This window comes from Salmo salar, chromosome ssa18 (assembly GCF_905237065.1).
Source record: "Salmo salar chromosome ssa18, Ssal_v3.1, whole genome shotgun sequence".
Classification (NCBI taxonomy): Eukaryota; Metazoa; Chordata; class Actinopteri; order Salmoniformes; family Salmonidae; genus Salmo; species Salmo salar.
Window position 1 is genome coordinate 81,180,675 of NC_059459.1, and position 72,089 is coordinate 81,252,763.

The 72,089-nt window shown below is 41.3% G+C and overlaps 2 protein-coding genes and 1 long non-coding RNA gene across 14 annotated transcripts; 2 read left to right on the forward strand and 1 right to left on the reverse strand.

The window, feature by feature from the left end:
- The first annotated feature begins 3,480 nt into the window (after nt 1-3,480).
- LOC123728771 (endonuclease domain-containing 1 protein-like) lies at nt 3,481-18,710 on the forward strand. Of its 3 annotated transcripts, XM_045701647.1 has the most exons (3): nt 3,621-3,922; nt 16,883-17,059; nt 17,405-18,710. In XM_045701647.1, exons 1-3 carry the CDS (start codon nt 3,773-3,775, stop codon nt 17,861-17,863), a joined length of 786 nt encoding a protein of 261 aa, XP_045557603.1. In that variant the 5' UTR covers nt 3,621-3,772; the 3' UTR covers nt 17,864-18,710. The 3 variants fall into 3 exon arrangements, 2 of the variants coding, with proteins under 2 accessions (XP_045557603.1, XP_045557604.1); XR_006760546.1 differs by lacking the exons at nt 16,883-17,059; nt 17,405-18,710 and adding an exon at nt 4,447-5,745 and having other exon boundaries at nt 3,481-3,984; XM_045701648.1 differs by lacking the exons at nt 16,883-17,059; nt 17,405-18,710 and adding an exon at nt 4,447-5,745 and having other exon boundaries at nt 3,631-4,099.
- Nucleotides 18,711-38,117: 19,407 nt separating this feature from the next.
- On the reverse strand, nt 38,118-53,197 carry LOC123723989 (endonuclease domain-containing 1 protein). Of its 10 annotated transcripts, none has more exons than XM_045701658.1 (5): nt 53,139-53,196; nt 51,812-51,986; nt 47,979-48,203; nt 44,397-44,653; nt 38,118-39,008 (listed from the first exon to the last, which is right to left on the reverse strand). In XM_045701658.1, exons 4-5 carry the CDS (start codon nt 44,610-44,612, stop codon nt 38,361-38,363), a joined length of 864 nt encoding a protein of 287 aa, XP_045557614.1. In that variant the 5' UTR covers nt 44,613-44,653; nt 47,979-48,203; nt 51,812-51,986; nt 53,139-53,196; the 3' UTR covers nt 38,118-38,360. The 10 variants fall into 10 exon arrangements, with proteins under 10 accessions (XP_045557614.1, XP_045557613.1, XP_045557612.1 ...); XM_045701657.1 differs by having other exon boundaries at nt 52,996-53,190; XM_045701656.1 differs by lacking the exon at nt 53,139-53,196 and adding an exon at nt 52,836-53,132.
- Nucleotides 53,198-53,353: 156 nt separating this feature from the next.
- On the forward strand, nt 53,354-59,612 carry LOC106592597 (uncharacterized). The gene is made up of 3 exons (XR_001325674.2): nt 53,354-53,465; nt 53,924-54,009; nt 59,251-59,612. It is a non-coding gene; the product is annotated as an uncharacterized lncRNA (long non-coding RNA).
- Nucleotides 59,613-72,089: the final 12,477 nt, after the last annotated feature.

Below are 72,089 nucleotides of genomic sequence, written 5' to 3' on the forward strand. Positions count from 1 at the left end.
CACACACACACACACACACACACACACACACACACACACACACACACACACACACACACACACACACACACACACACACACACACACACACACACAGCCAAACCCCCTGATACACACCGTGGAGTTGGAAGCAATGTGTTGTCCACAGAGCACCACCCCTATGAAGGATGTTGAATACCTAAATATATGTTAGGAAGGTTGTTGAATACCTACATATATGTTAGGAAGGTTGTTGAATACCTAAATATATGTTAGGAATGATGTTGAATACCTAAATATATGTTAGGAAGGTTGTTGAATACCTAAATATATGTTAGGAAGGTTGTTGAATACCTAAATATATGTTAGGAATGATGTTGAATACCTAAATATATGTTAGGAAGGTTGTTGAATACCTAAATATATATTAGGAAGGTTGTTGTGAATGATACTGCAACACTCATTAAGGTGTTATAACTGGTTTCATGAAGCTGTTAGGACTGGTTTCATGAAGGTGTTAGGACTGGTTTCATGAAGGTGTTAGGACTGGTTTCATGAAGGTGTTAGGACTGGTTTCATGAAGGTGTTAGGACTGGTTTCATGAAGGTGTTAGGACTGGTTTCATGAAGCTGTTAGGACTGGTTTCATGAAGCTGTTAGTACTGGATTCATAAAAATACTTTGATGGAAGTCGTTTCCTCAGTAGGTGATGTCAGGGTTGATGATGTGATGGAAGTCGTTTCCTCAGTAGGTGATGTCAGGGTTGATGATGTGATGGAAGTCGTTTCCTCAGTAGGTGATGTCAGGGTTCAGCATGTAGGAGAACTCGAGAGGGTACACTACATTAAACTAACAAAAGTGCTATTGCAACAGGCTCCTCCATCAACCTCACTACGACATCGCAACAGGTCAAGGTTCATCTGGTGAATTTGTCTCTCAGCTGCTAAGAGGGCAGGCATCTGTCGGGAGAAGGAGGGGCAGGGAGAAAAACAAACATAATGACCTCAAATGGAGTCCTCCTAACACACAGGAGGGGCAGGGAGAAAAACAAACATAATGACCTCAAATGGAGTCCTCCTAACACACAGGAGGGGCAGGGAGAAAAACAAACATAATGACCTCAAATGGAGTCCTCCTAACACACAGGAGGGGCAGGGAGAAAAACAAACATAATGACCTCAAATGGAGTCCTCCTAACACACAGGAGGGGCAGGGAGAAAAACAAACATAATGACCTCAAATGGAGTCCTCCTAACACACAGGAGGGGCAGGGAGAAAAACAAACATAATGACCTCAAATGGAGTCCTCCTAACACACAGGAGGGGCAGGGAGAAAAACAAACATAATGACCTCAAATGGAGTCCTCCTAACACACAGGAGGGGCAGGGAGAAAAACAAACATAATGACCTCAAATGGAGTCCTCCTAACACACAGGAGGGGCAGGGAGAAAAACAAACATAATGACCTCAAATGGAGTCCTCCTAACACACAGGAGGGGCAGGGAGAAAAACAAACATAATGACCTCAAATGGAGTCCTCCTAACACACAGGAGGGGCAGGGAGAAAAACAAACATAATGACCTCAAATGGAGTCCTCCTAACACACAGGAGGGGCAGGGAGAAAAACAAACATAATGACCTCAAATGGAGTCCTCCTAACACACAGGAGGGGCAGGGAGAAAAACAAACATAATGACCTCAAATGGAGTCCTCCTAACACACAGGAGGGGCAGGGAGAAAAACAAACATAATGACCTCAAATGGAGTCCTCCTAACACACAGGAGGGGCAGGGAGAAAAACAAACATAATGACCTCAAATGGAGTCCTCCTAACACACAGGAGGGGCAGGGAGAAAAACAAACATAATGACCTCAAATGGAGTCCTCCTAACACACAGGAGGGGCAGGGAGAAAAACAAACATAATGACCTCAAATGGAGTCCTCCTAACACACAGGAGGGGCAGGGAGAAAAACAAACATAATGACCTCAAATGGAGTCCTCCTAACACACAGGAGGGGCAGGGAGAAAAACAAACATAATGACCTCAAATGGAGTCCTCCTAACACACAGGAGGGGCAGGGAGAAAAACAAACATAATGACCTCAAATGGAGTCCTCCTAACACACAGGAGGGGCAGGGAGAAAAACAAACATAATGACCTCAAATGGAGTCCTCCTAACACACAGGAGGGGCAGGGAGAAAAACAAACATAATGACCTCAAATGGAGTCCTCCTAACACACAGGAGGGGCAGGGAGAAAAACAAACATAATGACCTCAAATGGAGTCCTCCTAACACACAGGAGGGGCAGGGAGAAAAACAAACATAATGACCTCAAATGGAGTCCTCCTAACACACAGGAGGGGCAGGGAGAAAAACAAACATAATGACCTCAAATGGAGTCCTCCTAACACACAGGAGGGGCAGGGAGAAAAACAAACATAATGACCTCAAATGGAGTCCTCCTAACACACATGTTGTTTGTGATATTGAAATTCTAACAACATCAGTGTATAAAAACACTTATATAGAAAAAGTCCAGGAACGGGGACATGACATTCTCAATGGCAGTCATGGACCATTATAATCTGAAATTAACATGATTTATATTAAAACGTCTGTGGTGGTTCTTGTTAAAAGGCCTGGAGGTCTGATTACCATGCAGTATCCATGGAATCGGCCTACAGTTACAGCAGTTTATATGGAATAGGCCTACAGTTACAGCAGTTTATATGGAATAGGCCTACAGTTACAGCAGTTTATATGGAATAGGCCTACAGTTACAGCAGTTTATATGGAATAGGCCTACAGTTACAGCAGTTTATATGGAATAGGCCTAAAGTTACAGCAGTTTATATGGAATAGGCCTACAGTTACAGCAGTTTATATGGAATAGGCCTGAAGTTACAGCAGTTTATATGGAATAAGCCGACAGTTACAGCAGTTTATATGGAATAGGCCGACAGTTACAGCAGTTTATATGGAATAGGCCTAAAGTTACAGCAGTTTATATGGAATAAGCCGACAGTTACAGCAGTTTATATGGAATAGGCCGACAGTTACAGCAGTTTATATGGAATAAGCCTAAAGTTACAGCAGTTTATATGGAATAAGCCTACAGTTGCAGCAGTTTATATGGAATAGGCCTACAGTTACAGCAGTTTATATGGAATAAGCCTAAAGTTACAGCAGTTTATATGGAATAAGCCTACAGTTAGAGCAGTTTATATGGAATAGGCCTACAGTTGATGATGGTATAAAAAATACAAAATAAAGGTTTTTTCTTTTCTTTGTATTATCTTTTACCAGATCTATTGTGTTATATTCTCCTACATTCCTTTCACATTTCCACAAACTTCAAAGTGTTTCCTTTCAAATGGTACCAAGAATCAGCATATCCTTGCTTCAGGTCCTGAGCTACAGGCAGTTAGATTTGGGAATGTCATTTTAGGCAACTTTTTTTTTTTAAAGGGGCGTCTCCTTAAGAGGTTATTAAAGCAGTCAGTCCTGACTCAGCTCAGCAGTCTCCAGTCTACCAACTGGTCTCTGTAATAACTATTTAAAGCAGTCTGTCCTGACTCAGCTCAGCAGTCTCCAGTCTACCAACTGGTCTTTGTAATAACTATTTAAAGCAGTCTGTCCTGACTCAGCTCAGCAGTCTCCAGTCTACCAACTGGTCTCTGAAATAACTATTTAAAGCAGTCTGTCCTGACTCAGCTCAACAGTCTCCAGTCTACCAACTGGTCTCTGTAACTTCATCTTTGTCTCTGTGGTGTTCAGTCTTCAGGTGATGATGGGGGTATTGAATCATCTCTCTACTCTCCTCCTTCTCTCTCTCCTTCTTCCTGCTCTCTCTCATGTAGTGGAGAAGTTCAGTGATGTTAAAGATTGTGAGAAGTTCTTCCTGGAGGGGACAACTCCAAATCTCCCAGGTATTTTGGTTGGTGGGACAGTCCAGGACCAGAACCGCTACAAGCCGATTTGCCAGTTTTACAAGGACAGGTACAGGTTTGCAACTCTCCACGACACAACAAACAGGATCCCTGTTTTCTCAGCCTACACCTTCACTGGTAAGGTAGTTGGTAGACCAAGTCAGTCCTGGATGATAGAGCCCCAGGTAGTTCTAATCTCTATTCATTCAACATGTGTATTTGTTTACTGCTGTAGACATACTGTATCTTTGAGACACAATAATACACCTTTATTACAACCACTTTCAGCTTAATTCTGGGTTGTTAAATTGTGACTTTTTTGAGTTAATGTCTAAACTTGTTAAAGAGTTGTAATGTCTGAACTAGTTAAAGAGTTGTAATGTCTAAACTAGTTAAAGAGTTGTAATGTCTAAACTAGTTAAAGAGTTGTAATGTCTAAACTAGTTAAATAGTTGTAATGTCTAAACTAGTTAAAGAGTTGTAATGTCTAAACTAGTTAAAGAGTTGTATTGTCTGACTGATGTTTCTGCAGCTTGAAGATCTAAAAAAACAACCTGACATGAAGGTGGATAATAAAGCTGTCACACACCAGGCTGTGGACACAGACTACGAAAATAACAACAAGCATCTGGACAGAGGTCACCTATTCCCATGTTCACACGCACTTGATGATGCTGCCAAGAGGTCCACTTTCACCCTGACAAACGCCGTTCCCCAGAACGAAAAGTTCAACCGAGGCAGCTGGAAGACAATGGAGTGCAGAGTCAGAAAATATCTTGTGGAGAACTGTAAGGATAACAACAACAAGATAAAGGCCTATGTGGTGACTGGAGCAGTTCCCAGCAGCAGCAACACACTGAACAACCGAGTGAACATCCCAGATCTCATGTGGACAGCCTACTGCTGTTACAACAACAACCTGAAACAGTGGGTGGCCCAAGCACACTGGAGTAAGAACGTACAGGACACCAACAAAAAACATTGACACCGGAAACCTTGGGAGCACTTGAAGGCGAGTTGAAGAACAGCTACAAGGTTGATGGTTTTCAGGTGTTCCCAAAGAACTGTCCAAGAACCGTTATTCTGAGTGTATTAGAGGACGAGACAGGGAGGAACTTAGAGGGTGTAGAAGAGGTTGAGCCGGGGAAAAAGAGGGGCAGGGAAGGGAGCGGAGAGGGGAGCGGAGAAGGGAGCAATAAGATGGCGAGAACATCAGGGGAGTTAAAGGAATGTGATGATGAGGATGGATGTGACTGTGACTGTGATGAAAAGTGATGAGTTTTGTCCAGTGGTAATTCCCACAACTATTGCGTTCACATCCCCTAAGTTACAAGGGTTATAATGGTTAAGTAATAAGGGTTATAATGGTTATAATAAAAGGTATAAGGGTTATAATGGTTATAATTAAACAAGTTTAAGGGTTATAAAGGTTAAAGACCAGCTCTGTTGCTTTGGCGACTAAGAAAGTATATTTTTAAACCTCCCACTTTGGGCTGGATGTATCAATGTGTCGTTCATACATGTAGAATCTATCAGCAGAATTACTGTTTCCCTACATTTCACCCCCCTAGCAATTTGAGTCTTAGCCATTGAGCATCAGCCCCTCACATTTGAGTGGGAACTAGTGTGGTGGCAGAATTAGTGTTGAATTGTTGTAACTTCTCAATGGACATGTTCTGTGTTGGACTGTGATGTCATGCCTTCCATAGAGTCCTGGTATGTCTGTACCTAAACACAAGGCCATTGTGTTCTGGAATTGTTGCTTGTAGAAAATAACTGTTGCTGGTGTCGTGTCTTTGGGCACCATTAAACTGAAGACATGTTTATCAAATAACTCTCTGTAATTATTATTATGCGATTTTACTGATTAATCGTTTAACTGTAATTAACTAGGAGATCAGGGCACCAAGGAAAATATTCAGATTACAAAGTTATAATTTTCCTAATATAACTTTCCTATATTATAACATTATATATTATATTATAGTATCTGACCGATTATCTTCTGGTTTAAATGGTGTATTCTTTACCTCGCGTCAGTCTCATTCCAAATGTCGTAAATTGTTGTTATCTGCATGAACGCAGTCTTCACTAAGAGTCATCCATACATCAATTGTCTTAAAATCATTTATTTACTAAACTAAGTAATTCACAGAAAGCATACAAAACAGTGGGTATCGTTACAAAGAAATGGTGGAGGAATGTGCCCTAGTGGGCTAAACCGGCATGGCGGCTTGTTGAACAAACAATGGGGTTGGGGGCAGCTGAGAAGGCACAACAGAGTTGATAAATATTAACAATTGATATGCTAAACCTTTGCACATGAACGCTCACTCATTTGGAAACAATTGCAATCAATATATATATTTACGCTCAGTGTGTCATCGTGATCTTGGTCGGAGAGTTTCGTCCTCTCTCTCTCTCTCTCTCTCTCTCTCTCTCTCTCTCGGTTAGAATGGATGTTTCAAAGCGACATTCATTAATGTCGTTATAGAATGGATGTTTCGTCGGTCTTCGCGTTCAATGGTACCGAGTTTCTAGCTGCAGACTAGTACTTAATATCAAAGACTTGTTATTATTCTGTCGGTATCGATAGTCTAAAAGTTTAACCACGTGGTATGGTTAACCTGTTAGGGCTAGGGGGCAGCATTTGCACGTCTGGATAAAAAAATGTACCCGATTTAATCTGGTTACTAATCCTACCCAGTAACTAGAATATGCATATACTTATTATATATGGATAGAAAACACTCTAAAGTTTCTAAAACTGTTTGAATGGTGTCTGTGAGTATAACAGAACTCATTTGGCAGGCAAAACCCTGAGACATTTTCTGACAGGAAGTGGATACCTGATGTGTTGTATTGACTTTAAACCTATCCCATTGAAAAACACAGGGGTTTAGGAATATTTTGGCACTTCCTATTGCTTCCACTAGATGTCACCAGCCTTTACAAAGTGTTTTGAGTCTTCTGGATGGAGATCTGACCGAACAAGAGCCATGGAACGATGATGTCCCATTAGACACCTGGCGCGCGAGTTCATGTTGGGTACCCTCGTTCCAATACGTTATAAAAGAGTATGCATTCGTCCACCTTGAATATTATTCATGTTCTGGTTAAAAAAGGCCCTAATGATTTATGCTATACAACGTTTGACATGTTTGAACGAACGGAAATATATTTTTTCCCCTCGTTCATGACGAAAGTCCGGCTGGCTTAGATCATTTACGAACAAGACGGAGATTTTTGGACATAAATGATGAGCTTTTTTGAACAAAACTACATTCGTTATGGACCTGTGATACCTGGAAGTGACATCTGATGAAGAGAATCAAAGGTAATGGATTATTTACATAGTATTTTCGATTTTAGATCTCCCCAACATGACGTCTAGTCTGTATCGCAACGCCGTATTTTTCTGGGCGCAGTGCTCAGATTATTGCAAAGTGTGATTTCCCAGTAAGGTTATTTTTAAATCTGGCAAGTTGATTGCGTTCAAGAGATGTAAATCTATAATTCTTTAAATGACAATATAATATTTTACCAATGTTTTCTAATTTTAATTATTTAATTTGTGACGCTGACTTGACTGCCGGTTATTGGAGGGAAACGATTTCCTCAACATCAATGCCATAGTAAAACGCTGTTTTTGGATATAAATATGAACTTGATAGAACTAAAAATGCATGCATTGTCTAACATAATGTCCTAGGAGTGTCATCTGATGGAGATTGTAAAAGGTTAGTGCATCATTTTAGCTGGTTTTATGGTTTTGGTGACCCTGTCTTTGACTTGACAAAACATTACACACAACTCTTGTAAATGTACTGTCCTAACATACTCTAAATTTATGCTTTCGCCGTAAAACCTTTTTGAAATCGTAAAACGTGGTTAGATTAAGGAGATGTTTATCTTTCAAATGGTGTAAAATAGTTGTATTTTTGAAAAATTTGAATTTTGACATTTATTTGGATTCAAATTTGCCGCTCTTGAAATGCACCTGCTGTTGATGGAGTGCACCACGGGTGGCACGCTAGCGTCCCACCTAGCCCATAGAGGTTAAAACCTCTTGAAGCGCTCGTCCCGCATGCGGGATCAACATCCAGTGAAAAATCATATCGCCATATTCATAACCGAACCATAACGAAATATATATATATATTTTTTTTCAAACATAGACTATTTTATACCGTTTTATAGATACAACTCTCCTGAATCGAACCACGTTGTCTGATTTCAAAAAGGCTTTACAGCAAAAGCAAAACATTAGATTATGTTAGAGGAGTACATCGTCAAACTAGCCACATCGCCATTTTCCGACCAACCACATGCGTCACAAATAACCAAAACACAGCTAAATGCAGCACTAACCTTTGACAATCTTCATCAGATGACACTCCTAGGACATCATGTTACACAATACATGCATTCTTTTGTTCGATAAAGTTCATATTTATATATAAAAACAGCATTTTACATCGGGCGCGTGATGTTGAGAAAATATTTTCCCTCAAATGCATCCGGTGAATCAGCGCTACAATTTACTAAATTACTATTCTAAAATATTTTTTAAATGTAATATTGTCATTCAAAGAATTATAGATTAACATCTCGTGAATGCACCCGCATTGCCAGATTTAAAAATAACTTTACTGGGAAATCACACTTTGCAATAAAAGGGGATGCTATGCTCAGAAAAATAGGCTAGACGATACAGGTTAGCGCCATCTTGGAACAATCTAATATCAAATCTACTCTTGTATACTATTGTAAATATTCCCTTACCTTTGATTATCTTCATCAGAAGGCACTTCCAGGAATCCCAGGTCCACAACAAATGTAGTTTTGTTCGAAAAAGTTAATAATTTATGTCCCAATAGCTTCTTCTTGTTAGCGCGTTCCGAAGGCTACTCAAAATGTACCGTAGTGCGCGGGACTTGTCGTCACGAATGTGCAAAAAATATATATTTAAGTTTGTTCAAACATGTCAAACGTTGTATAACATAAATCTTTAGGGCCTTTTTCAACCAGAGCTTCAATAATATTCAAGAGGGACGATTGCATTGTCTTACTAAACGTTTTGAAAGGGGCGGGTAGCCAGGGGCGCCCGAGTCATAATGGTAATGGCCCTCCCCCTGTGACCAAGTTCCACAGCCTCTCTTTCGGTCAGTTTGTACCATAGAAGACTCAAACCACTTTGTAAAGACTGGTGACATCTAGTGGAAGCCTTAGGAAGTGCTCAATGAATCCTAACTCACGGTGTGTTTTATAGGCAAAGTGCTGAAGGTGAGTCCACAAAATCAGATTTCCACTTCCTGTTAGGATCTGTCTCGGGGTTTTGACTGCCATATGAGTTCTGTTATACTCACAGACACCATTCAAACAGTTTTAGAAACTTTAGGGTGTTTCTATCCACATCTACTAATTATCCTAGCTTCTGAGTTTTAGTAGGAGGCCGTTTAAAATGGGCACGTATTTTTTTCAAAATTCGCTGTAGCGCCCCCTATCCTTGGCGTGCGTCAAGAGGTTAAAGTTCAGTAGCGGAATGCATGGTCAAACCTATTGGCCAACTCGTAACGGAGTGGAGGCCTGGTCTGAAGAAAGTAATTCTGTGTGGGGCTTATATACTGAACGTAAAAAGGCTGCCACATGACGCCTTGTCCTGTCTGTGTCCCTGGGGGCGTGCCGTTGACTGAGTTAAGCTTTGTACAGAAATACAATTCTATCACATTAACATCAGTATATAGCATCTCAACATATTCCAAATAGCTTTAATCTTATTAAATCATTGTATACAGCCATTTAGATGTAAGTCTCATAGCTGAGGCTATTATATAAACATTAATATGGTAATATGGCAATATTGTCTCTAATGAGTATCATAAAATTGTACCAAGCGGACCAGTTCGTAGCTGGATTCTTCACCAATCCTTTATACCTTCTCCAGAACATAAATGTCGTCCGGTTCTCCAATTATGTGAGTTGGAAGAATTCCTTTGTCTCTCTATGAAAACACTCTGTCTCATTATACTGGGGCTATGAGGCAGAACATTCTCCTTTGGAATTTTACGACCGCCTTCACCACAGCAGTGTCAGAAGTATAGAGGTCGGGGGATGGTGCATAGAAAACCCAGAGGGCAACGTCATGACACTGGTATAAATAACTGTTGCTGGTATAAATAACTGTTGCTGGTATAAATAACTGTTGCTGGTATAAATAACTGTTGCCTGTATAAATAACTGTTGCCGGTATAAATAACTGTTGCTGGTATAAATAACTGTTGCTGGTATAAATAACTGTTGCTGGTATAAATAACTGTTGCTGGTATAAATAACTGTTGCCGGTATAAATAACTGTTGCCGGTATAAATAACTGTTGCCGGTATAAATAACTGTTGCCGGTATGAATAACTGTTGCTGGTATAAATAACTGCTGCTGGTATAAATAACTGTTGCCGGTATAAATAACTGTTGCCGGTATAAATAACTGTTGCCGGTATAAATAACTGTTGCTGGTATAAATAACTGTTGCCGGTATAAATAACTGTTGCCGGTATAAATAACTGTTGCCGGTATAAATAACTGTTGCCGGTATAAATAACTGTTGCCGGTATAAATAACTGTTGCCGGTATAAATAACTGTTGCTGGTATAAATAACTGTTGCTGGTATAAATAACTGTTGCTGGTATAAATAACTGTTGCCGGTATAAATAACTGTTGCCGGTATAAATAACTGTTGCTGGTATAAATAACTGTTGCTGGTATAAATAACTGTTGTGTAACAATATGATTGTATTATCACCTCTCACTATATAAGGGACATGGATCCATTTACTCAGGGAGTTCTTCCCTGTGAAATGAGAATAATCTCCCCTGCAGCTGCTTGATTAAAGATGCTTCTATACAATTAAAAAGTCTCTGCCTTCATCTTTGGATCTAATTTTCTACAACATTTGGTGCCGTGACCCAGATGGACTCAGACATCACTCTGATCGCAACTTAAAGAAGGTAAGAGACCTTATTAAAAACATCTCTGTGAAGGACAGTGTTTTCCAGCTGAGCCTTAATGGTGAGAGATCTCTGTGAAGGACTGTCTGTTGTCCAGTCGAGCCTTAATGGTGAAAGATCTCTTGTCCTCATCAGCCACAAAATGTTGGTGTTCAATTTGGCAGATCTATTTATTCCCTATAATAATGAATCTAACCGGTTAACATTGATCAATGGGAGCACAGTAGTGTCTCCTATAGTAGGGATTGGTTTACCTATAATCACCTGAAACATACTGTTGGACCAGTATATTAGGAGGGATTGGTTTACCTATAATCACCTGAAACATACTGTTGGACCAGTATATTAGGAGGGATTGGTTTACCTATAATCACCTGTTGAACCAGTATATTAGGAGGGATTGGTTTACCTATAATCACCTGTTGAACCAGTATATTAGGAGGGATTGGTTTACCTATAATCACCTGAAACATACTGTTGAACCAGTATATTAGGAGGGATTGGTTTACCTATAATCACCTGCTGGACCAGTATATTAGGAGGGATTGGTTTACCTATAATCACCTGTTGGACCAGTATATTAGGAGGGATTGGTTTACCTATAATCACCTGTTGGACCAGTATATTAGGAGGGATTGGTTTACCTATAATCACCTGAAACATACTGTTGGACCAGTATATTAGGAGGGATTGGTTTACCTATAATCACCTGAAACATACTGTTGGACCAGTATATTAGGAGGGATTGGTTTACCTATAATCACCTGTTGAACCAGTATATTAGGAGGGATTGGTTTACCTATAATCACCTGTTGAACCAGTATATTAGGAGGGATTGGTTTACCTATAATCACCTGTTGGACCAGTATATTAGGAGGGATTGGTTTACCTATAATCACCTGAAACATACTGTTGAACCAGTATATTAGGAGGGATTGGTTTACCTATAATCACCTGTTGAACCAGTATATTAGGAGGGATTGGTTTACCTATAATCACCTGTTGAACCAGTATATTAGGAGGGATTGGTTTACCTATAATCACCTGTTGGACCAGTATATTAGGAGGGATTGGTTTACCTATAATCACCTGTTGGACCAGTATATTAGGAGGGATTGGTTTACCTATAATCACCTGAAACATACTGTTGGACCAGTATATTAGGAGGGATTGGTTTACCTATAATCACCTGAAACATACTGTTGGACCAGTATATTAGGAGGGATTGGTTTACCTATAATCACCTGTTGGACCAGTATATTAGGAGGGATTGGTTTACCTATAATCACCTGAAACATACTGTTGGACCAGTGTATTAGGAGGGATTGGTTTACCTATAATCACCTGAAACATACTGTTGGACCAGTATATTAGGAGGGATTGGTTTACCTATAATCACCTGAAACATACTGTTGGACCAGTGTATTAGGAGGGATTGGTTTACCTATAATCACCTGTTGAACCAGTATATTAGGAGGGATTGGTTTACCTATAATCACCTGAAACATACTATTGGACCAGTATATTAGGAGGGATTGGTTTACCTATAATCACCTGTTGAACCAGTATATTAGGAGGGATTGGTTTACCTATAATCACCTGTTGGACCAGTATATTAGGAGGGATTGGTTTACCTATAATCACCTGAAACATACTGTTGGACCAGTATATTAGGAGGGATTGGTTTACCTATAATCACCTGAAACATACTGTTGGACCAGTATATTAGCAGGAATTGGATAGCCTACAGCAGGAATTGTATAGCCTACAGCAGGAATTGGATAGCCTACAGCAGGAATTGGATAGCCTACAGCAGGAATTCCCAAATGAACCCCCAGGGGTACGCTGAATGCCGTCGGGAGAACGTCAAATAAAAATGTGATAACTTTTTTTTTTCTTTACATTTTTAAACAGTCCATTTATAGTTTCCAACGGGCTGTACGGGGCTGTACATTTGGGAGAGGTTTTACTCGTCTGAACAAAATGAAACCATCTAGTGTTCAGCAAAATAACAACACAATGTCAAATTATTATTATTTTGTTTATTATTAAAAAAAAACATCACAGACAATGCCTTCATCAAACAACACGACGCATCAGCGACATGTCAGGAGATGTTTTGAAACAATTACTGCTTCACATACAAGCCAGTGAATTATATGAGTTACAGCTGGATGAGTCAGCAGACATGGCGTGCCTGGCACAGATCCTGGTGTATGTCTGTTACATTTATGGGGGTCAATTAAGGAAGACATCCTCTTCTGCAAACACAGACTGTGTGAGGAAAATGATTTCAGATTGAGACTCTCCAATACAACCCAACATTGCAGAGTTATGTGCATCCTTTCAAGCACACCCTTCTCATTAACCTGTGGGGAATTATTCTCAATTTTTGATGAACGAATAAGGTTTTATATGTCAGAAAGTTAAATAAAGAGCTAGATTATTATTATATTATTATTTGTGCTCTGGTCCTATAGGAGCTCTTTGTCACTTCCCACGAGCCGGGTTGTGACAAAAACTCACACTCATTCTTATGTTTAATAAATGTATCGTATAGTGTGTGTGTGTGTGACAGGCTTACAATCATGAATGTTTGAAGGGGTACGGGACAATAGAAAGTTTGGAAACCACTGTATAGGTTATACAAACCAACATTCAAGGAAAATTTGATGTAAACAATTAGCAAATAAATGTCCACACCTTTTAAATCACAACTAGAAAGGTAATTTTACATGAAGTAAAATAGTGTGACCTGCTTCAGCTGTTTATGTCACGTCCTGACCCAAGTAAGATGACATTGTCTATAGTAGAGTTGGTCAGGGCATGACAGGGGGTGTTTTGGGGTTTTCTATGTTTTATATTTCTATGTTTAGGTTCTGTTTTTTTATATTTCTATGTTGGGGTTGATCTCTAATTGGAGGCAGCTGATCCTCATTGCCTCTGATTAGAGATCATATTTAAGTAGGGTTTTTCGCGTCCTGTTTTGTGGGTGATTATATTTTGTGAGTGTGTTTGTTCCTCCTGCGTCACCGTTTGTAGTTTTTGTCATTAAGTTGACTTTGTTATTTGCATTTCGTTTTTTCACGATCAAATAAATATGTGGAACGAAACAGACGCTGCATTTTGGTCCATTCCTTCTGACAGCCGTGACAGTTTACCATTTTTATGGTAATTGAAGAAGTAAAAAATGTTATACTTAAGTGAAGCAGTCAGTTTAAATATTATCCATGAAGGTAGGGTAGACTGGGGAACAAAGTAACAAAGGGTCAGTTGTAACAGATAAATAAGTCCAGGTAGAAACCATGTAGAAAGCTCTTATTCAATGAGATAATGGTTGGTTAGTTTCTCTACATGCCCAAGAGGTTTTGTTTAAATCCATTGATGACTTTTAGTTTTATTGAAGAAAAAGGGTTTTGAGGCCCTAAAGTAAATATTCTATCCTCCTGTCTTTTTGTTAAATTATTGACCTGTGGAACATTCACCTACTGGGTCAATTATAACATTTAATATCCTCCACTTGGTTGAATTGTAAATGACTGGTATGTCCTGGGAACATACTTAGTGTGTTATGGTAGCTGAGATATGTTGTTTGTATAAAAATATGATTAATCTAACTTAAATAATATTTGCATAATAAACTAAAGTCTAAAAGTGTTAGTTTGTTCCCCAGTCTCCTCTACTCTGACTGAGAATTCAACACTCCTGGTGTTGGAGTTGGACGGCGAAGGGGAGGTGGTGGGGATTCTCCATGACCCTACAGGCAGCCTGACCAGGGCCGTCAGCGACGTGTTCACCCACCAGGGGAGACTCTACCTGGGTAGCACCGACCTGCACTTCCTCCCCTGTCCTGGAGGACTGGAGCTAACCGCTAACCCTTAGCTGTCTACTGTAGATAACAGACTGGGAGGAGGAGGAGGAGGAGGAGGTACGGTAGGGGTCCTGGGTCTACTGTAGATAACAGACTGGGAGGAGGAAGAGGAGGAGGTACAGTAGGGGTCCTGGGTCTACTGTAGATAACAGACTGGGAGGAGGAGGAGGAGGTACAGTAGGGGTCCTGGGTCTACTATAGATACCAGACTGGGAGGAGGAAGAGGAGGAGGTACGGTAGGGGCCCAGAACAGCAGTGGTCCTCTCCTCCAACCCTGCTCTGACTGAGGTTCTCCACTAGGACCAGTAGAGGGCAGCAGAGAGACAGAACAGCAGTGGTCCGCTCCACCAACCCTGCTTTTATTGTCCCGTACTCCTTCAAACATTCAACCTACCCCCTTCTAGCACCAGGATCAGCGAACTCTCAAATGTTTTTTTGCCATCATTGAAAGCCTGCCACACACACACACACACACACACACACACACACAAACACACACACACACACACACACTGTTGGCGCCGGAGGAGATGGCCGCCATTTTACGGTCTCCTAACCAATTGTTCTATTATGTGTATGTTTTTCCGTGTTATTTGTAACTTGAAACCCCACCTCTTTAAGGAATACCTGGGATAGGATAGAGTAATCCTTCTAACCCCCCCCCTTAAAAGATATAGATGTACTATTGTAAAGTGGTTGTTCCACTGGATATCATAAGGTGAATGCACCAATTTGTAAGTCGCTCTGGATAAGAGCGTCTGCTAAATGACTTAAATGTATATAATGTATGTAATGAGAAAAGGCCTCCTCAACTGAAGAATCTACAGCTGCTGAGTCTGAGGTGTTAATCAGTCCAGTGCTGCTCTGACCACAGTGTTGTTAGGAACCACATTTTCTAATGCTACATACACAGCCTTGCGTCAACTCTTACTGTGACCTACTTCAGTTTCTGAAATAAACTCAGCAGTGGTCAGACCACATAATACATCAACATAAACACCACCAGTAAATGAAACATCCATTATTGCCATCTTCTGGTTTCCAATAATGAAAACTGAGTTCCTGTTAGTGAAGTCTCCACCCTCGCAAAAGTTACAAGTGAACAGAGGATAGAGAAGGGGGGGGTGAGAGGGGGGAGTAGAAGACATGGTTATGAGACAGCTGTATTCTTCAAGGATCACAGACGTGTTTGAGGAATTTAAAATCGACCCTAACTCTGACATTGTGGAAGTCATTTCCCCGACCCTCTCCTTGTCTTTTACTAAATAAATGTTTATAACATCAGTTTTAGAATTTCAATATCACAAACAAAACATTTATAAGGAATTTGGTTAAAAAACATTCCACCTGCCCTTCCTTCTCCTGATAGTTGCCTGCTCAGCCAATAGCCACATTCTCCAGATTAACCTTTACCTGTTCGACACATCTTCCTCCGTTTTATTCAGTTGTAAACATCTTCCTCTGTTTCATTCAGTTTTTCTACCAGAACCAAAGTGTGGATGCAGTCACTATTTAGAGCAGTCTAATCTCATTAACCCAGAACTGTAATATTGTGTGATTCAGTTCTGGGTCCATACATGTTAGAAACTACAGTAGGTGAGTCACATGTTATTTGTTACAGCAGTTTCCATGGAAACATACAGTGGGGTTTATGCAAATCAACCCTTTCTGTCTTGACACCTGAAGGAGGAGTCTCTGAAAACCTATTTAAAGCAGTCTGTCCTGACTCAGCTCAGCAGTCTCCAGTCTACCAACTGGTCTCTGTAATAACTATTTAAAGCAGTCTGTCCTGACTCAGCTCAGCAGTCTCCAGTCTACCAACTGGTCTCTGTAATAACTATTTAAAGCAGTCTGTCCTGACTCAGCTCAACAGTCTCCAGTCTACCAACTGGTCTCTGTAACTTCATCTTTGTCTCTGTGGTGTTCAGTCTTCAGGTGATGATGGGGGTATTGAATCATCTCTCTACTCTCCTCCTTCTCTCTCTCCTTCCTCCTGCTCTCTCTCATGTAGTGGAGAAGTTCAGTGATGTTCCACAGTGCCAGAATTTCTTCCTGGAGGGGACAACTCCAAATCTCCCAGGTATTTTGGTTGGTGGGACAGTCCAGGACCAGAACCGCTACAAGCCGATTTGCCAGTTTTACAAGGACAGGTACAGGTTTGCAACTCTCTACGACACGACAAACAGGATCCCTGTGTTCTCAGCCTACACCTTCACTGGTAAGGTAGTTGGTAGACCAAGTCAGTCCTGGATGATAGAGCCCCAGGTAGTTCTAATCTCTATTCATTCAACATGTGTATTTGTTTACTGCTATAGACATACAGTATCTTTGAGACAATAATACACCTTTGGTTTCACTTTCAGCTTAAGTCTGGATTATGAAATTGTGAACTAGTTAAAGAGTTGTAATGTCTAAACTAGTTAAAGAGTTGTAATGTCTAAACTAGTTAAAGAGTTGTAATGTCTAAACTAGTTAAAGAGTTGTAATGTCTAAACTAGTTAAAGAGTTGTAATGTCTAAACTAGTTAAAGAGTTGTAATGTCTAAACTAGTTAAATAGTTGTAATATCTAAACTAGTTAGAGTTGTAATGTCAGACTGATGTTTCTGCAGCTTGAAGATATAAATAACCAACATGACATGAAGGTGGATGATAAAGATTTCCCACACAACCAGCAGGCTGCGGACACAGACTACAAAAATAACAACAAGCATCTGGACAGAGGTCACCTTTTCCCATGTTTGTACGCACCTGATGATGCTGCCAAGAGGTCCACTTTCACCCTGACAAACATCGTTCCCCAGGCAAGATCCTTCAACCAGGGCAGCTGGAGCAGAATGGAGTGCAGAGTCAGAGACGCTCTTGAGCTTAACTGTAAGGATGCTAACGACCAGATAAAAGCCTATGTGGTGACTGGAGCAGTTCCCAGTAACAACAACACACTGAAGAACCGAGTGAACATCCCAGATCTCATGTGGACAGCCTACTGCTGTTACAACAACAACCTGAAACAGTGGGTGGCCCAAGCACACTGGAGTAAGAACGTACAGGACACCAACAAAAAACATTGACACCGGAAACCTTGGGAGCACTTGAAGGCGAGTTGAAGAACAGCTACAAGGTTGATGGTTTTCAGGTGTTCCCAAAGAACTGTCCAAGAACCGTTATTCTGAGTGTATTAGAGGACGAGACAGGGAGGAACTTAGAGGGTGTAGAAGAGGTTGAGCCGGGGAAAAAGAGGGGCAGGGAAGGGAGCGGAGAGGGGAGTGGAGAAGGGAGCAATAAGATGGCGAGAACATCAGGGGAGTTAAAGGAATGTGATGATGAGGATGGATGTGACTGTGACTGTGATGAAAAGTGATGAGTTTTGTCCAGTGGTAATTCCCACAACTATTGCGTTCACATCCCCTAAGTTACAAGGGTTATAATGGTTAAGTAATAAGGGTTATAATGGTTATAATAAAAAGGTATAAGGGTTATAATGGTTATAATTAAACAAGTTTAAGGGTTATAAAGGTTAAAGACCAGCTCTGTTGCTTTGGCGACTAAGAAAGTATATTTTTAAACCTCCCACTTTGGGCTGGATGTATCAATGTGTCGTTCATACATGTAGAATCTATCAGCAGAATTACTGTTTCCCTACATTTCACCCCCCTAGCAATTTGAGTCTTAGCCATTGAGCATCAGCCCCTCACATTTGAGTGGGAACTAGTGTGGTGGCAGAATTAGTGTTGAATTGTTGTAACTTCTCAATGGATATGTTCTGTGTTGGACTGTGATGTCATGCCTTCCATAGAGTCCTGGTATGTCTGTACCTAAACACAAGGCCATTGTGTTCTGGAATTGTTGCTTGTAGAAAATAACTGTTGCTGGTGTCGTGTCTTTGGGCACCATTAAACTGAAGACATGTTTATCAAATAACTCTCTGTAATTATTATTATGCGATTTTACTGATTAATCGTTTAACTGTAATTAACTAGGAGATCAGGGCACCAAGGAAAATATTCAGATTACAAAGTTATAATTTTCCTAATATAACTTTCCTATATTATAACATTATATATTATATTATAGTATCTGACCGATTATCTTCTGGTTTAAATGGTGTATTCTTTACCTCGCGTCAGTCTCATTCCAAATGTCGTAAATTGTTGTTATCTGCATGAACGCAGTCTTCACTAAGAGTCATCCATACATCAATTGTCTTAAAATCATTTATTTACTAAACTAAGTAATTCACAGAAAGCATACAAAACAGTGGGTATCGTTACAAAGAAATGGTGGAGGAATGTGCCCTAGTGGGCTAAACCGGCATGGCGGCTTGTTGAACAAACAATGGGGTTGGGGGCAGCTGAGAAGGCACAACAGAGTTGATAAATATTAACAATTGATATGCTAAACCTTTGCACATGAACGCTCACTCATTCGGAAACAATTGCAATCAATATATATATTTACGCTCAGTGTGTCGTCGTGATCTTGGTTGGAGAGTTTCGTCCTCTCTCTCTCTCTCTCTCTCTCTCTCTCTCTCTCTCTCTCTCTCGGTTAGAATGGATGTTTCAAAGCGACATTCATTAATGTCGTTATAGAATGGATGTTTCGTCGGTCTTCGCGTTCAATGGTACCGAGTTTCTAGCTGCAGACTAGTACTTAATATCAAAGACTTGTTATTATTCTGTCGGTATCGATAGTCTAAAAGTTTAACCACGTGGTATGGTTAAAACCTCTTGAAGCGCTCGTCCCGCATGCGGGATCAACATCCAGTGAAAAATCATATCGCCATATTCATAACCGAACCATAACGAAATATATATATTTTTTTTTCAAACATAGACTATTTTATACCGTTTTATAGATACAACTCTCCTGAATCGAACCACGTTGTCTGATTTCAAAAAGGCTTTACAGCAAAAGCAAAACATTAGATTATGTTAGAGGAGTACATCGTCAAACTAGCCACATCGCCATTTTCCGACCAACCACATGCGTCACAAATAACCAAAACACAGCTAAATGCAGCACTAACCTTTGACAATCTTCATCAGATGACACTCCTAGGACATCATGTTACACAATACATGCATTCTTTTGTTCGATAAAGTTCATATTTATATATAAAAACAGCATTTTACATCGGCGCGTGATGTTGAGAAAATATTTTCCCTCAAATGCATCCGGTGAATTAGCGCTACAATTTACTAAATTACTATTTTAAAATATTTTTTAAATGTAATATTGTCATTCAAAGAATTATAGATTAACATCTCGTGAATGCACCCGCATTGCCAGATTTAAAAATAACTTTACTGGGAAATCACACTTTGCAATAAAAGGGGATGCTATGCTCAGAAAAATAGGCTAGACGATACAGGTTAGCGCCATCTTGGAACAATCTAATATCAAATCTACTCTTGTATACTATTGTAAATATTCCCTTACCTTTGATTATCTTCATCAGAAGGCACTTCCAGGAATCCCATGTCCACAACAAATGTAGTTTTGTTCGAAAAAGTTAATAATTTATGTCCCAATAGCTTCTTCTTGTTAGCGCGTTCCGAAGGCTACTCAAAATGTACCGTAGTGCGCGGGACTTGTCGTCACGAATGTGCAAAAAATATATATTTAAGTTTGTTCAAACATGTCAAACGTTGTATAACATAAATCTTTAGGGCCTTTTTCAACCAGAGCTTCAATAATATTCAAGAGGGACAATTGCATTGTCTTACTAAACGTTTTGAGTCATAATGGTAATGGCCCTCCCCCTGTGACCAAGTTCCACAGCCTCTCTTTCGGTCAGTTTGTACCATAGAAGACTCAAACCACTTTGTAAAGACTGGTGACATCTAGTGGAAGCCTTAGGAAGTGCTCAATGAATCCTAACTCACGGTGTGTTTTATAGGCAAAGTGCTGAAGGTGAGTCCACAAAATCAGATTTCCACTTCCTGTTAGGATCTGTCTCGGGATTTTGACTGCAATATGAGTTCTGTTATACTCACAGACACCATTCAAACAGTTTTAGAAACTTTAGGGTGTTTCTATCCACATCTACTAATTATATGCATATCCTAGCTTCTGAGTTTTAGTAGGAGGCCGTTTAAAATGGGGACGTATTTTTTTCAAAATTCGCTGTAGCGCCCCCCTATCCTTGGCGTGCGTCAAGAGGTTAAAGTTCAGTAGCGGAATGCATGGTCAAACCTATTGGCCAACTCGTAACGGAGTGGAGGCCTGGTCTGAAGAAAGTAATTCTGTGTGGGGCTTATATACTGAACGTAAAAAGGCTGCCACATGACGCCTTGTCCTGTCTGTGTCCCTGGGGGCGTGCCGTTGACAGAGTTAACCTCTTGGGGCTAGGTGGGACGCTAGCGTGCCACCCGTGGTGCACTCCATCAACAGCAGGTGCATTTCAAGAGCGGCAAATTTGAATCCAAATAAATGTCAAAATTCAAATTTTTCAAAAATACAACTATGTTACACCATTTGAAAGATAAACATCTCCTTAATCTAACCACGTTTTACGATTTCAAAAAGGTTTTACGGCGAAAGCATAAATTTAGAGTATGTTAGGACAGTACATTTACAAGAGTTGTGTGTAATGTTTTGTCAAGTCAAAGACAGGGTCACCAAAACCATAAAACCAGCTAAAATGATACACTAACCTTTTACAATCTCCATCAGATGACACTCCTAGGACATTATGTTAGACAATGCATGCATTTTTAGTTCTATCAAGTTGATATTTATATCCAAAAACAGCGTTTTACTATGGCATTGATGTTGAGGAAATCGTTTCCCTCCAATAACCGGCAGTCAAGTCAGCGTCACAAATTAAATAATTAAAATTAGAAAACATTGGTAAAATATTATATTGTCATTTAAAGAATTATAGATTTACATCTTTTGAACGCAATCAACTTGCCAGATTTAAAAATAACCTTACTGGGAAATCACACTTTGCAATAATCTGAGCACTGTGCCCAGAAAAATACGCGTTGCGATACAGACTAGACGTCATGTTGGGGAGATCTAAAATCGAAAATACTATGTAAATAATCCATTACCTTTGATTCTCTTCATCAGATGTCACTTCCAGGTATCACAGGTCCATAACGAATGTAGTTTTGTTCAAAAAAGCTCATCATTTATGTCCAAAAATCTCCGTCTCGTTAGCACATGATGTAAGCCAGCCGGACTTCTCGTCATGAACGAGGGGAAAAAATATATTTCCGTTCGTTCAAACATGTCAAACGTTGTATAGCATAAATCATTAGGGCCTTTTTAACCAGAACATGAATAATATTCAAGGTGGACGAATGCATAGTCTTTTATAACGTATTGGAACGAGGGTACCCAACATGAAGTAGCGCGCCAGGTGTCTAATGGGACATCACCGTTCCATGGCTCTTGTTCGGTCAGATCTCCCTCCAGAAGACTCAAAACACTTTGTAAAGGCTGGTGACATCTAGTGGAAGCAATAGGAAGTGCCAAAATATTCCTAAACCCCTGTGTTTTTCAATGGGATAGGTTTAAAGTCAATACAACACATCAGGTATCCACTTCCTGTCAGAAAATGTCTCAGGGTTTTGCCTGCCAAATGAGTTCTGTTATACTCACAGACACCATTCAAACAGTTTTGGAAACTTTAGAGTGTTTTCTATCCATATATAATAAGTATATGCATATTCTAGTTACTGGGTAGGATTAGTAACCAGATTAAATCGGGTACATTTTTTTTATCCAGACGTGCAAATGCTGCCCCCTAGACCCAACAGGTTAAGCTTTGTACAGAAATACAATTCTATCACATTAACATCAGTATATAGCATCTCAACATATTCCAAATAGCTTTAATCTTATTAAATCATTGTATACAGCCATTTAGATGTAAGTCTCATAGCTGAGGCTATTATATAAACATTATTATGGTAATATGGCAATATTGTCTCTAATGAGTATCATAAAATTGTACCAAGCGGACCAGTTCGTAGCTGGATTCTTCACCAATCCTTTATACCTTCTCCAGAACATAAATGTCGTCCGGTTCTCCAATTATGTGAGTTGGAAGAATTCCTTTGTCTCTCTATGAAAACACTCTGTCTCTTTATACTGGGGCTATGAGGCAGAACATTCTCCTTTGGAATTTTACGACCGCCAATACCACAGCAGTGTCAGAAGTATAGAGGTCGGGGGATGGTGCATAGAAAACCCAGAGGGCAACGTCATGACACTGGTATAAAGAACTGTTGCTGGTATAAATAACTGTTGCCGGTATAAATAACTGTTGCTAGTATAAATAACTGTTGCTGATATAAATAACTGTTGCTGGTATAAATAACTGTTGCTGGTATAAATAACTGTTGCTGGTATAAATAACTGTTGCTGGTATAAATAACTGTTGCCGGTATAAATAACTGTTGCCGGTATAAATAACTGTTGCCGGTATAAATAACTGTTGCTGGTATAAATAACTGTTGCTAGTATAAATAACTGTTGCTGGTATAAATAACTGTTGCTGGTATAAATAACTGTTGCTGGTATAAATAACTGTTGCCGGTATAAATAACTGTTGTGTAACAATCTGATTGTATTATCACCTCTCACTATATAAGGGACATGGATCCATTTACTCAGGGAGTTCTTCCCTGTGAAATGAGAATAATCTCCCCTGCAGCTGCTTGATTAAAGATCTTTCTATACAATTAAAAAGTATCTGCCTTCATCTTTGGATCTAATTTTCTACAACATTTGGTGCCGTGATCCAGATGGACTCAGACATCACTCTGATCGCAACTTAAAGAAGGTAAGAGACCTTATTAAAACATCTCTGTGAAGGACTGTCTGTTGTCCAGTCGAGCCTTAATGGTGAGAGATCTCTTGTCCTCCTCAGCCACAAAATGTTGGTGTTCAATTTGGCAGAACAATTTCCTTATAATAATGAATCTAACTGGTTAACATTGATCAATGGGAGCACAGTAGTGTCTCCTATAGTAGTGATTGGTTTACCTATAATCACCTGAAACATACTGTTGGACCAGTATATTAGGAGGGATTGGTTTACCTATAATCACCTGAAACATACTGTTGGACCAGTATATTAGGAGGAATTGGATAGCCTGCAGGTAGGAATTGGATAGCCTGCAAGCAGGAATTGGGTAGCCTGCAAGCAGGAATTGGATAGCCTGCAAGTAGGAATTGGATAGCCTGCAAGTAGGAATTGGATAGCCTGCAAGCAGGAATTGGATAGCCTGCAAGTAGGAATTGGATAGCCTGCAAGTAGGAATTGGATAGCCTGCAAGTAGGAATTGGATAGCCTGCAAGCAGGAATTGGGTAGCCTGCAAGCAGGAATTGGATAGCCTATAGATTATAATACTGTATAGATAATCAGTTTTCAAACAGCTTCCAACAAAACATTTTGTCGCCACGTTAATCAGAGCCTTCATCCAGAATGAAAGGAAAACCACCCAGGTAATACCTGTTGAAACAAAACCCATGTCCTGTTCCATAGGACTGATCAATGTTGAACATGATTTTCTGTAATCACCCACTCAACCGTTTAACTTGCTAGGTAGAGACTGGTTAACTGAACTGAAGGCTACAATTTACTGTACTCCAGATGGACTTTTCATTGATACCCCAACAATGAAGATCTAAACCAATTAGCGAGTAGGCAAAATTTAACCACTCCCCAAGATGGAGTGGGAAACTGTCTCTCTCTCAGTCAATCCCAGGCCTGGGTAATTCCAGCCCTCGTGTGCCTGATTGGTGTCACACTTTTCCCCCCATCCACCCCATCTAGCAAACACACCTGATTTAAACTAATTGCGTTTTTAACTGAAGATCATGATTAGTTGATTATTGGAGTCAGCTGTGTTATCTGGGACTGGGGCAAAAGTGTGACACCAATCAGGCCCACGAGGACTGGAATTACACAGGCCTGGTCTATCCTGTGTCAGGTGACTCATTATGGACAGAGCACTCCAATGACAGTGGACTGATAGGCAGTACCAGCCCAGTTATAATACTGATCCTTGAAACAAACTCTAGTCTTGAGAGCTACAGTACCTTAAAAAGGAAGTTCCCTCCAAAGCGTATCTCTCCCCTTCTGAATTGGCCAATGAATTTTATAATTTCAACACATTACATATTAATCTCAAAATAATAGACATTTAATAAGTGTGAAGCAGAAAGTGAATATCCAATGTAAATTGGAAATAAATATTTAGAGTAACATTGTTAGGGTAGACTAAAACACAAACAATGCCTTCCAATGAGGAACAAGTAAAAGCGGACATCCCGGTGAACAGGCGTTATCATGGTTGTTTTGTTTGTTTAAAACCTTACAATAGGGGTAAAAGCAGGACATTGTTTGAGAGTGATCCATGTGTATTAGCAGTAGTGATTGAGAGGGTTTGTCCCACTGGAAAGAGTTGAAGGGTCCTAGTTGAAGGAAACAGATATGGAGACTAGTGAAAGTAACAAAGACAGTGATGAAGTCAAATGGAAAGATTCATGTTACTCATGGTCTATCACTTGAGGTCAAATTTAATGAGTGGTGACAGTATGTGAATGGTAATATGTTATTAGTGGCTTTCAGATCGCACTCTAATAATGAAATAATTTGGGTAATTTGAAGCAGCAAACGTTTCATTACAAGGTTTCATGATGATCAGAGGGATTGAGTTTTGGGACTGAAATTAAATTAGATGCTGCCATCTGGTGTTTGGGTTAAAGATAAGCTTGCTGTGGACCCAATGACAAGCCACCAGTGAAAGTGAGTGGTATTCACTGAACTCAGGCTGTAAAGGACACAGAGGGGAAATTTGGAAACGGAGGTATGAATAATTGAATAAGACACGCTTTTGACAATTACCAATTACTAATTCTTAATTCGATAGTGTGAATAACACCAGCGACTTAAGGATGAAGGTAATGTCATCTAAAACAATAATCTGTCTCCGTTACGTGGAACACTGTCCAAAATTGAAGTAGATCCCAGTAAATGTTTTGAGTACCAGGGCTATAAAAAAAAGAATCTGATAAGCCAGCAGCAACTTTTTGAAAGCCAGAGTGGATTTGTTAAGTGACTAAGATACCGTAGAAGAGTATTGAAAACAGTATATACATATGAGATGAGTAATGCCTGATATATGTAAACATTATTGAAGTGGCCAGTGATTCATAATCTATGTCTATAGGCAGCAGCCTCTAATGTGCTAGTGATGGCTGTTTAACAGTCTGATGGCCTTGAGATTGAAGCTGTTTTCTCAGTCTCTCGGCCCCAGCTTGATGCACCTGTACTGACCTGGCCTTCTGGATGGTAGAGGGGTGAACAGGCAGTGGCTCGGGTGGTGGATGTTTTGTTGATGTTGGGTTGGAGGTCGTTTCCCAGGCATCACACTCCCAGAGCCCTCACCTCCTCCCTGTAGGCTGTCCCGTCATCGTTGGTAATCAAGCCTACTACTGTAGTGTCGTATGCAAACTTGATGATTGAGTTGGAGGCGTGCTTGGCCAAGCAGTCATGGGTGAACAGGGAGTACAGGAGGGGGCTGAGAACGCACCCTTGTGGGGCCCCAGTGTTGAAGATCAGCGGAGTGGAGGTGATGTTTCCTACCTTCACCACCTGGGGGCGGCCCGTCAGGAGGTCCAGGACCCAGTTGCAGAGGGCGGGGTTCTGACGGCCCGTCAGGAAGTCCTCAAAACGTGCAAAGAATGTTTATCCTGTCCGGAAGCAAGACGTCGGTTTCTATTCAACTGAACGCTCCATTACGGTTTAATGTACTAAACGTTCTATTTAGTTTTAATGTACTGAACGTTCTATTTAGTTTTAATGTACTGAACGTTCTATTTCGTTTTTATGTACTGAACGTTCTATTTAGTTTTAATGTACTGAACGTTCTATTTAGTTTTTATGTACTGAACGTTCTATTTAGTTTTAATGTACTGAACGTTCTATTTAGTTTTAATGTACTGAACGTTCTATTTAGTTTTAATGTACTGAACGTTCTATTTAGTTTTAATGTACTGAACGTTCTATTTAGTTTTAATGTACTGAACGTTCTATTTAGTTTTAATGTACTGAACGTTCTATTTAGTTTTAATGTACTGAACGTTCTATTTAGTTTTAATGTACTGAACGTTCTATTTAGTTTTAATGTACTGAACGTTCTATTTAGTTTTTATGTACTGAACGTTCTATTTAGTTTTAATGTACTGAACGTTCTATTTAGTTTTTATGTACTGAACGTTCTATTTAGTTATAATGTACTGAACGTTCTATTTAGTTTTAATGTACTGAACGTTCTATTTAGTTTTAATATACTGAACGTTCTATTTAGTTTTTATGTACTGAACGATCTATTTAGTTTTAATGTACTGAACGTTCTATTTAGTTTTAATATACTGAACGTTCTATTTAGTTTTTATGTACTGAACGTTCTATTTAGTTTTAATGTACTGAACGTTCTATTTAGTTTTTATGTACTGAACGTTCTATTTAGTTTTTATGTACTGAACGCAGCCCTGCATTGTCTGGAATAATAACCATTCTTAGTGTATGTGTCCCGAATGGCACCCTATTCCTTATGTAGTGCAGGTATGGTCTAAAGTAGTGCACTACATAGGGAATAATGGTCAAATAGGCCCTGGTCTAAAGTAGTGCACTACATAGGGAATAGGGTTCCATTTGGGACAAAGCAATACAATACTGACCTGGGAGAAAACATGGAGAACCCTGTACTCACCATGTTACCAATCAATCACCAATCACTTTGCTGATCCATCAATAACCAATAAATATCTCCAGGTCTGTTGAACAAAGTGATTTTCATTGTAACTGGAGTCATACTGACACACACACACACACACACACACACACACACACACACACACACACACACACACACACACACACACACACACACACACACACTTTCTGCAGTATAATGTAATTTATGTATTTACGTTCTATTGTACAGAGTTGTCTACTATTGTCTGTCGCCCCCCAGTGGTTCTTTGTTGTAATTATGAACTTATTTCCTTCCCAAATGGTACCCTATTGTAGTGCACTATAAAGGGAATAGGGGGCCATTAGGGACGAATCAAACTGGAATATGTTGTTGCACTACGTCCTAATGATTAGCTCTGGTCCAGGGTGTGACGTGCATCTTGATGGTGCTGAACCATCTTGATGGATATAACACCCTGGACCAGAGCTACCTAACAATACACAGCTGGATAATAAGTCCTGTTATCTGATATTCTGAATAATGTTGTATTTTATACGTTGTTAAACTGATAAAAAAGGAGAAACCAGCCCACTGCTCTTGCTAGTATCACTGCTCTTTATTCAGCTGTCCGTATCGGCCTCAAGGCCTTCCTCAGAGCTGTGTGAGTGTTTTGTCGTTTGGACCCTTATGTAGACATTACATCGAATGGGGTTGGAGTCGAGGGGAAATAAACATGTGTTACCAAATATAACAATGTGTTTTTCATGAGTATTCTAATAAAGTGTGTACATAAAACGTGTTAAACACTTCCAGGACCGGACCTGGACGTTCTGCCCCCCAATGTGTTTGGGTTCATTTTTTCTCAGCTAAAAGTCGGAGGAACAAAACATAATAGCAGCCCAATTAATAGTCCTCTGCTACAAATTAAACACAATTTAACACATCTGGTTAGTAGGCTATATAATCAGTTCAATATCAATAACATAGCCTGGTATATTTGATTTCATTGATAAAATCACCAATGTCCCGGATGTTCTGCCATCCTAGACGAGAGAAAAATAATGACATCTTAGACATCCTGATGAATCCAAGCATGGCACTTTCAAAAGTGACCTTTCCACCCAGACAGAGGCTCTACTGTCGCAGAAAACTGTAAGCTTCAACTGCTGGCTTCTCGTCCGTTGTAAAACCCAACAACAGAAGTGCTTCCTTATTAAAAGCTGCCTGGGTTTAAACAAACATCTTCTCTTTCAGAAAGAGAAAAGCTCAATTAATAGGGACAGAATAGCAAAGTCCATTTTTTTTGTACCTCTAAGAATAATATAGGCTGCAGCTCAGCTTCAGATTGTCATAGAGAGGAATCAGTTTATCTCCATATGCATCGGAGTCCCGTCTTTCTCGGCATTTTAGAGGTTGTTTCTACCATAAGACGTCACAGAGTTAAGCATTGTTATAGACCGCTGGATATAATCTGGATACGTTTTATTTATTCACAAATGTAAAGCAAACAATAGATATCATTTTTGCCCTTTTCTTTAACAAAAGATATGTGATACCCTCAGTCAATTGGAGCCTTGGTTTTAGTCCAACACACCAAGCCCTTCCCAGACACGGAGGTATTTAATCAGAACCAAACACACCAAGCCCTTCCCAGACACGGAGGTATTTAATCAGAACCAAACACACCAAGCCCTTCCCAGACACGGAGGTATTTAATCAGAACCAAACACACCAAGCCCTTCCCAGACACGGAGGTATTTAATCAGAACCAAACACACCAAGCCCTTCCCAGACACGGAGGTATTTAATCAGAACATGCGACAGTATTGGAGAATATGTCTATACCGACATCTATGGAGGATAATTGTGTCCGTCAAACAGCGAATCTCACCACTTATTTATTGGAGGATGAAGAAATAAGCTCCAATTATCTGTGTAATTGTGTGTTTATGACCGTTACCATGTTGTGTGGACGCGTGTACATATAGGAGGTTCCTTACCAGGCAGAAGGGAATTTAACTTGAACCGCTGCATCGGAGAGTTACAATGTTGCTGTCACTATGCAACCTACTACCTACAGTAGGAAAACGGGTTTCTGATTAATAATATCACACCTGTTACCACACATGGAACGACCCCATAAATGTTACAATTACAATAAAAATAACACTTTTATATAACATATTGAACATATATTGTAATATTCCTGTAGAACTGTAAAATACAGATAATTTGAGCTTTGGAAACAAGCGCTTTCATAAATGCATGGCGGGCCTCGTTTCGCTGTAGCAGTGTAAAATAAGCTTTCTGTCAATGACCCAGCCTTAATGAATGATGTTTATTTCCATATCGAATGTGATGGTCCAACATCAGCATGTATTTATTGTGTAGAGTGGCCTCTTTCCTCTGCTGTGGTGCTGCATTGCAGTCAGCGATGTTTTCTCTCGGTAGCTGTCCATGGTCCTGAAATCAAATCATGTGAGTTTGCTTGGACACCAGCCTGATCTCCAGCTCCTTCCACCTCTGGAAACTATCTGGGTGGTCATGTGACTTCTCATGAGAGGCTGAGGAGGAGACACTGATTCCTCCAGTCCCTGGTTCCATCCCTGACCACCGCAGATTTACACTCTTGTGAAAAAAGTTTGCAGCAAAAACAGAAGACTGCATCGTTTTTCTTGGAATAGACAAGCCTTGGTCTCTCCACTCTCTCCCCGTTCACCATCCTCCTATTGTAGTTGGCCACCGAAAACTGTCGTTGCCCCTCATCTCTTGGTAAATTCCCCTCCTTATCCTGATGTGGCCCAGCCTGCACTAACATATCCCGTAAATATCCATTCATATATTTTGGCAACTCACTGGGATCTTCTATGATTTTTGTCTAGGAGTCGGATTTAGCAGCAGCACCACCACTGTCACCGGGGACGGGGAGCGACGAATCTGAGTCTGGGTCCAAAATAGTAAGGTCTTCTCCGGCATTGTTTGGAGGTGTAGCTGGGTCTGGTGCGACCACCTGTTCTTGTCCAGCCAGAGAGCTGTCATCATCGGTGGAAGTGCATGGCTCGGACTCCTCTGGTTTGTCCTCTTCGCTGCTAGAATCAGCTAACGGGGGCTCGTCGTTCTCGGTGAATGAATGGCCTGTCCTCGTAGGCTTGTAATTCTCCACACCGGCTGATGGACATTGCTGCACCCTGATACATTTCACCAGAGAATTTCTTTGGTTTAGAGATTGTGCCTCTTTTCTCATATTTAAAAAAAAAAAATATTAGCTTCCTGATATTTTTTGTCTATTAGACATGGTAACAAATTGTTTGAAAAATCTCTAGATTACTTTTATCTAAAATGATATCCACTAGTAGTACTCCTGAGGTGCTGACCTGTTGCACCCTCTACAACCACTGGGATTATTATTATTTGACCCAGCTGGTCATCTATGAACATTTGAACATCTTGGTCATGTTCTGTTATAATCTCCACCCGGCACAGCCAGAAGAGGACTGGCCACCCCTCATAGCCTGGTTCCTCTCTAGGTTTCTTCCTAGGTTCTCGCCTTTCTAGGGAGTTTTTCCTAGCCACCCCAATGTGTGTAGTGCTTCTACACCTGCATTGCTTGCTGTTTGGGGTTTTAGGCTGGGTTTCTGTACAGCACTTTGAGACATCAGCTGATGTAAGAAGAACAATTGGATAATCCCATAAACACACACATCACCATAGCTACCAAGGATAGTGGTATGAACTTCAGGAGATATAAACACACACATCACCATAGCTACCAAGGATAGTGGTATGAACTTCGGGAGATATAAACACACACATCACCATAGCTACCAAGGATAGTGGTATGAACTTCAGGAGATATAAACACACACATCACCATAGCTACCAAGGATAGTGGTATGAACTTCAGGAGATATAAACACACACATCACCATAGCTACCAAGGATAGTGGTATGAACTTCAGGAGATATAAACACACACATCACCATAGCTACCAAGGATAGTGGTATGAAATTCAGGAGATATAAACACACACATCACCATAGCTACCAAGGATAGTGGTATGAACTTCAGGAGATATAAACACACACATCACCATAGTTACCAAGGATAGTGGTATGAACTTCAGGAGATATAAACACACACATCACCATAGCTACCAAGGATAGTGGTATGAACTTCAGGAGATATAAACACACACATCACCATAGCTACCAAGGATAGTGGTATGAACTTCAGGAGATATAAACACACATCACCATAGCTACCAAGGATAGTGGTATGAACTTCAGGAGATATAAACACACACATCACCATAGCTACCAAGGATAGTGGTATGAACTTCAGGAGATATAAATACACACATCACCATAGCTACCAAGGATAGTGGTATGAACTTCAGGAGATATAAACACACACATCACCATAGCTACCAAGGATAGTGGTATGAACTTCAGGAGAAGGGGGAATGGGGTGGGGGGACTGTAGCAACACTATGAGCTGGTGGCTGGGGCGCAGCGGGTGGTGTAGTGACCGAACAGGGGCACCGGAGGGCGGCAGACAAGTGTCAAAATATCGCCTCAAATTCAAGTGCTGCCATAGGCGACGGTCTAATGGGAGGGCTGGCCCTGAACACGTCTGTAAACCCACAATGAGGACATCAAGTAAGTTTTCATAAATCATTGGGTTCCGTTCAAGAAAAAACGTCAGAGTAGTCTGAAGTGGAGGCATTAATTCATGTTCACATTTACAACATAACATGCATGGACATTTCATCATTAAGACCTTTAGGGAATAATGTCTGGAGGGTGAAAATCCCAAAACATTCTCATTAGCTCAGTGTTATATCACCTCCCCTGTCTGATATCTTGACTTTCTCTATGTCACACAACCTAAAGGTAGAAATGTCATGTTTTAGGTCATTACAATGTACTGCGACTGGATAATCCCTGTCTTTACTCCTGATTTAACTTCTATGTTCACTAATTCTCTGAGATAACGAGAGGTTTTACCTACATAACACAGCCCACATGGACATGTAATAATGTAGATAACATGGGTGGTGGACCAGGTAATGATGTCATTTATTTGGACCCGTTTTCCTGTATGTGGGTGACAGAAACATTCACACTTCATCATATTGTTGTACTGAGCTCAGCATCTGCATTTATAGCTGCCATTCAGAAGAGGGTGTAAAGAGCCTGGCTCGTTTTCTTTTGTGGCTGGAAGTTTGGCATGGACCATTTTTATCGCGTAAATTGCGACCTCAACGTCACTGATCTTCACCACTCGGTCTGTCTGTCTGTCTGTCTGTCTGTCTGTCTGTCTGTCTGTCTGTCTGTCTGTCTATCTGTCTGTCTGTCTGTCTGTCATTCTGTCTGTGTATCTGTCATTCTGTCTGTGTATCTGTCTGTCTGTCTGTCTGTCTGTCTGTCTGTCTGTCTGTCTGTCTGTCTGTGTATCTGTCTGTCTGTCATTCTGTCTGTGTATCTGTCTGTCTGTCATTCTGTCTGTGTATCTGTCTAGATTTAGGTTCCCAAGGAAGGTTCTCCTGATAGCGCTCAAACCCGTCTGGATCTTGACACTCTGAACGTACGTTTTGCATCATATCTCTGACACCAGATATGATATTTGCTGTATTTTGTTCATTGTAAAAGGGTATTTTCTTTTTGTTTGCTGCAAAAACTGAAAAACCTGTTTGGAACGAAATACTGCTGTGAAACCTACAGGAGCCGTATCTTAATTTGATCATCTTGTTGTGTAGGAATTTTCCTGTACAAAATGAAATGCTAATTTGTAATGTATTCCAGGTTAAAAAGGCTTCTAAAGTTTGTAATGACTTCTTTAAAAATGTCAGACTTTTTTTGACTTAACTATTTTTGTAACAACCCCTACAAAACATGTCCATTAATTATAAACAACATAACAATTACAATTTCCTGTTGCTGCAGGATCATTTTCTTGCTGTGTGAAACTGTGTCAAAAGAATATATGGCATATCTCTCTCTCTCTCTGCCTCCCTCGCTCTGTGCCTCTCACTATCTCTCTATATTTTACTCATCAAGGTATTTTTTTCTATAGACTACTAAAGTGACACGTCATTTTCCAGGAAGTGGCATTGTAGTATTTTGTTGTCTTTCTGAATAGTCTTCAATGGGCAAAAACGCATCACAATGGTCTTCAAGCCAAATAATCCATAAAAGGAATCCAGGCAGAGGTAAATTCATCCAAAACAAAATATGTGTTTTATATATATCGTAAATGACCGTGTTTTCACAAATGTTATGATATGAAGTTCAAGTCATTTCAAAAGATTTGGGGACACGACCCGGAAGTAAAACGGAAGTGGCTGTCGTGACTTTGGCTATGCCGGATTAAGTGATATGACATGCTATTCTTTAAAATCATTTCTCTGTCATTAATATCACCTGATTAAGCTACTCAAACCATCAGCTTTTTCCAACATTGGTTCTCCTTTCATCCCCCAAGGTCAGTCTGTCTCTCTTACCTCAGCGTCAGGTCAGTCTGTCTCTCTTACCTCAGCGTCAGGTCAGTCTGTCTCTCTTACCTCAGCGTCAGGTCAGTCTGTCTCTCTGACCTCAGCGTCAGGTCAGCCTGTCTCTCTTACCTCAGCGTCAGGTCAGTCTGTCTCTCTTACCTCAGCGTCAGGTCAGTCTGTCTCTCTTACCTCAGCGTCAGGTCAGTCTGTCTCTCTTACCTCAGCGTCAGGTCAGTCTGTCTCTCTTACCTCAGCGTCAGGTCAGTCTGTCTCTCTTACCTCAGCGTCAGGTCAGTCTGTCTCTCTTACCTCAGCGTCAGGTCAGTCTGTCTCTCTGACCTCAGCGTCAGGTCAGTCTTTCTCTCTGACCTCAGCGTCAGGTCAGTCTTTCTCTCTTACCTCAGCGTCAGGTCAGTCTGTCTCTCTTACCTCAGCGTCAGGTCAGTCTGTATCTCTTACCTCAGCGTCAGGTCAGTCTGTCTCTCTGACCTCAGCGTCAGGTCAGTCTGTCTCTCTGACCTCAGCGTCAGGTCAGCCTGTCTCTCTTACCTCAGCGTCAGGTCAGCCTGTCTCTCTTACCTCAGCGTCAGGTCAGTCTGTCTCTCTTACCTCAGCGTCAGGTTAGTCTGTATCTCTGACCTCAGCGTCAGGTCAGTCTGTCTCTCTTACCTCAGCGTCAGGTCAGTCTGTCTCTCTTACCTCAGCGTCAGGTCAGTCTGTATCTCTTACCTCAGCGTCAGGTCAGTCTGTCTCTCTTACCTCAGCGTCAGGTCAGTCTGTCTCTCTTACCTCAGCGTCAGGTCAGTCTGTCTCTCTTACCTCAGCGTCAGGTCAGTCTGTCTCTCTTACCTCAGCGTCAGGTCAGTCTGTCTCTCTTACCTCAGCGTCAGGTCAGTCTATCTCTTACCTCAGCGTCAGGTCAGTCTGTCTCTCTGACCTCAGCGTCAGGTCAGTCAGTCTGTCTCTCTGACCTCAGCGTCAGGTGTGTCTTTTGTTGCCTTCCACTGAATGCAGGGAAACATTTTGTAATTATTTTTCACAGCAGCTCAACCAGTGACATTTTGAGGAAAAATAATAGTATTTCTTGTTTGTGGACTTGGACAAAAGGGGGACATTTCCTGGTTCAAGTGTGGCTGAATGTGGGATGTAAAGTCTCACAATCTGTTTTTAGTCTGCTTGTTTAGCGTAACTGAATGCAAATATGCTAATTATCAATGATATGGATAATAGATCAAAAACACAGATGATGGAAATATATATCATATATTTATCAATCAATTAATCAATCAATCAATCCAAAACCTGTCCTGTTCAGAGCTCATGGAGTGGAGGTTTGAAAACTGGAACAAGGCTCCCACCTGCTGGTGAGATGATTGGAGGACACTGCTTGAAAATACTTTAAAAACTTTTTTTTAACCTTTATTTAATTAGACAAGTCAGTTAAGAACAAATTATTATTTAAAATGACGGCTTACCCCGGCCAAACCTGGACGATGATGGGCCAATTGTGCGCCGCCCTATGGGACACCCAATCACGGCCGGATGTGATGCAGCCTGGATTTTGATGATTCCAGAACAATGTTTGTAAATCCTTCTTGACCAGCTCCAGGTATGTTTAGAGACATGGTAGCTTCTTGACCAGCTCCAGGTATGTTTAGAGACATGGTAGCATCTTGACCAGCTCCAGGTATGTTTAGAGACATGGTAGCTTCTTGACCAGCTCCAGGTATGTTTATAGACATGGTAGCTTCTTGACCAGCTCCAGGTATGTTTAGAGACATGGTAGCTTCTTGACCAGCTCCAGGTATGTTTAGAGACATGGTAGCTTCTTGACCAGCTCCAGGTATGTTTAGAGACATGGTAGCTTCTTGACCAGCTCCAGGTATGTTTAGAGACATGGTAGCTAGCTGGTATGCTGGACCATAGCTGGTTGGACACATAGTTACGGCAAAGTTTGAATGATAAACCGACAACTAAAAGAGTACTTTAGGAGTTTACTTTTAAGAGTACTTACCTCTGAGGAAGCACAGTTCCCGCTCAGCCCAGTCAAAACTGTTCGCTGCTCTGGCACCCCAATGGTGGATAAGCTCCCTCACGACGCCAGGACAGCGGAGTCAATCACCACCTTCCGGAGACACCTGAAACCCCACCTCTTTAAGGAATACCTAGGATAGGATAAAGTAATCCTTCTAACCCCCCCCCTTAAAAGATTTAGATGCACTATTGTAAAGTGGTTGTTCCACTGGATATCATAAGGTGAATGCACCATTTTGTAAGTCGCTCTGGATAAGAGCGTCTGCTAAATGACTTAAATGTAAATGTACTTTCAATCATTTATGTTTTTAGCTCAAATAACGTGGTCTAATGTTGAATTGGAACATTGGAGTCACTTGGCTACATTTAATTACTATGAGAACAAAACACCAGACTCTCAAAGGCTTCATTCATTATAGATGTTTATTCCTTCAGATGGGAAGAAGATGGATACATACAGTGATAGAATTACATTCAGAACATATAATAGTATCTCTATGGTAACAGTGATAGAATTACATTCAGAACATATAATAGTATCTCTATGGTAACAGTGATAGAATTACATTCAGAACATATAATAGTATCTCTATGGTAACAGTGATTGAATTACATTCAGAAGATATAACAGTATCTCCATGGTAACAGTCATATGGAAGTCACAACCTGACAAACTGTAGTCCAGGGTTGGGGTTAATTCCATTTCAATTCCAAATGTTCCTCATTGAAAAGCATTGAAGAGAAATGGAATTCCAGTGTATTTCTAGAATTGACTGGAATTGAAATGGAATTGACCTCAACCCTGCTGTGAGCATAATTATTAACATTAACAAGAGTAATGGCAGCACATCATCAAGGAATTAAACTGTATTTTATTTCTTAGAATAGAATTCTGTTCCCTTTTGTACTTTTTATATTTGATATAGACAGAGAAGAGTATAGACTATAGATATATATAGACATAGAAGAGATGGGTAGAGAGGGAAGAGAAGAGACTATAACCCGTATTACCACTATAACAATTATTACCACTATAACCCTTAACAACTATAACCACTATAACCCTTATAACCACTATAACCCTTATAACCACTATAACCCTTATAACCACTATAACCCGTATAACCACTATAACCCTTATAACCACTATAAGCCCTATAACCACTATAACCCTTATAACCACTATGACCCTTATAACCACTATAACCCTTATAACCACTATAACCACTATAACCCTTATAACCCCTATAACCACTATAACCCCTATAACCACTATAACCCCTATAACCACTATAACCCTTATAACCACTATAACCACTATAACCACTATAACCACTATAACCCATATAACCACTATAACCCCTATAACCACTATAACCCTTATAACCACTATAACCCTTATAACCACTATAACCCTTATAACCACTATAACCCTTATAACCACTATAACCCTTATAACCACTATAACCCTTATAACCACTATAACCATTATAACCACTATAACCCTTATAACCCCTATAACCACTATAACCACTATAACCACTATAACCCCTATAACCACTATAACCATTATAACCACTATAACCCTTATAACCACTATAACCCTTATAACCACTATAACCACTATAACCATTATAACCACTATAACCCTTATAACCACTATAACCCTTATAACCCCTATAACCACTATAACCCTTATAACCACTATAACCCCTATAACCACTATAACCCCTATAACCACTATAACCCCTATAACCATTATAACCCTTATAACCACTATAACCCTTATAACCACTATAACCACTATAACCCCTATAACCACTATAACCCTTATAACCCCTATAACCCTTATAACCACTATAACCCCTATAACCCTTATAACCACTATAACCCTTATAACCACTATAACCACTATAACCCCTATAACCCTTATAACCCCTATAACCACTATAACCCTTATAACCACTATAACCCTTATAACCACTATAACCCCTATAACCCCTATAACCACTATAACCCTTATAACCACTATAACCCTTATAACCACTATAACCACTATAACCCCAATAACCACTATAACCCTTATAACCCTTATAACCACTATAACCCTTATAACCACTATAACCCTTATAACCCTTATAACCACTATAACCCTTATAACCACTATAACCCTTATAACCCTTATAACCACTATAACCATTATAACCACTATAACCCTTATAACCACTATAACCGTAACAAGTGGCTGCATATCAACATCATTTCAACAGAGTTTAGTTGGTCGTTTGTTGATATAGTCTGAGCATCTGTACCCAGATCATCCAATTCTATTCATCATGGAATTGGAAAGATTCCTGACTGTGGAAGAAATTCTTTCAAGATAATTCTTCCAACTGGGTTGGTTAGTGGTAGGTTTAGGACCTCTTGGACAATCCTTTGGGAACACCTGGACACGACCACCTTGGTGAAATTGGTTCAACTCCTTTTCGAGTGCTCCCAAGGTTTCTGGTTTCAATGTTTTCCTCTTTCCCTTCTTGTTCCACCCCCAGTGTGCTTCGGCCTTCCACTTTTTCTTCTTGTTGTAACAGCAGTAGGCTGTCCACATGAGATCAGGGATGTTCACTCTGTTCTTCAGTGTTTTGTTCTTACTGGGCACCGCTCCAGTCACCACATAGGCCTTTATCTTCCTGTTGTTACTAAAACAGTCCGTCATCAGCTTCTCTCTGACATTTTCCTCCATTTTCATCCACCTGCCATTGTTGAAGGACACCACCTGGGGAAGGATGTTGGTCAGGGTAAAGGTGGACTTCTGAGTATCAAGGTCATGAGCATGTGAACATGGGAAGAGGTGACCTTTGTTCACCCCTTTATTTTGTATTGAGTTACTATAGTCGTAGTTCCCAGCCTGGTGTTGGTAGTGTTCTCCCATATTCTTCATTTCAGGGCTGTTGTTTACACCGTTGAGCTGCAGGACACAATCATACGTTCATTAATTTACAAACTTTCAGTGAATAAACCCTCCTTTCAGTACAATAAACCCTCCTTTCAGTGAATAAACCCTCCTTTCAGTATAATAAACCCTCCTTTCAGTACAATAAACCCTCCTTTCAGTACAATAAACCCTCCTTTCAGTACAATAAACCCTCCTTTCAGTACAATAAACCCTCCTTTCAGTACAATAAACCCTCCTTTCAGTACAATAAACCCTCCTTTCAGTATAATAAACCCTCCTTTCAGTACAATAAACCCTCCTTTCAGTACAATAAACCCTCCTTTCAGTACAATAAACCCTCCTTTCAGTACAATAAACCCTCCTTTCAGTACAATAAACCCTCCTTTCAGTATAATAAACCCTCCTTTCAGTATAATAAACCCTCCTTTCAGTACAATAAACCCTCCTTTCAGTACAATAAACCCTCCTTTCAGTACAATAAACCCTCCTTTCAGTACAATAAACCCTCCTTTCAGTGAATAAATCCTCCTTTCAGTATAATAAACCCTCCTTTCAGTACAATAAACCCTCCTTTCAGTACAATAAACCCTCCTTTCAGTACAATAAACCCTCTTTTCAGTACAATAAACCCTCCTTTCAGTACAATAAACCATCCTTTCAGTACAATAAACCCTCCTTTCTGTACAATAAACCCTCCTTTCAGTACAATAAACCCTCCTTTCAGTGAATAAACACTCCTTTCAGTATAATAAACCCTCCTTTCAGTGAATAAACCCTCCTTTCAGTACAATAAACCCTCCTTTCAGTACAATAAACCCTCCTTTCTGTACAATAAACCCTCCTTTCTGTACAATAAACCCTCCTTTCAGTATAATAAACCCTCCTTTCAGTATAATAAACCCTCCTTTCAGTATAATAAACCCCCCTTTCAGTACAATAAACCCTCCTTTCAGTGAATAAACCCTCCTTTCAGTACAATAAACCCTCCTTTCAGTACAATAAACCCTCCTTTCAGTATAATAAACCCTCCTTTCAGTACAATAAACCCTCTTTTCTGTACAATAAACCCTCCTTTCTGTACAGTAAACCCTCCTTTCAGTATAATAAACCCTCCTTTCAGTACAATAAACCCTCTTTTCTGTACAATAAACCCTCCTTTCTGTACAATAAACCCTCCTTTCTGTACAATAAACCCTCCTTTCTGTACAATAAACCCTCCTTTCTGTACAATAAACCCTCCTTTCTGTACAATAAACCCTCTTTTCTGTACAATAAACCCTCCTTTCTGTACAATAAACCCTCTTTTCTGTTCAATAAACCCTCTTCTGGGGGGGTTCGCAATCCACAATCAAGTCTCTGTACCCTCCATAGTGGTAGTTCTATATTCTGTATCATAACTGTCTGTGACATACAGTTGAAGTCGGAAGTTTACATACACCTTAGCCAAATACATTTAAACTCAGTTTCACAATTCCTGACATTTAATCCTAGTAAAAATTCCCTGTCTTAGGTCAGTTAGGAAAACCACTATTTTAAGAAAGTGAAATGTCAGAATAATAGTAGAGAGAATTATTTATTTCAGCTTTTATTTCTTTCATCACATTCCCAGTGGGTCAGAAGTTTACATACACTCAATTAGTATTTGGTAGCATTGCCTTTAAATTGTTTAACTTGGGTCAAATGTTTAGGGTAGCCTTCCACAAGCTTCCCACAATAAGTTGGGTGAATTTTGTCCCATTCCTCCTGACAGAGCTGGTGTAACTGAGTCAGGTTTGTAGGCCTCCTTGCTTGCACACACTTTTTACATTTACATTTAAGTCATTTAGCAGACGCTCTTATCCAGAGCGACTTACAAATTGGTGCATTCACCTTATAATATCCAGTGGAACAACCACTTTACAATAGTGCATCTAAATCTTTTAAGGGGGGTTAGAAGGATTACTTTATCCTATCCCAGTTATTCCTTAAAGAGGTGGGGTTTCAGGTGTCTCCGGAAGGTGGTGATTGACTCCGCTGTCCTGGCGTCGTGAGGGAGCTTGTTCCACCATTGGGGTGCCAGAGCAGCGAACAGTTTTGACTGGGCTGAGCGGGAACTGTGCTTCCTCAGCGGTAGGGAGGCGAGCAGGCCAGAGGTGGATGAACGCAGTGCCCTTGTTTGGGTGTAGGGCCTGATCAGAGCCTGAAGGTACGGAGGTGCCGTTCCCCTCACAGCTCCGTAGGCAAGCACCATGGTCTTGTAGCGGATGCGAGCTTCGACTGGAAGCCAGTGGAGAGAGCGGAGGAGCGGGGTGACGTGAGAGAACTTGGGAAGGTTGAACACCAGACGGGCTGCGGCGTTCTGGATGAGTTGTAGGGGTTTAATGGCACAGGCAGGGAGCCCAGCCAACAACGAGTTGCAGTAATCCAGACGGGAGATGACAAGTGCCTGGATTAGGACCTGCGCCGCTTCCTGTGTGAGGCAGGGTCGTACTCTGCGAATGTTGTAGAGCATGAACCTACAGGATCGGGTCACCGCCTTGATGTTAGTGGAGACCGACAGGGTGTTGTCCAGGGTCACGCCGAGGCTCTTAGCACTCTGGGAGGAGGACACAAGGGAGTTGTCAACCGTGATGGCGAGATCATGGAAAGGGCAGTCCTTCCCCGGGAGGAAGAGCAGCTCCGTCTTGCCGAGGTTCAGCTTTTTCAGTTCTGCCCACAAATTTTCTATAGGACTTTGTGATGGCCACTCCAATACCTTGACTTTGTTGTCCTTAAGCCCTTTTGCCACAACTTTGGAAGTATGCTTGGGGTCATTGTCCATTTGGAAGACCCATTTGCGACCAAGCTTTAACTTCCTGACTGATGTCTTGAAATGTTGCTTCAATATTTCCACATAATTTTCCTGCCTCACGATGCCATCTATTTTATGGAGTGCACCAGTCCCTCTTGCAGCAAAGCACCCCCACAACATGATGCTGCCACCCCCGTGCTTCACGGTTGGGATGGTGTTCTTCGGCTTGCAAGGATCCCCCTTTTTTCTCCAAACATAACGATGGTCGTTATGGCCAAACAGTTCTGTTTTTGTTTCATCAGACCGGAGGAAGTTTCTCCAAAAAGTACGATCTTTGTCCCCATGTGCAGTTGCAAACCGTACTCTGGCTTTTTTATGGTGGTTTTGGAGCAGTGCTTCTTCCTTGCTGAGCTGCCTTTCAGGTTAAGTCGATATAAGACTCGTTTTACTGTGGATATAGATACTTTTGTACCTGTTTCCTCCAGCATCTTCACAAGGTCCTTTGCTGTTGTTATGGGATTGATTCGCACTTTTCGCACCAAAGTACGTTCATCTCTAGGAGACAGAACGCGTCTCCTTCCTGAGCGGTATGACGGCTGCGTGGTCCCATGGTGTTTATACTTGCGTACATTGTTTGTACAGATGAACGTGGTACCTTCAGGCATTTGGAAATTGCTCCCAATGATGAACCAGACTTGAGGAGGTCTACATTTTTTTCTGAGGTCTTGGCTGATTTCTTTAGATTTTCCCATGATGTCAAGCAAAGAGGCACTGAGTTTGAAGGTAAGCCTTGAAATACATCCACAGGTACACCTCCAATTGACTCAAATTATGCCAATTAGCCTATCAGAAGCTTCTAAAGCCATGACACCATTTTCTGAAATTTCCCAAGCTGTTTAAAGGCACAGTCCACTTAGTGTATGTAAACTTCTGACCCACTGGAATTGTGATACAGTGAATTATAAGTGAAATAATCTGTCTGTAAACAAATGTTCGAAAAATGACTTGTGTCATGAACAAAGTAGATGTCCTAACCGACTTGCCAAAACTATAGTTTGTTAACCAGTTAGGGCTAGGGGGGCAGTATTGACACGGCTGGATAAAAAAACATACCCGATTTAATCTGGTTACCACTCCTACCCAGTAACTAGAATATGCATATACTTATTACATATGGATAGAAAACACCCTAAATTTTCTAAAACTGTTTGAATGGTGTCTGTGAGTATAACAGAACTCATTTGGCAGGCAAAACCCTGAGACATTTTCTGACAGGAAGTGGATACCTGATGTGTTGTATTACCTTTAAACCTATCCCATTGAAAAACACAGGGGCTGAGGAATATTTTGGCACTTCCTATTGCTTCCACTAGATGTCACCAGCCTTTACAAAGTGTTTTGAGTCTTCTGGAGGGAGATCTGACCGAACAAGAGCCATGGAACGATGATGGCCCATTAGACACCTGGCGCGCGAGTTCATGTTGGGCACCCTCGTTCCAATACGTTATAAAAGAGGATGCATTCGTCCACCTTGAATATTATTCATGTTCTGGTTAAAAAAGGCCCTAATGATTTATGCTATACAACGTTTGACATGTTTGAACGAACGTAAATATATTTTTTCCCCTCGTTCATGAAGTGAAGTCCTGCGGGCTTAGATCATGTGCTAACAAGACGGAGATTTTTGGACATAAATGATGAGCTTTTTTGAACAAAACTACATTCGTTATGGACCTGTGATACCTGGAAGTGACATCTGATGAAGAGAATCAAAGGTAATGGATTATTTACATAGTATTTTCGATTTTAGATCTCCCCAACATGACGGCGAGTCTGTATCGCAACGCCGTATTTTTCTGGGCGCAGTGGTCAGATTATTGCAAAGTGTGATTTCCCAGTAAGGTTATTTTTAAATCTGGCAAGTTGATTGCGTTCAAGAGATGTAAATCTATAATTCTTTAAATGACAATATAATATTTTACCAATGTTTTCTAATTTTAATTATTTAATTTGTGTTGCTGACTTGACTGCCGGTTATTGGAGGGAAACGATTTCCTCAACATCAATGCCATAGTAAAACGCTGTTTTTGGATATAAATATGAACTTGATAGAACTAAAAATGCATGCATTGTCTAACATAATGTCCTAGGAGTGTCATCTGATGGAGATTGTAAAAGGTTAGTGCATCATTTTAGCTGGTTTTATGGTTTTGGTGACCCTGTCTTTGAATTGACAAAACATTACACACAACTCTTGTAAATGTACTGTCCTAACATACTCTAAATTTATGCTTTCGCCGTAAAACCTTTTTGAAATCGTAAAACGTGGTTAGATTAAGGAGATGTTTATCTTTCAAAGGGTGTAAAATAGTTGTATGTTTGAAAAATTTGAATTTTGACATTTATTTGGATTCAAATTTGCCGCTCTTGAAATGCACCTGCTGTTGATGGAGTGCACCACGGGTGGGACGCTTGCGTCCCACCTAGCCCATAGAGGTTAACAAGAAATGTGTGGAGTGGTTGAAAAACGAGTTTTAATGACTCCAACCTAAGTGTATGTAAACTTCTGACTTCAACTGTACAGCAGTAAACAAATAATGTTATGTTATATGACAAAACATTAGTCCTACCTGGGGCTCGATCATCCAGGTTGGATTTGGTCTGGGGTCTGTAGGAGGACCAGTGAAGGTGTAGGCTGAGAACACAGGGATCCTGTTGGTCGTGTCGTAGAGAGTTGCAAACCTGTAGATGTTGTTGAACAACTGACAAATCAGCTTGTAGCGTTTCTGGTCCTGGACCGTCCCACCAACCAAAATACCTGGGAGATTTGGAGTTGTCCCATTCATGAAGAAATTCTTGCACTGTGGAACATCACTGAACTTCTCCACTACATGAGAGAGAGCAGGAGGAAGGAGAGAGAGGAGGAGGAGAGTAGAGAGATGATTCAATACCCCCATCATCACCTGAAGACTGAACACCACAGAGACAAAGATGAAGTTACAGAGACCAGTTGGTAGACTGGAGACTGTTGAGCTGAGTCAGGACAGACTGCTTTAAATAGTTATTACAGAGACTCCTCCTTCAGATGTCAAGACAGATAGGGTTGATTTGCATAAACTCCTCCCTATGTTTCCATGGAAACTGCTGTAACACATAAAATGGAATAGATAGTATAGAATAGATAGTATAGGATAGTATAGATAGTGTAGAATAGATAGTATAGAATAGATAGTGTAGAATAGATAGTATAGAATAGATAGTGTAGAATAGATAGTATAGAATAGATAGTGTAGAATAGATAGTATAGAATAGATAGTATAGTATACTATCACCTCCTGTAGTTTCTAACACGTATGGACCCAGAACTGAATCACACAATATTATAGTTCTGGGTTAATGAGATTAGACTGCTCTAAATAGTGACTGCATCCACACTTTGGTTCTGGTAGAAAAACGTTTTAGGATAAAACATGACTTTACTCAGCATAGAGTCTGTCAGAAGATACACATCAGACTATTGTAACAGAGGGACTGTTCTGGAATTACGGTTGCTGAGTTCACATTCATTAATATCCCACAAGGCTTAGCGACTCTGACTCAAAAACTCAAAGAAGTAAACTTGCATTTCCCTTGACAAGCAAGTCAAGGGAAATGTAGGGAAATGCTTGTGCTTCTTGTTCCAACAGTGCAGTAATATCTAACAAGTAATATCTAATAATTCCACAACAAATACCTAATACACACAAATCTAGTAAAGGAATGGAATAAGAATAAGAATATATAAATATATGGATGAGCAGTGTCAGAGAGGCTAAGATGCAATAGATAGTATAGAATAGATAGTATAGAATAGATAGTGTAGTATAGTGTAGAATAGATAGAATAGAATAGATAGTGTAGACTAGATTGTATAGAATAGATAGTATAGAATAGATAGTGTAGAATAGATAGTGTAGTATAGATAGTGTAGAATAGATAGTGTAGAATAGATAGTATAGTGTAGATAGTATAGACTAGATAGTATAGGATAGATAGTGTAGAATAGATAGTATAGAATAGATAGTGTAGAATAGATAGTGTAAAATACAGTATATATATGGATCAGCAATGTCAGAGTGGCATAGGCTAAGACGCAATAGATGGTATTCTATACTATCAGGTACGAAGGCTAAGATGCAATAGATAGTATTCTATACTATCAGGTATGAAGGTAAGACCCAGATGCAGACAAGTTGAATTAACAATGGATTAATAATCCAACAGGGGCAATAGACAGGTCAAGGCAGGCAGGGGTCAGTAAAGGCAGGCTCCGGGTCAGGGAAGGCAGAGAGGTCAGGCAGGTGGGCTCAGAGTCAGGACAGGAAAGGGTCAAAACCAGGAGGGTGAGAAAAAGAGAGACTGAGAAAAAAAAAAGGAAAAAAAAGCTGGTTGACCTGGCAACAGACAAACAGAGAACACAGGTATAAATACACAGGGGATAATGGGGAAGATGGGCGACACCTGGAGGGGGGTGGAGACAACAGGGACAGGTGAAACAGATCAGGGTGTGACAGAATACAGTATATACATATTAGATGAATAATGTGAGATATGTAAACATTCTTAAAGTGGCATTATTAAAGTGACTAGTGTTCCATTTATTAAAGTGGCCGATAATTTCAAGTCTGTATGTGGGCAGCTGCCTCTCTGTGCTAGTGATGGCTGTTTAACCTGTTTAGGATAGGGGGAAGTATTTTCACGGCCGGATAAAAAACGTACCCGATTTAATCTGGTTATTACTCCTGCCCAGAAACTAGAATATGCATATAATTATTTGATTTGGATAGAAAACACCCTAAAGTTTCTAAAACTGTTTGAATGGTGTCTGTGAGTATAACAGAACTCCTATGGCAGGCCAAAACCTGAGAAGATTCCATACAGGAAGTGCCCTCTCTGACCATTTCTTGGCCTTCTATAGCCTCTTTATCGAAAATAGAGGATCTCTGCTGTAACGTGACATTTTCTAAGGCTCCCATAGGCTCTCAGAAGGCGCCAGAACGTGGAATGAGATCTCTGCAGTCCCTGGGCGAAAAACAGTAGGGGTTTTGGAAAGTGGTCGTTCTGAGAACAATGACACGGGTGCGCGCGTGCATGTGAAGACTCCATTTTCTATCTTCAGTGTTTGAACGAAAACAAGGTCTCCCGGTCGGAATATTATCTCTATTTTATGAGAAAAATCGCATAAAAATTGATTTTAAACAGCGTTTGACATGCTTCGAAGTACGGTAATGGAATATTTTGAATTTTTTTGTCACGATACGCGCCGGCGCGTCACCCTTCGGATAGTGTCTTGAACGCAAGAACAAAACGCCGCTATTTGGATATGACTATGGATTATTTGGAACCAAAACAACATTGGGTGTTGAAGTAGAAGTCCTGGGAGTGCATTCTGACGAAGAACAGCAAAGGTAATCCAATTTTTCTTATAGTAAATCTGAGTTTGGTGAGTGCCAAACTTGGTGGGTGTCAAAATAGCTAGCCGTGATGGCCGGGCTATCTACTCAGAATATTGCAAAATGTGCTTTCACCGAAAAGCTATTTTAAAATCGGACACCGCGATTGCATAAAGGAGTTCTGTATCTATAATTCTTAAAATATTTTTTTTTCTTTTTTTGTGAACGTTTATCGTGAGTAATTTAGTAAATTCACCGGAAGTTTTCGGTGAGTATGCTAGTTCTGAACGTCACATGCTAATGTAAAAAGCTGGTTTTTGATATAAATATGAACTTGATTGAACAAAACATGCATGTATTGTATAACATAATGTCCTAGGAGTGTCATCTGATCATCAAAGGTTAGTGCTGCATTTAGCTGTGGTTTTTGTGACATTATATGCTAGCTTGAAAAATGGGTGTGTGATTATTTCTGGCTGGGTACTCTCCTGACATAATCTAATGTTTTGCTTTCATTGTAAAGCCTTTTTGAAATCGGACAATGTGGTTAGATAAAGGAGAGTCTTGTCTTTAAAATGGTGTAAAATAGTCATATGTTTGAGAAATGGAAGTTTTGGGATTTTTGAGGTGTTTGTAATTCGCGCCACGCTCTATCATTGGATATTGGAGAGGCGTTCCGCTAGCGGCACATCTAGATGTAAGAGGTTAACAGTCTGATGGCCTTGAGATAGAAGCTGTTTTTCAATCTCTCAGTCCCAGCTTTGATGCACCTGTACTGACCTCGCCTTCTGGATGATAGCGGGGTGAACAGGCAGTGGCTCGGGTGGTTATTGTCCTTGATGATCTTTTTGGCCTTCCTGTGACATCGGGTGATGTAGGTGTCCTGGAGGGCAGGTAGTTTGCCCCATGGTGATGCGTTGTGCAGACCTCACTACCCTCTGGAGAGCCCTGCTGTTGTGGGCGGAGCAGTTGCCGTACCAGGAGGTGATACAGATATGTGTTCAACTGAATGAAACGGAGGAAGATGTGTTCAACTGAATGAAACGGAGGAAGATGTGTTCAACTGAATGGAATGGAGGAAGATGTGTTCAACTGAATGGAATGGAGGAAGATGTGTTCAACTGAATGAAACGGAGGAAGATGTGTTCAACTGAATGAAACGGAGGAAGATGTTTACAACTGAATGAAACGGAGGAAGATGTTTACAACTGAATGAAACGGAGGAAGATGTGTCCAACTGAATGAAACGGAGGAAGATGTGTCCAACTGAATGAAATGGATGAAGATGTTTACAACTGAATGGAATGGAGGAAGATGTGTTCAACTGAATGGAATGGAGGAAGATGTGTACAACTGAATGAAATGGAGGAAGCTATCAAATGTCAATCAAGTTTCCACCTCTGATTTGGCCTCTAATCAATCAATCAATCAATCAATCAATCAATCAAATGTATTTATAAAACCCTTATTACATCAGCTGATGTCACAGAGTGCTGTACAGAAACCCAGCCTGAAACCCCAAACAGCAAGCAATGCAGGTGTAGAAGCACGGTCGAACACACTTCCTGGAAACCAGAAGATGGCAATAATGGATGTTTCATTTACTGGTGGTGTTTATGTTGGTGTATTATGTGGTCTGACCACTGCTGAGTTTATTTCCAGTAACTAAAGTAGGTCACAGTAAGAGTTGACACAAGGCTGTGTATGTAGCATTAGAAAATGTGGTTCCTAACAACACTGTGGTCAGAGCAGCACTGGACTGATTAACACCTCAGACTCAGCAGCTGTAGATTCTTCAGTTGAGGAGGCCTTTTCTCAGTCAGAGTAGAGGAGACTGGGGAACAAACTAACACTTTTACACTTTAGTTAATTATGAAAATATTATTTAAGTTAGATTAATCATATTTTTATATAAACATACATACCTCAGCTACCTTTACACACTAAGTATGTTCCCAGGACCTACCAGTCATTTACAATTCAACCAAGTGGAGGATATTAAATGTTATAATTGACCCAGTAGGTGAATGTTCCACAGGTCAATAATTTAACAAAAAGACAGGAGGATAGAATATTTACTTTAGGACCTCAAAACCTTTTTTCTTCTTCAATAAAACTACAAGTCATCAATGGATTTAAACAAAACCTCTTGGTCATGTAGCGACTAGAGCTGGGTGATATGGCCAAAATATCATATCATTACATTTTTGTCATTTTTGACGGTATTTTATGTTTTTGATGCATAAAAGTTGTACATTTTCTTTATGAGTAGTGTGTGATCCTACCGTGGCAACACATATATTCTGAATTATTTCAATGGGTCTTTCTCCATTCTGATTGGTTTATTCTCTTCAATTAAACTTCAACCTAAAATCATTTCCTGCATTTACATCAATTTCTGCATTTCCTGCACTCATTTCAGATCATTTCCACGATATGGGCAAAAATACTAGGCCTCATTTTTAACCAAATGTTGCAATTGCGATTTAGATCAAAACACTTGGGTGAACATTTGGAATCATGGAAATAGAATGTTTATTATAATTCTATAGTTAGAATATAAATAACAGTGGGCACTTTGAATACAGTGTTGTTTGACATGACAACGAATGAAAGGACCAGTTATTGTGACAGGGTAGGAACCAAAGTGATGTTCAGCGCTTCCTTGGGGACCCTATAATCTTTGGCTACATTAAAACTTTATTCATATTGCCAGCATATTCATGCTTTGCCTATTTCTCTTTGATTTAGAAGATACTGTTGCACAATCAACATGCTGATTTAGCCAGCTAACTAGCGTGTTAGCCATTAGTGGCAAACACGATTTAGCTTAACTTGCTAAGAAAATAAAATACTATTGTTGGGGTAAAGTACTGGGTAATGGAGATGTACTGCTTTAGTTCTCAGGCTGAGACCTACCTGCACCTACTGATAGTCACGTAGCCTCAAGGCCAAGATGTTCTGAAAATAGCAAAGCGTCTGAGACCACACAGGTGTGGTTGATGGCTTGTAGCAGAGTGTGAAACCACATGTTTTTCTCATCTGAGATACCTTGTATCTAATCCAATGCAACAATGTTAAGATATGATTGACGGTAGGTTGTTCACACCACCCAGTATAAAGAGTGTTGTCTCCTGTTTCACAACACAGATCATCACTATAGACTCCTGAGGTATTCTGGGTGTCAATCTCTGTCTGCAATTGTATTTTATTAGTAAAGAATTTTATATCAAGGTTCCTGTGTCATCTATCTGGAAGACTGATTGTTGAAAGAAACTTACATCACACCATGCAAAGGACACTATGAATCAATTTATATTTCATGAAACTACAGGAATCCTTTGTTTCAGGGAAACATTATATTTGTTCAACATGCGTGTGGGGAGGAGTTCCCCTTTCTGTCCAATGAGGTCATTTCTGGACAATATTTCAGCAAGTAAAATGATGGTTCTACTTTAGAATGTGGAACACAGCCAATAGGGAGGTTTGATTGTTACACATTCTAAATAGTTCCACCTGTTCCACATACAGAGGAGTTTATCCAACCCTCCTTGTCCAGTCTGACCACTAATTATACCAGACAGGACTCATCTTCATACAGAGGAGTTTATCCAACCCTCCTTGTCCAGTCTGACCACTAATTATACCAGACAGGACTCATCTTCATACAGAGGAGTTTATCCAACCCTCCTTGTCCAGTCTGACCACTAATTATACCAGACAGGACTCATCTTCATACAGAGGAGTTTATCCAACCCTCCTTGTTATTATTTGACCATGCTGGTCATTTATGAACATTTGAACATCTTGGCCATGTTCTGTTATAATCTCCACCCGGCACAGCCAGAAGAGGACTGGCCACCCCTCATAGCCTGGTTCCTCTCTAGGTTTCTTCCTAGGTTCTGGCCTTTCTAGGGAGTTTGAACTAGCCACCGTGCTTCTACACCTGCATTACTTGCTGTCTGGGGGTTTTAGGCTGGGTTTCTGAACAGCACTTTGTGACATCAGCTGATGTAAGAAGGGCTTTATAAATACATTTGTTTTGATTTGTCCAGTCTTGACCACTAATTATACCAGACAGGACTCATCTTCATACAGAGGAGTTTATCCAACCCTCCTTGTCCAGTCTGACCACTAATTATACCAGACAGGACTCATCTTCATACAGAGGAGTTTATCCAACCCTCCTTGTCCAGTCTGACCACTAATTATACCAGACAGGACTCATCTTCATACAGAGGAGTTTATCCAACCCTCCTTGTCCAGTCTGACCACTAATTATACCAGACAGGACTCATCTTCATACAGAGGAGTTTATCCAACCCTCCTTGTCCAGTCTGACCACTAATTATACCAGACAGGACTCATCTTCATACAGAGGAGTTTATCCAACCCTCCTTGTCCAGTCTGACCACTAATTATACCAGACAGGACTCGCTCTAGGCCAGTTCCTCTGTTTACTTCAGACATATATTCTTCCACATATCATCACAGAAAAGTTAATCAGTTAGATAATATTTACCCAGTGGCATCCTGAGACATTGATAGATCATGAGAGAAGAAAATATTAAATTACCATTTCTAAGCTGCTCATTTATTATGTTAAAACTCACCCCAGCACATTCTGAGGCAGGAAGGACATCACCCTCTTCTGGTCTTCACCCCACTGGGGCAAGTTCAGAAGCCTGGGGTGGATACAAGAGGGCCTGGGATAGATCACCAGGGACAGGGGCCGAACGTGAGGCAGGAGGGAGTGCTGCAGGTACCTGCATGTCCACGGGTTCATACCTAATACATACAGAGAATACATAAGACACAGATACAGTACTAAGCATTCTCAGCACCATGACAGTAAATCTACAGCATGAAAGGTAAGTGACAGATACAGTACTAAGCATTCTCAGCACCATGACAGTAAATCTACAGCATGAAAGGTAAGAGACAGATACAGTACTAAGCATTCTCAGCACCATGACAGTAAATCTACAGCATGAAAGGTAAGAGACAGATACAGTACTAAGCATTCTCAGCACCATGACAGTAAATCTACAGCATGAAAGGTAAGTGACAGATACAGCACTAAGCATTCTCAGCACCATGACAGTAAATCTACAGCATGAAAGGTAAGAGACAGATACAGCACTAAGCATTCTCAGCACCATGACAGTAAAACTACACCATGAAAGGTAAGTGACAGATACAGTACTAAGCATTCTCAGCACCATGACAGTAAATCTACAGCATGAAAGGTAAGAGACAGATACTAGATTTAGTTGTGTAACTAAAGGACAAAGAATGCATAGCCCTTTATGACAGATTCAGGAAGGGAGTGTCATGATGCTGAGGAGTGTCACATTCAATACATGGACAAATAGTAAGATTAACACAATGCATATCTTCCATTATTGTAAAGTATTCATGCTTGCAGAATGTCAAGGGAACAGAATATCCTACCTAACATTGCAGAACCATATTCATGTGTAGATTGAAATGCAAGGCAAATATCATGATTATGACACCATGAAACTAGACAACATAATACATCTATTATCTAATCCATGACTGATACATGTTGAATAAAACTGTTTTACACTGAAACATAAACTACTGTACAGTAGCATGTTAAAGTTACTCAACTGTAGCCTGCATCACGTTCACACGATTTCACAACTTCACAGACGTCTTACACCACACAACAAAGCACCAATTTAAGCGATAGTATGAATTAAAATAGCTCCGATTGTAAAAATAGTATTGAAAATGCAGACAAGTGGTGTGTGATTGTACAGGTAGTTACCGATACCAAACCAATGCTACGGGTATCATAGGTAGATGACTGCTGAGATGTTTTACATTCACTTTTCCATTCTTCTTACAACTTCACAGATGTAGCAATAAGATTTACAACTGATTTCATCCAACCTTGTAAAATATATTTACTCTGTAACTCTCCGTTTGATGTAAACAAAGATCCGATGAGGGGAAAGTGTCATGGCGCCGTTTGGTTTTTCAAACTTCCGGTTAGGGCGGAGCTAAGGTCAAAGGGCGAATCTGATTGGACCACACGTAGATGGATACGGATCTTTGAGACTGTCTCGCATTCCCATTGGTGGATTTACGCTAGTTGAGACTGGATAGACATCCGGTTGGTCTGCACAGGAAAATAATGCGCAACAGATTACACGCACATTCGTGAAGCGGCCTTATTCTGTCCCTCCGCTGGGGATAGACATGTTCCTGAGCGAACATAGCGAATAACTTTGAAATGTACGTTTATTTAACTATTGAATTAATGTATTTATTTACCAAATTGTTTAAATGCCCAACAAATTACTTTAATGTGAATTTTTAATTCAAATGTTGAGTCAGTGCTTTTAGGGATAACCACTAGGCTACCCTGCCACCGCTATATGCACGACCTACAGACGGCTGTATTCCCCGTGGACCGGTTCATAAGTAAATGTATTCTGCTGCAAGGCGTCTATTTTCTCCAGTACTCGATTTAATGTCGAAGACAGAAAAAAACGGAAAGACACCGTTTTCCACCACCACGAGTGTATAGCTGATTGCATACAACTTGATCAAGACCATGCATATGCAAAACTCTTTATAAAACCATTGCACATTAATAAAGGGAGTTGAGGTTCTCAGCAACTTGAACCAACACTGAAATTTGAGCAATAAGGTAATTTCCCCCCCTTATGTTTCTGCTCTGTTCTCCTCAGGCTGAAGCACATCCCCCCATCACCCAGACAGATGTAATGAAGTTGGGAACCTCCCGTCCAACAGGAACATCCCCCTATCTCAGGAGGTCAGTCAGGAGTTTATTCAGCAACATCACTATGGTTAGATGGAAGTAGATCCACACATGTTGTTCTCTATCATGCAGAATTGCCATCTCATTGTAACTTATAAAGCTCATTGTAAAATACAGATGTGGGTGATTTCTGTCCCAGGGTACTGCACTGTGTACAAGTTTTCTTTCCTGCCAGCCCAGCACAAACACCTTGTTCAACTACTCATGGTGCTCAATGTAGATCACAATGAGTTGAATGAGGTCAGAAAGGGTCTGGAACATGAGCCTTCATTCAGAAAGGGTCTGGAACATGAGCCTTCATTCAGAAAGAGTCTGGAACAAACAAAAAACGTCACTGTCATGAGCCTTCATGTACCCAACAAGCTTTTGAGTGTTGGAGGTTCATCTCCTTGATGTCCCTCACTTGGGGATGACTTATTTTGTACAATGGACTGTGTTCTAAGGGTTCATGCACAGATACAGGAAACCAATAAGAGTTTATATTATTAAAAATGACAAGTGCTGATGTCTCTCCACGGTTCTGGTTTGGAGGCTTGGACAGGATGCAGTTTATCTGTCTAATACCCTGCAAGGAGAAAGACAATAATTGTGGTATCCTGGGAGGTCGACCCCGGGGGTTGGTGATAGAGGGGAGGTACATGCCGGGACGTTGGCTCCCTCTGCTGGGAGTACCCGGAATGGAGACGCCGATGGCACCAATTAGGGGAGAGTGCCAACCAGCCGTGCAGGCCACATAAATGGAGCACTGCGGGGGAGGAAAAGAGAGGCAGCGAGCAAAGCTCCCGGGGTACAGTGTTGTACCAGAGGGCAATGATGTCTTCCTGGATGGGTCAACTTCAAATATCCAGGGTACTTCGGTTGGTGGGACAGTCCAGGACCAGAACAGCTACAAGCTGATCTGCCAGTTGTTTAAATACATGAAGAAAAAGGAAGTTTACAACACCTACGTTTGCAACTCTCTATGACACAACAAACAAGATCCCTGTGTTCATTTTACATTTCACTCATTTTACAATTTAGACATTTTTATAAGCAACAGCTAAAATACACAAAAGAAGAACATAATTATATATCTACGTAGAGAGCCTTCGGAAAGTATTCAGACCCCTGGACTTTTCCACATTTTGTTACGTTACAGCCTTATTCTAAAATTGATGAAGATTTTTGTTATTTAATCCATCTACACACAATACCCCATAATGACAAAGCAAAAAACTGGTTTTTAGATTTTTGGGGAAATGTATTAAAAATAAAAAACAAATACCTTATTTACTTATGTATTCAGGACCTTTGCTATGAGACTCGAAATTGAGCTCAAGTGCACCCTGTTTCCATTGATCATCCTTGAGATGTTTCTACAACTTTAATTGAGTCCACCTGTGGTAAATTCAATTCATTGGACAGTGCGTCAGAGCAAAAACCAAGCCATGAGGGACGAAAGAATTGTCCGTAGGCACAGATCTGGGGAAGGGTACTAAAAAATGTCTGCTGCATTGAAGGTCCCCAAGAACACAGTGGCCTCCATCAGTCATAAATGGAATACGTTTGAAACCATCATGTCTCTTCCTAGAGTTGGCCGCCCGGCCAAACTGAGCAATCGGGGGAGAAGGGCCTTAGTAAGGAAGGTGACCAAGAACCCGATGGTCACTCATGCAGAGCTCCAGAGTTCCTCTGTGGAGATGGGAGAACCTTCCAGAAGGACAACCATCTCTGCAGCACTCCACCAATCAGGCTTTTATGGTAGAGGGGCCAGACGGAAGCCACTGCTCAGTAAAAGGCACATGACAGACCGCTTGGAGTTTACCAAAAGGCACCTAAAGGACTCTCAGACCATGAGAAACAAGATTCTCTGGTCTGATGAAACCAGGATTGAACTATTTGGTCTGAATGCCAAGTGTCATGTCTGGAGGAAACCTGGCACCATCCCCTACGGTGAAGCATGCTGGTGGCAGCATAATGCAGTGGGGATGTTTTTCAGCGGCAGGGTCTGGGAGACTAGTCAGGATCGAGGCAAAGATGAACAGAGCAAAGTACAGAGAAATCCTTGATGAAAATTGAGGGCTCCAGAGGGCTCCAGAGGGCTCACCTTCCAACAGAACAAAGACACTAAGCACACAGCCAAGACAACTCAGAAGTTGCTTCAGGACAAGTCTCAATGTCCTTGAGTGGCCCAGCCAGAGCCCAGACTTGAACCCGATCAAAAATCTCTGGAGAGACGCAGAAAATAGCTGTGCAGTAACGCTCCCCATCCAACCTGACAGAGCTTGAGAGGATCTGCAGAGAAGAATGGGAGAAACTCCCCAAATACAGGTGTGCCAAGCTTGTAGCGTCATACCCAAGTCTGTAATGTAACAAAATGTGGAAAAAGTCTGAATACTTTCATAGATGACATCTCTAAACTACCAGGTCTAAACTACCAGGTCTTCAATCACTAATCAACCAGAACATCTACTGTAAACTGCCTGAGCGGCACCAGAACATCACTACCAAATCAAATCAAATGTATTTATATAGCCCTTCGTACATCAGCTGATATCTCAAAGTGCTGTACAGAAACCCAGCCTAAAACCCCAAACAGCAAGCAATGCATGTGAAAGAAGCACGGTGGCTAGGAAAATCTCCCTAGGAAAAACACCCTAGAAAGGCCAAAAACCTAGGAAGAAACCTAGAGAGGAACCAGGCTATGAGGGGTGGCCAGTCCTCTTCTGGCTGTGCCGGGTGGATATTATAACAGAACATGGTCAAGATGTTAAAATGTTCATAAATGACCAGCGTGGTCAAATAATAATAATCATAGTAGTTGTCGAGGGTGCAACAAGCACGTCCGATGAACAGGTCAGGGTTCCATAGCCGCAGGCAGAACAGTTGAAACTGGAGCAGCAGCACGGCCAGGTGGACTGGGGACAGCAAGGAGTCATCATGCCAGGTAGTCCTGAGGCATGGTCCTAGACATTTACATTTTACATTTAAGTCATTTAGCAGACGCTCTTATCCAGAGCGACTTACAAATTGGTGCATTCACCTTATAATATCCAGTGGAACAACCACTTTACAATAGTGCATCTAAATCTTTTAAGGGGGGGTTAGAAGGATTACTTTATCCTATCCCAGGTATTCCTTAAAGAGGTGGGGTTTCAGGTGTCTCCGGAAGGTGGTGATTGACTCCGCTGTCCTGGCGTCGTGAGGGGAGCTTGTTCCACCATTGGGGTGCCAGAGCAGCGAACAGTTTTGACTGGGCTGAGCGGGAACTGTGCTTCCTCAGAGGTAGGGAGGCGAGCAGGCCAGAGGTGGATGAACGCAGTGCCCTTGTTTGGGTGTAGGGGCTGATCAGAGCCTGAAGGTACGGAGGTGCCGTTCCCCTCACAGCTCCATAGGCAAGCACCATGGTCTTGTAGCGGATGCGAGCTTCGACTGGAAGCCAGTGGAGAGAGCGGAGGAGCGGGGTGACGTGAGAGAACTTGGGAAGGTTGAACACCAGACGGGCTGCGGCGTTCTGGATGAGTTGTAGGGGTTTAATGGCACAGGCAGGGAGCCCAGCCAACAACGAGTTGCAGTAATCCAGACGGGAGATGACAAGTGCCTGGATTAGGACCTGCGCCGCTTCCTGTGTGAGGCAGGGTCGTACTCTGCGAATGTTGTAGAGCATGAACCTACAGGATCGGGTCACCGCCTTGATGTTAGCGGAGAACGACAGGGTGTTGTCCAGGGTCACGCCGAGGCTCTTAGCACTCCGGGAGGAGGACACAAGGGAGTTGTCAACCGTGATGGCGAGATCATGGAACGGGCAGTCCTTCCCCGGGAGGAAGAGCAGCTCCGTCTTGCCGAGGTTCAGCTTGAGGTGGTGATCCGTCATCCAAACTGATATGTCTGCCAGACATGCAGAGATGCGATTCGCCACCTGGTTGTCAGAAGGGGGAAAGGAGAAGATTAATTGTGTGTCATCTGCGTAGCAATGATATGAGAGACCATGTGAGGATATGACAGAGCCAAGTGACTTGGTGTATAGCGAGAATAGGAGAGGGCCTAGAACAGAGCCCTGGGGGACACCAGTGGTGAGAGCACGTGGTGCAGAGACCAGAACATCACTACTGTTGTACTTTCTTTCTCTCAGGTCCTCCGAGAGAAAGAAAGAAAGAAAGAAAGAGAGAAAGAGAGAATTAGAGAGAGCATATTTAAATTCACACAGGACACCGGATAAGACAAGAGAAATACTCCAGATGTAACAGACTGACCCTAGCCCCCCGACACATAAACTACTGCAGCATAAATACTGGAGGCTGAGACAGGAGGGGTCAGGAGACTGTAAACTGTAAACTGCCTGAGCGGTACCAGAACTGCACTACTGTAAACTGCCTGAGCGGCACCAGAAAATCACTACTGTAAACTGCCTGAGCGGTACCAGAACATCAATACTGTAAACTGCCTGAGCGGCACCAGAACATCACTACTGTAAACTGCCTGAGGGGTACCAGAACATCACTACTGTAAACTGCCTGAGCGGCACCAGAACATCACTACTGTAAACTGCCTGAGCGGCACCAGAAAATCACTACTGTAAACTGCCTGAGCGGTACCAGAACATCACTACTGTAAACTGCCTGAGCGGCACCAGAACATCACTACTGTAAACTGCCTGAGGGGTACCAGAACATCACTACTGTAAACTGCCTGAGCGGCACCAGAACATCACTACTGTAAACTGCCTGAGCAGCACCAGAACATCACTACTGTAAACTACCTGAGCGGCACCAGAACATCACTACTGTAAACTGTCTGAGCAGCACCAGAACATCACTACTGTAAACTGCCTGAGCGGCACCAGAACATCACTACTGTAAACTGCCTGAGCGGCACCAGAACATCACTGCTGTAAACTGCCTGAGCGGCACCAGAACATCACTACTGTAAACTGCCTGAGCGGCACCAGAACATCACTACTGTAAACCGCCTGAGCGGCACCAGAACATCACTACTGTAAACTGCCTGAGCGGCACCAGAACATCACTACTGTAAACTGCCTTAGCATGGCAGAGGCTGACACATTAGTTCAGTCCGATCTGAAAAATTCCATCATTAGAATATTTTGGCAAGAAAAGCGGCAAGTCTGCAGGATATGCACTATGCCTTACCATTACATTTACAGTAAATTACATATTGTAATGCATGTAAATTCACAAAACGTTACAGTATTCTTACAGTTTGATCTATTGACAGTGGACTCTGTTCTACCCTCAGAATAGACAAAAGACCCCATGGTGGTGGGCGTGGTCGTGTGCTGACCGACCAGTAGGAGTGGGCCGTGGAGGAAATGGTGAGGGCCAGGGAATGACATACGGCTGTCTGAAATAAAGCAGGCCATTGAGGAGAACGATGACGCCTTTGCCAATGTGATATCCATCAGCCTACCATCAATCACCCTGCTTTTAGAAGAGTCACCAGGTGTTTATGAAACACATTTACCTGGTGCCTTTTGAGAGAAACAACGACCAGGTGAAACAACTACAGGCTGAGTTTTGTTCAGGTACAGAACTATATACTGTTTTACTGTACAGCACTATATACTGTTTTACTGTACAGTACTAATATACTGTTTTACTGTACAGTACTATATACTGTTTTACTGTACAGCACTATATACTGTTTTACTGTACAGTACTATATACTGTTTTACTGTACAGTACTAATATACTGTTTTACTGTACAGTACTATATACTGTTTTACTGTACAGTACTATATACTGTTTTACTGTACAGTACTATATACTGTTTTACTGTACAGTACTATATACTGTTTTACTGTACAGTACTATATACTGTTTTACTGTACAGCACTATATACTGTTTTACTGTACAGTACTAATATACTGTTTTACTGTACAGTACTATATACTGTTTTACTGTACAGTACTATATACTGTTTAACTGTACAGTACTATATACTGTTTAACTGTACAGTACTATATACTGTTTTACTGTACAGTACTAATATACTGTTTTACTGTACAGTACTATATACTGTTTTACTGTACAGCACTATATACTGTTTTACTGTACAGTACTAATATACTGTTTTACTGTACAGCACTATATACTGTTTTACTGTACAGTACTATATACTGTTTTACTGTACAGTACTAATATACTGTTTAACTGTACAGCACTAATATACTGTTTAACTGTACAGCACTAATATACTGTTTTACTGTACAGTACTAATATACTGTTTTACTGTACAGCACTAATATACTGTTTTACTGTACAGCACTAATATACTGTTTTACTGTACAGTACTATATACTGTTTAACTGTACAGCACTATATACTGTTTTACTGTACAGTACTATATACTGTTTTACTGTACAGTACTATATACTGTTTTACTGTACAGCACTATATACTGTATTACTGTACAGTACTATATACTGTTTTACTGTACAGTACTAATATACTGTTTTACTGTACAGTACTATATACTGTTTTACTGTACAGTACTATATACTGTTTTACTGTACAGTACTAATATACTGTTTTACTGTACAGTACTATATACTGTTTTACTGTACAGTACTATATACTGTTTTACTGTACAGCACTATATACTGTTTTACTGTACAGTACTAATATACTGTTTTACTGTACAGTACTAATATACTGTTTTACTGTACAGTACTATATACTGTTTTACTGTACAGCACTATATACTGTTTTACTGTACAGTACTATATACTGTTTTACTGTACAGTACTATATACTGTTTTACTGTACAGTACTAATATACTGTTTTACTGTACAGTACTATATACTGTTTTACTGTACAGTACTATATACTGTTTTACTGTACAGTACTAATATACTGTTTTACTGTACAGTACTATATACTGTTTAACTGTACAGTACTATATACTGTTTTACTGTACAGCACTAATATACTGTTTTACTGTACAGCACTAATATACTGTTTTACTGTACAGTACTATATACTGTTTTACTGTACAGCACTAATATACTGTTTTACTGTACAGTACTATATACTGTTTAACTGTACAGTACTATATACTGTTTTACTGTACGATACTATATACTGTTTTACTGTTACTATTAATGCACATGATACTTCACAATATCATACTGGAACTATACTGTAAAAATAACTAGCCACAATATATTGTTATAGAGTGATGGTGCTTGATGCTGCTGTGAACCATCACAACTATATCTTTGTTGATGAAGTGGTTCTTCAATCTGGCCAAAACTCAGCGCCGTGGGTCAGAACCTCATCGGCCAACGGGCGTCCGTCCAGGTGCCTGGACAACGGAGAGGAAACATCTCCATGTGCGCTGCTATCTCTGAAGATGAAGATGGTGTGGTAGGACGTAGACCATTACTTGGATCCTACAACGCTGCACACATCATTGTGTTTCTCAGTGAAATTGAGCAGGCCTGTCAAGGTGAAAGAGGTCACACACCTCATTGTGTTTCTCAGTGAAATTGAGCAGGCCTGTCAAGGTGAAAGGGGTCACACACCTCATTGTGTTTCTCAGTGAAATTGAGCAGGCCTGTCAAGGTCAAGGGGTCACACACCTCATTGTGTTTCTCAGTAAAATTGAGCAGGCCTGTCAAGGTCAAGGGGTCACACACCTCATTGTGTTTCTCAGTGAAATTGAGCAGGCCTGTCAAGGTCAAGGGGTCACACACCTCATTGTGTTTCTCAGTGAAATTGAGCAGGCCTGTCAAGGTGAAGGGGTCACACACCTCATTGTGTTTCTCAGTGAAATTGAGCAGGCCTGTCAAGGTCAAGGGGTCACATATGTCATTGTGTGGGACAATGTCAGGTTCCACCCTGCAGAGGTGGTTCAGGCATAGTTTTCGGGACCAGCCCTGATTCGTGACTCTACACCTGCCCCCATACTCTCCTTCCCCTCCACACTATTGAGGATTTGTTTTTCAGCATGGAGGTGGAAGGTGTACGATCGGCGTGTCGACCACCTTCTGGCCATGGATGAGGCATGCGACAACATCAACGCAGACTAATGTCAAGCTTGGATTCATGAACAATGAGGACATTCACTGTGATGTGGATGAGAATTTACAGCTAAATGCTCAAGACAGGCTTGATGCTAATGAATGCCTACTAAACATTATGTTTCTGTCATTTCATTCATTTCGTTTGTTTCATTTACTTTCTTACATTTGATTACAGACAGTACACGATTTGAAACACGTATCTTGTATTGTTTGCTATTTGATTAAACTGGTAGTTAAAACTACAAAAGAAAAAATATATTATTATGCTGTGTTTTGGTGATTAAATCAATGTTCTCATTACATTTCACAATAAACTTATATTTTGAATCAATGGTTATGTGGTGAGAGATGTTTACAATCCAAATGATGCAGAATGACAGGTTTTGAATGAAAGACTGGCTGTTCTACAACCAGTTATGAGTTGTGAAAATGTACCAAAGAGGATTAAAAAACCCGTCAAACATCGAAGACAGTCAGGTTTTGATCAACTGGAGAACAACTGGTCTCACCTTGCTGTAGTTGCATGTTCTATCCAGAAGGGGGAGCCGTCTCCCCTCTGTACCACACAACGCTTGATTACTAACACCTACGTTGTAACCTTTCATTCATAGGCCAGGCTGTAGCAACCTCACGATGGGTACAGGGAACATTCTAGTATCATGTAGTAACCTAAACCCATCACTGTTACATTGAACTGGGTGAATATGAAGGACAGTATCATAAACCCATCACTGTTACATTGAACTGGGTGAATATGAATGACAGTATCCTAAACCCATCACTGTTACATTGAACTGGGTGAATATGAAGGACAGTATCCTAAACCCATCACTGTTACATTGAACTGGGTGAATATAAATGACAGTATCATAAACCCATCACTGTTACATTGAACTGGGTGAATATGAATGACAGTATCCTAAACCCATCACTGTTACATTGAGCTGGGTGAATGGAATATGAATGACAGTCATCCATTATGCTGTAATAGAAATAAGGCCAATCCTCATTCCTCATCTGAAACTGCACCGACCGCCACTGGTGTGTGTGTGTGTGTGTGTGTGTGTGTGTGTGTGTGTGTGTGTGTGTGTGTGTGTGTGTGTGTGTGTGTGTGTGTGTGTGTGTGTGTGTGTGTGTGTGTGTGTGTGTGTGTGTGTGTGTGTGTGTGACATGGGAAGTTGAACAGTCGAGGTTCTTCGATGATCCTGATGAGAACTTCTCAGCAGGCGATATGTGTTTCAACAGAGAACTGTTCACATACACACACAGACCGACATGTCTCTACAATGCTACCGTTTTCGGGGGGCATATTCTCCTAAAATATTTTGCTGTGCTTCCTGGACTTCTAATTTAGGAGCACCAGCGCCCCTAGAAAAATAATCACTCAGGTAATAATGGTTGTAATGATTTCTTTGCTGTCCCGCAGCCTCAGCAGTATGCATGTGGTGGCACAGAGAGAAAGAAAGAAAGAAAGAAAGAAAGAAAGAAAGAAAGAAAGAAAGAAAGAAAGAAAGAAAGAAAGAAAGAAAGAAAGAAAGAAAGAAAGAAAGAAAGAAAGAAAGAGAGAAATAAAACGAGAAAGAAGGAGAGAAAGAAAGTGTCATGCTCGTCGTAAAGATGAGACCAAGGCGCAGCGGGAATGTGTCTGCTCATCTTCTTTATTTAATGAGACGAAAACGAAACAAAACACTTAATCAAAACGACGACGAGAAACAGTCCTGTAAGGAACACAACTACACAAGGAACAACTACCCACAAAAACCCATGAAAAAAACACCCCTACTAAATAGGACCTTCAATTACAGGCAACGAGAAACAGCTGCCTCCAATTGAAGGTCAAACCAATAAACTAAGCATAGAAATAGATAAACTAGACACAGACATATAAATAGACTAACATAGAACATTGCCCAACAAACCCCGAAACACAATAAACAAACACCCCCTGCCACGTCCTGACCAAACTACAATAACAAATAACCTCTTTACTGGTCAGGACGTGACAGCAAGAGAGAAAGAGAGAAAGAAAGAGGGAAAGAAAGAAAGAAAGAAATAGAGAAAGAAAGAAAGAAAGAAAGAAAGAAAGAAAGAAAGAAAGAAAGAAAGAAAGAAAGAAAGAAAGAGAGAAAGAGAGAAAGAAAGAAAGAGAGAGAGAAAGAAATAGACAGAGAAAGAAAGAGAGAAAGGAATATAGAGAGCTTCTTTATGAGCTGTAAATGTAGCTGGATTCATAAATGTAGGCTGTATCTCAACCTTAGAAATACAAGCACAAGTACACGTGTTTCTGGTGCTCCTGAACAAGTGTTCTCATTAAAGGGGAAATCTGCAGTTACTACATACATTTTTGGATTTATAAATGAATGATATAAACCCATTGGTTCTTGAAGAGTAGGCTAGTTCAACTGTCGTACCCCACGGAAGCCAACGTATTAAACAAAACATGTAAACAAACACTGTATCGTCTCTAAACATGTTAAACCGTATCATGTTGATGTTATGGAATTTTGATTTATTTATCCTTTATTTAACCATTGAGACCCAGAGCCTCTTTTTCAAAGGAGACCTGGCCAAGAAGGTAGCAACAATCAATACATTACAGATTTAATACATACAACAATACAATACAACATGATCCAGCTTTAAAAAAGCATTTACACTCCTCTGTAACAGAGTCTCCCATCAATATTTTAAATTCATTCAGTGGCACTAACATATCTAGATGAAGCATGGGTTATAGACTATTCCATGCCTCTGGTGCACAAGAAGAGAAGGCAGTCTTGCCTAATACTGTGAATGTCCTGGGGACTTTAAGTAGCAACCACCTAGCAGACCGGTTATGGGAACTGCTGGTGGTGAAGGAGACCAGACTACAGAGTTAAAGAGGGAGTTTACCCAAAAGAGCTTTGTAGAAGAACACATATAAAGTGAAGTCCAACCTACCATTTGGTACAATGTGCAATGGTGGGTGAGTGACTTGGCATTTGTAATAAAGCCCAAGGATGCATGATAAACAGAGTCCAGTCTCTGTTAGATGGAGGAGGCTGCATGATAAACAGAGTCCAGTCTCTGTAAGATGGAGGAGGCTGCATGATAAACAGAGTCCAGTCTCTGTTAGATGGAGGAGGCTGCATGATAAACAGAGTCCAGTCTCTGTTAGATGGAGGAGGCTGCATGATAAACAGAGTCCAGTCTCTGTTAGATGGAGGAGGCTGCATGATAAACAGAGTCCAGTCTCTGTTAGATGGAGGAGGCTGCATGATAAACAGAGTCCAGTCTCTGTTAGATGGAGGAGGCTGCATGATAAACAGAGTCCAGTCTCTGTTAGATGGAGGAGGCTGCATGATAAACAGAGTCCAGTCTCTGTTAGATGGAGGAGGATGCATGATAAACAGAGTCCAGTCTCTGTAAGATGGAGGAGGCTGCATGATAAACAGAGTCCAGTCTCTGTTAGACAGAGGAGGCTGCATGATAAACAGAGTCCAGTCTCTGTTAGATGGAGGAGGCTGCATGATAAACAGAGTCCAGTCTCTGTAAGATGGAGGAGGCTGCATGATAAACAGAGTCCAGTCTCTGTTAGACAGAGGAGGCTGCATGATAAACAGAGTCCAGTCTCTATAAGACAGAGGAGGCTACATGAATATTCAACAAGTCACCATAATCAATTACAGAGAGAACAGTGGCCTGAACAAGCTTCTTTCTAGCCATAAGCATAAGCAAGCCGTATTACGAAAATAAAACCCATATTTTAGATTTAAGCTTCCTCACAAGATTATCCACATGAACTTTAAGACAACTTGTCATCCAACCATATACCTAGGTACACTAATTTTAGGATGACACTTTTCAATGGATAAGCCACCAGATATGACAATGCTAACCTTTTCTGGCAGAGTTTGAGCTCTGGTAAAGGTCATTCATTTGGTTTTTTGTACATTCAAGACCAGTTTGAGACCATAAAGGGAGGTCTGCAGTGACTGAAAACCTTCTTCAACAGCCTGAACCAGAGAAGGAGCATATGAATATATGACTGTATCGTCTGCATATAAACTCAGCAAAAAAATAAACGTCCTCTCACTGTCAACTGCGTTTATTTTCAGCAAACTTAACGTGTGTAAATATTTGTTTGAACATAACAAGATTCAACAACTGAGACATAAACTGAACAAGTTCCACAGACATGTGACTAACAGAAATTGAATAATGTGTCCCTGAACAAAGAGGGGGGTCAAAATCAAAAGTAACAGTCAGTATTTGGTGTGGCCACCAGCTGCATTAAGTACAGCAGTGCATCTCCTCCTCATGTACTGCACCAGATTCGCCAGTTCTTGCTGTGAGATGTTACCCCACCTTTCCACCAAGGCACCTGCAAGTTCCCGGACATTTCTGGGGGGAATGGCTCTAGCCCTCACCCTCCGATCCAACAGGTCCCAGACGTGCTTAATGGGATTGAGATCCGGGCTCTTCGCTGGCCATGGCAGAACACTGACATTCCTGTTTTGTAGGAAATCACGCACAGAACGGGTAGTATGGCTGGTGGTATTGTCATGCTGGAGGGTCATGTCAGGATGAGCCTGCAGGAAGGGTACCACATGAGGGAGGAAGATGTCTTCCCTGTAACCCTCCACCTCCAAATCAATCCTGCTCCAGAGTACAGGCCTCGGTGAAACGCTCATTCCTTGTGAGACAAAACTGCGACTCGTCAGTGAAGAGCACTTTTTGCCAGTCCTGTCTGGTCCAGCGATGGTGGGTTTGTGCCCATAGGCGACGTTGTTGCCGGTTATGTCTGGTGAGGACCTGCCTTACAACAGGCCTACAAACCCTCAGTCCAGCCTCTCTCAGCCTATTGCGGACAGTCTGAGCACTGATGGAGGGATTGTGCGTTCTTGGTGTAACTCGGGCAGTTGTTGTTACCATCCTGTACCTGTCCCGCAGGTGTGATGTTCAGATGTACCAATCCTGTGCAGGTGTTGTTACACGTGGTCTGCCACTGCGAGGACGATCAGTTGTCCGTCCTGTCTCCCTGTAGCCCTGTCTTAGGTGTCTCACAGTACGGACATGGCAATTTATTGCCCTGGCCACATCTGCCTCTTTGCAGCATGCCTAAGGCACGTTCATGCAGATGAGCAGGGACCCTGGGCAACTTTCTTTTGGTGTTCTTCAGAGTCAGTAGAAAGGCCTCTTTAGTGTCCTAAGTTTTCATAACTGTGACCTTAATTGCCTACCATCTCTAAGCTGTTAGAGTCTTAATGACCGTTCCACAGGTGCACGTTCATTAATTGTTTATGGTTCATTGAACAAGCATGGGAAACAGTGTTTAAACCCTTTACAATGAAGATCTGTGAAGTTATTTGGCAGCTCTGGCAGCTCCGGACAGGCGGGCGACTCTGGCAGCTCCGGACAGGCGGGCGACTCTGGCAGCTCCGGACAGGGGTCAGGCACAGGACTCACCAGTCTGGGGAGACATGCAGGAGACCTGGCTCTGGGAGCAGGCACAGGACTCACCAGGCTAGGGAGACATGCAAGAGCCCTGGCTCTGGGAGCAGGCAAGGGACTCACCAGGCTGGGGAGACATGCAGGAGGCCTGGCTCTGGGAGCAGGCACAGGACTCACCAGGCTGGGGAGACATGCAGGAGCCCTGGCTCTGGGAGCAGGCACAGGACTCACCAGGCTGGGGAGACATGCAGGAGGCCTGGCTCTGGGAGCAGGCACAGGATAGACCGGGCTGTGGGGGAGCACTGGAGACACAGGTGCGTAGGCTTGACACCACTCTTCCAGGCTGAATGCCCACTTTCGCCCAGCACAGGACGAACTGAGCCCTCCCAGCGCCCCGGAGACACAGTACGCAGAGCCGGCGCAGGATACCCTGGGCCGAAACGGCGCACTGGAGACCAGACGCGCTGAGCTGGCACAATCCGCCCTGGCTCGATGCCCACTCTCGCATGGCACTTGCGGGGGGCTGGTATATAGCGCACCAGGCTATGAGCACGTACTGGAGACACCGTGCGCTTCACCGCATAACACGGTGCCTGACCAGTACCACGCTGCTTCCGATAAGCATGGGGAGTTGGCTCAGGACTATCGCCTGACTCCGCCAATCTTTGGGGGGCTGCCTCTCAGCCTCCTCTTGCCGTGCCAGCCGATCCTCCCAGAAATGCCGTTCTGCCTTCGCTGCCTCTATCTCCTCCGGCGGGCGGCGGTATTCTCCCGGCCTTGTCCACGGTCCTGCCCCATCCAGGATTTCCTCCCAGGTCCATGACTCCTTTTTCCCACGCTGCTTGGTCCGTTGGTGGTGGGTGGTTCTGTAACGTTCGTCTTTGGAAGAAGGAGTAGACCAAAGCACAGCGTGGTATGTGTTCATGATGTTTAATAATACCTTGAACACAGCAACAACAAAACAAAGTGGAACAAAACGCAACAGCTCTGAAAGGAGCAAACACTAAACCGAAATTAACCACCCACAAAACCCAAAAGAAAACAGGCTACCTAAGTATGGCTCCCAATCAGCGACAGCGATGTACAGCTGTCCCTGATTGAGAGCCATACCAGGCCAAAACAAAGAAATACAAAACATAGAATGCCCACCCTAGTCACACCCTGGCCTAACCAAAATAGAGAATAAAACCCTCTCTATGGCCAGAGCGTGACACCGTTACTGCATCAATGCCCTCTACAATAGGGGCTGTTACTGCATCAATGCCCTCTACAATAGGGACCGTTACGGCATCAATGCCCTCTACAATAGGGCCCGTTACTGCATCAATGCCCTCTACAATAGGGACCGTTACGGCATCAATGCCCTCTACAATAGGGCCCGTTACGGCATCAATGCCCTCTACAATAGGGACCGTTACTGCATCAATGCCCTCTACAATAGGGGCCGTTACTGTAGGGCGTCCTGGAGGTTTTGTAACATTCTTGTGTAATTTCGTATCAGATTGTACAACCAACCCTCCCTTATCAGCAGGACGGGTAAGGACTGACGATCAGATTGTTCTTCATCCTTAAGTAAATGATGGATAGAGATGTTCTCCTGTTGGTTCTACAGTAAATGATGGATAGAGATGTTCTCCTGTTGGTTCTACAGTAAATGATGGATAGAGATGTTCTCCTGTTGGTTCTACAGTAAATGATGGATAGAGATGTTCTCCTGTTGGTTCTACAGTAAATGATGGATAGAGATGTTCTCCTGTTGGTTCTACAGTAAATGATGGATAGAGATGTTCTCCTGTTGGTTCTACAGTAAATGATGGATAGAGATGTTCTCCTGTTGGTTCTACAGTAAATGATGGATAGAGATGTTCTCCTGTTGGTTCTACAGTAAATGATGGATAGAGATGTTCTCCTGTTGGTTCTACAGTAAATGATGGATAGAGATGTTCTCCTGTTGGTTCTACAGTAAATGATGGATAGAGATGTTCTCCTGTTGGTTCTACAGTAAATGATGGATAGAGATGTTCTCCTGTTGGTTCTACAGTAAATGATGGATAGAGATGTTCTCCTGTTGGTTCTACAGTAAATGATGGATAGAGATGTTGTCCTGTTGGTTCTACAGTAAATGATGGATAGAGATGTTCTCCTGTTGGTTCTACAGTAAATGATGGATAGAGATGTTCTCCTGTTGGTTCTACAGTAAATGATGGATAGAGATGTTCTCCTGTTGGTTCTACAGGAGATGATGGATAGAGATGTTCTCCTGTTGGTTCTACAGTAAATGATGGATAGAGATGTTCTCCTGTTGGTTCTACAGTAAATGATGGATAGAGATGTTCTCCTGTTGGTTCTACAGTAAATGATGGATAGAGATGTTCTCCTGTTGGTTCTACAGTAAATGATGGATAGAGATGTTCTCCTGTTGGTTCTACAGTAAATGATGGATAGAGATGTTCTCCTGTTGGTTCTACAGTAAATGATGGATAGAGATGTTCTCCTGTTGGTTCTACAGTAAATGATGGATAGAGATGTTCTCCTGTTGGTTCTACAGTAAATGATGGATAGAGATGTTCTCCTGTTGGTTCTACAGTAAATGATGGATAGAGATGTTCTCCTGTTGGTTCTACAGTAAATGATGGATAGAGATGTTCTCCTGTTGGTTCTACAGTAAATGATGGATAGAGATGTTCTCCTGTTGGTTCTACAGTAAATGATGGATAGAGATGTTCTCCTGTTGGTTCTACAGTAAATGATGGATAGAGATGTTCTCCTGTTGGTTCTACAGTAAATGATGGATAGAGATGTTCTCCTGTTGGTTCTACAGTAAATGATGGATAGAGATGTTCTCCTGTTGGTTCTACAGTAAATGATGGATAGAGATGTTCTCCTGTTGGTTCTACAGTAAATGATGGATAGAGATGTTCTCCTGTTGGTTCTACAGGAGATGAACACCACATTTTTCAATGAGTCTGCAATATGTCTCAAATGAGAGATTGTGATTGGCTGGAGGTACAACCAACATGTTCAGTTGAAATATCACGATTTGGGGATCTTAAGTATTCCCTTAAACCGATGTTTCTAAAAAATAAAAACCCCTAACTTAAACATGTCTACCTTCACATCGAAATCGTTGCACTGAGTTGTAGACACAAAATATAAGCCATTACAGGCTGTTGCTGAGTGGTGAGGTGTGTGTGTGTGTGTGTGTGTGTGTGTGTGTGTGTGTGTGTGTGTGTGTGTGTGTGTGTGTGTGTGTGTGTGTGTGCGTGCGTGCGTGCTTGCGTGCGTGCGTGCGTGCGTGTGTGTTGAGAGAGCACTACAGTTATTTGCTCACTTTGTGTTCCCAGTCAGTCCGCTGGGCTGTGATTAGTCATATCTAGTGGTTACTGTGGTCACTCAGTCGGTCAGTCAATATCGATATTATCCTTGGGAAGGGAGGAGCTGGGACTTTCTTCAGCGGCTGCACACTTGACAGATTGTGGAAGTAGAAGGAACTATTGGCTAATGGTGTAGTTTGTGTTTGACAAAAGTCGATAAAAGGGGCTGTCTGCTATAGACAGAGGCAGTGTAGCAGCAGCTCAGCGTTTCAGGTCACTGTCTCCTGTCGCAGATAGATTGACATGATCCTATAGTTCTACATAACTTCTATCTTTAACTGGACAATATGAAGACTTATTCAGTCTGCGGGTTGTGGACACTTTTAATGGACATCATTAGTATTTCATAAACATCAAGTGACACAGGCGGTAAGTACGTTTGATAACTAGTGATAATGTGGGTTTTGCAGTTGTAACATTACTTTCTTATACACAGGATCTGTAGAATGGAACAGGGTTAGGGACCGGTTTCCCCAAATCATCAGATAGGATCCTATGGTTGTAACGATACACTGAGCCTTAAGATGCTTCTTGTCGTGAACACAATCTGGGTGGGTATAAACAAACAACGCAAACAACGTTGTATAGCGGCAGAATAATATACCAGGTAGGGAGTGGGACATTTAATTACGTTTTTCACTCACCACGTTTATTCAGGAAAATGTCTGTCCTCACTCTGGTAGCCTAGGGACAAACATTAAGAATAAGCTACGTGGTGAGTTGATGCCTATTCGGCAACTAGTTGAATTGATCGTGTTACTTTGCATTAGTTGTTTGTTGGTAACCTTGTACTTCACCAAGTTTTAGTGAACAGATTCCTGTTGGAACATTACACAAATTATATCCACCCAGACAATCTTGTTTTGTACCAGGGATGCAAACTAGTCACCTGATGGCGAAATTCACCGTTTTGAATCCAAAATAGGTGACCTACATGATTCGTGTAGATCCGATGAGAAAAGTTGAGAGGGAACTGTTTCGGAATAAACGTAGCGAGTAAAAAAACGGAATTACATAGGTCACTTCCTGCCCGGTATCTTATTCCGCCGCTATACAACTTTGTTTGCGTTATTTGTTGGCAACCTTGTTATTTACAACGTTTTTGGAACAGATTCCTATTGGACCGTTCCACAAATTATACCCACCCTGACAGGCTGACCATGTGTATATGACCAATACAATCTGACTTGACAGGCTGGTGGGGTGTGTGTGTGTGTGTGTGTGTGTGTGTGTGTGTGTGTG

Coding starts and splice junctions, on each gene's coding strand:
- LOC123728771 (XM_045701647.1), top strand. CDS start 3,773: ATGATGGGGGTATTGAATCATCTCTCTACTCTCCTCCTTCTCTCTCTC. Junction 3,923..16,882: donor CAAATCTCCCAGGTATTTTG/GTTGGTGGGACA, acceptor CCAGGTATTTTG/GTTGGTGGGACAGTCCAGGA. Junction 17,060..17,404: donor CCTGGATGATAGAGCCCCAG/GTAGTTCTAATC, acceptor ATGTTTCTGCAG/CTTGAAGATATAAATAACCA.
- LOC123723989 (XM_045701649.1), bottom strand. CDS start 44,726: ATGATGGGGGTATTGAATCATCTCTCTACTCTCCTCCTCCTCTCTCTC. Junction 39,009..44,396: donor CCTGGATGATCGAGCCCCAG/GTAGGACTAATG, acceptor TGTGTCCTGCAG/CTCAACGGTGTAAACAACAG.